The following is a 72089-nucleotide window of genomic DNA, read 5'->3' on the forward strand; positions in this document are numbered from 1 at the left end:
GCATATTCTCTGATCACGATGCCTTGAAATTAGAAATCAACTGCAAAAAAGAAGTGAAAACATCCACAAATACATGGAGATTAAACAACATACTGCTAAAAAATGACTGGGTCAAAGAAGAAATAAAAGATGTGATCCAAAGATATATAGAGAAAAATGAGAATGACATTATGAAATATCAAAATTTCTGGGATGCAGGGAAAGCAGTAATAAGAGAAAAGCTTGTATCATTACAGGCCTATCTCAAGAGACAAGAGAAATCCCAAGTAAACAACCTAACACTACATCTTAAAGTACTAGGAATAGAAGGACATAAGCAACCCAAAGTCAGCAGAAGAAAGGAAATAATAAAAATTAGAGCAGAATTGAATGAAATAGAGAACACAAAAAATGAATACAACAAAGAGCTTGTTCTTTGAAAAGATAAATAAAATTGACAAACCCCCACCTAGACTCACTCAGGAGAAAAGAGTAAAGACCCATAAAAAACAAAATCAGAAATGAGGAGAAGTTACCACAGACATCACAGATATACAAAGAATCATACTAGAATACTATAAAGTACTATATGCCACCAAATTCAATAACCTAGAAGAAGTGGATAAGTTCCTAGAAATATATAACCTCCCTAGACTAAATCATGAAGAACTGGAACATCTAAATAGATCGATCAGCAGTGAGGAAATTGAAATCACCATCAGAAATGCCCAGGACCAGATGGTTTCACCAGTGAATTCTACCAAACATTCAAAGAAGAGTTAAAACCTATCCTCCTCAAACTCTTCCAAAAAATTGAAGAAGAGGCAATACTTCCTAACACATTTTATGAAGCCAGTATAACCCTGATACCAAAACCTGGCAAGATAACACACACACACAAAACTACAGACCAATATCTCTGATAAATTCAGAAGCAAAAATCCTAAACAAAATACTAGCAAATCAAACACAGCAGTACATCCAAAAAATAATACATCACGATCAAGTGGGGTTCATTCCAGAGGCACAAGGATGGTTCAATATACGTAAATCGATCAATGTAACAGATCACACTCACAAAAGAAAGGATAGAAATCATACGATCTTATCAATAGATACAAGAAAAGGATTTGATAAGATATAACATCCATTTATGATTAAAACACTCAATAAATAGAAATAGAAGGAAACGATCTTAATATAATAAAGGCCATATATGATAAACTCAGCCAATATATCATACTTGATAGTGAGAAACTGAAAGCTTTTCCTCTAAGATCAGGAGGAAGACAAGGATGCCCACTCTCACCTCTCTTATTCAACACAGTTCTGGAGGTCCCAGCCAGGGTAATAAGGCAAGAGAAAGAAATCAAAGGCATACAAATCACGAAGGAAGAATTAAAACTGTCACTTTTTGCAGATGACATGATTCTCAATTTAGAAAACCCTAAAAACTCCGCCAAAAAACTAATAGAAACAATAAATAAATATGGTAAAGTTGCAGGATACAAAATCGATGTACAAAAATCCACTGCCTTCCTGTATACTAACAACAAAACTTCAGAAAAATGAAATGAAAAACTGAAACAATTCCTTTTGCAGTTGCAACCAAAGGAATAAAATACCTAGGAACAAACTTAACAAAGAACGTGAAAGACCTATATACTGAAAATTACAAAGCATTATTAAGAGAGATTGAAAAATACACAACAAAATGGAAAAATATCCCATGTTCATGGAATGGAAGAATCACCATAGTTAAAATGGTCATATTACCCAGAGCAATATCCAGGTTTAATGCAATCCCCATCAAAATACCAATGCCATTTTTTAAAGAAATAGCACAAGAAACCATCAGGTTTGTATGGAACCACAAAAGACCCCAAATAGCCAAATCAATCCTGAAAAAAAAGAACAAAGCTGGAGGTATCACACCACCTGACTTCAGTTTATACTACAGAGCTACGCTAATCAAAACAGCATGGTATTGGCACAGGGACAGACACACAGAGCAGTGGAACAGAACAGAGAGCCCAGATATAAAACCACATGTATATGGGCAGATAATGTTCGACAAAGGAGCCAGAAACATACAATGGAGTAAAGAGAGTCTCTTCAATAAATGGTGCTGGGAAAACTGGAAAGCCACACAGCAAAAGTATGAAACTGGATTACAGTTTGTCCTCATGTACAAAAATTAACTCAAAATGGATCAAAGACCTAAATGTGAGACCTGAAACAATAGTTACATAGAAGAAAAGGTAGGTACCAAACTTATGGACCTTGGTTGTAGAGAACGTTTAATGAACTTGACCCCAAAGGCAAGGGAAACTCCTGGACACAAACAGCAGTGTGGTGGTTGCCAGAGGGAATGGGGTGGGGGTGGGGGGTGGGGGACAGGAGGTGAAGGGGATCTTAATATACGGAGACAGGAGAAGATATGACTTCGGGTGGTGGGCACACAGAGCAATATACAGATCTTGCAACATAGAAACCCACACCTGAAATTTATATGTTCGTATTAACCACTGTCACCCCAATAAATTTAATAAGGTAATAAAAGAACCAAAATAAATGCCCACAAAACTGCTGGGCCTGTGGAAGGCGACACTCCGAGCTGGCACAGTGCCACTTCGGCTGTATCCTATTGTTCAAAGCAGCCCCAGGGCCTGCCCGGATCCAAGGATGGGGTGCTGGGCTCTGTCTCTTGATGGGGAGTGATGGTGCCACACTGCCCAGGAGCCTTGGGATGGGAGACATAATTGCAGCTGTCTTTGGAAATATGTCACATTTGCCGCCTCAGGCACGGAGAGCAGTGGGCCTACTCTGTCCATGTTCCACGCTGTGTTCTCAGATCCTAAGTCCACTGTAATGACATTTCTCCATCGGCTCTGCCTTTCCCCTCCCCGTTTCTCTTCCATAAAAATTACTCAGTTCCCACAAGGGGAAGCCTCTCTGTTACGGCGCATCATTAAATTCAAGTAATGGTCTCAGGTACATCTTCTTCATACTCAAAAAATTCTCTTATCATGTATCCCGACTCCCTTTAAGTCAAATTTTGAGGTTAGGCAGAAGAGAAGTAGTAACACGGGAATAATCCTGCCTTGTTAAGGAGCTAATTCTTGCTCCTGGCAAAGCTGGCTACAGGGATGCCACGAAGCATCCCTCGCCTGCATATTTATTCATGGCTCGGACACTGCCTAGCGCTGCAGACGCAACAGTGGGTAAAGTAGACATTGTCCCTGCTGTGCGCTGAGCTATGTCCCCATAATGTATATGTTGAAGTCCGAATTCCCTGTACCATAGAATGTGACCTTATTTGGAAATAGGGTCATTGAATATGTAATTAGTTAAGATGAGGTCATTAGGGTGGGCCTTAATCCAATATGACCAGTGTCCTTATAAAAAGGAGACTTTTGGCCCAGCTGGCGTGGCTCAGCCGTTGAGCATCGACTTATGATCCAGGAGATCGAGGTTCGATTCCCGGTCAGGGCACATGCCCGGGTTGCGGGGCTTGATCCCCAGCAGGGAGTGTGCAGGAGGCAGCCGATCAATGACTCTCTTTCATCATTGATGCTTCCATCTCTCTCCTTCTCCCTTCCTCTCTCTGAAATCAATAAAGACATATTTTTTAAGAAAAGGAGACATTTGGACACAGAGACACATATAGAGGGAAATGACATGAAGAGACACAGGGAGAAGATGGATCCCAGCACTCAGGAAAAAATCAACCTGCTGGCACCTTGATCTCAGACTCCCCACCTCCAGAACTGAGACAAAAATGTGTGCTGTTTAAGCCACTCCGGCTGCGGTGCCTTGTCAGAGCACCCCTGGTAAAATAATATCGTCCCCATTCTCGTAGAGCTTGTCAACCAGACAGTAATCAAATGCTTCCAAATACCAGGTATAAATACAAAATTGAGCTTAAGTAGCACGAAGGAAAGAAATGCAATTCTATGAGAGTGGAGACCAGAGGAGTCTTTCCTGGACCCGGAAAAAGTTTCCGTAAGGAAGTGATGCTTGAGGCGAGACAAAGAGAAAGGAGGGGTAACTAGAAGAAAAGGCCAGCCCACCATGCCCCGGGTGGCGGTGCAGTGACGTGGGGCACACCCGCAAAGGCCTGGCAGGTGACGTTACGATGCCACCGAGAAACTAAAACAAGGGCCGTGTGGTCTTAGCACAGAGAGAGAGGGAGAGGCTTGCAAAACAAGATCTGCAAAATAGGCAGGAAGCCCCGTGGCCTTGCAGCCTTGTTAAAGACATTTTTCGGCCTCACAGATAATGTGAATCCCTTAACGGGCTTTCAGTTGGAGGCAACATGATCATCGTGAAGTTTAAAAGGACTCTTCCCCCTGTTCTTGTTGGAAAGGGCTGGGCACAGGGCGTGGGAGGAAGACCTGGACTCGGAAACAAAATGTAACTGCCTGGAGGTAGAAGCCTCTCGTAGGCGGGAGGGAAGGCTGGGGGGCCAGGGAGACGGCAACGGAGACGTTTGAGCATGTTTAGGGGAAGAAAAGGGTCCTACTCGCTGACGGGGGAGGTCACAGGTGACCATGACTGCTTCCTTCTGCCTTCACTCAGGGGAGCTGGACAAAGGCTCGCTTTTAGGGAGAAGCTTGTGGATTCCAGACTGCTCTTGTTCTATGTCTGTTGGGGACTGCCCACTGAGAAGGCGAGAAGGCAGAGGGATGTCCAAGGAACTCAAAAAGTGCGTCCTGGCTTAGAGACAGAAATCTGAGGATCACTGGCAAACACATAATGAATGATTGAAGCTTTGGGTGTGGCTGAGATTGCTACGGGAGCGTACAAAGTGTGAGCGCAAGAGGCCTAAAACAGAGCTGAGTCACTGCAACGTTGATTTGGTTTTTCTCTCATTTTGCTATTATTTAATAAGAAAATGATACTAGAGTTTGTGTCCAATTATTCCTGTCAGATCGCTTCTAAAAATAAAATGAGGCCTCGTATCTCTAAGTTACAGTACAAGCTTGGGCAATTCTCCATCATAGGGTTTTTTTGGTTTTTTTTAAAGCCATTGTAGTTTGGCTTTTCTACTTCAGATTACAGATGGGAAAATGTTTTCATAAGTATTTTAGATAAAAATAAAGCAAGAGTTGATTTTGCTTTTCATAGCTTAAAAGAAAAAAAAAAAAGAATCTTTAAAAACACCCTACTGACCACAAAGAGAAAAAAGCCTTATCTGATTCAAACCGTGATTGGATTTTTTTGTACATACTGACATTTGGGGCAGGCCCTATCTTTGAATCATTTCATTTCTAGCAGTACTGTGACGTTATTTGTGTTTTATTGGCTCTGGTAAAATAGAAGGACACATACATGGGCTGTTTCCCTCTTAAAGGAAACCCGCTGGGGTTGTGCCCTCGGAAGTTCTTAAGTTATGTCCTTGTTAGTAGGGAGAGAAAATGTAAGTCTGCTCATGTCACCAAAGCAGGAGCGAAATTCTTAATCACTCAAGTCTGAGTGTTAAATATACAGATGACACTTATTTTCACTTTTGTGGGTTTTTTTGTATAGTCCAAATTTTTCTCCATAAATGTTACTTTTACAAAGAGCAAACAAATCATTTTAAAATATGATTACCTTGTCCAAAAAGACGCCTATGTCTTTGCCCCTCATCTACTTGCTGATGTTTGACATCCTAAAACTAGAGATTCATTCCTCTTCAATCCTGTAGAAAATACTTCCTTGAGAAGAAGATTGACAAAGCTCTATCAGTCACTCACACCTCAGTCTGAATAAGCTCATTAGCCCCTTCCCAGGAGCAAAGCCTGATGGGTCCAAAGGAAGATGAACAATAGGAGACCAGGGCACCTGAAAGGAAGGTGCTGTGCACTCGTCAAGGTTCACTCTGCCCGTGGGAACCTCGGACTTTTGTGTATTCCACCAACCCAGCAAGAAACTGACAGCAACTTAGTGACCTAAGCACTCTGCTCAAGGTCTTGGCATTGGGCAGTTGTATGACTGGTAACATGCTTAGAGTTTGTTTTTAAGCGGATTCTGATGGAGACCCCACCTCCCACTGCCCTGAACGTGTAATAATGAAGGCAGATCTGAGATACATGCCACAGGCTCCAGCATCTGAGCCTGCTGGTCTCCAAGTATTCACAGCAGCCTGGGCTGTTCCGAAGCACCTCCTCCTCGTAGGCACTCTCATCATTTACGCAATTCCACTGGGAAAATTCATTTTTGAGTAGGGTATTGTTCAAACAACCCAAATATTGGGCGCAGACGGCAGATTAAAGTAGAATTAGGCTACATCTAAAGAAAGAAAACACCCGACTACTTCTAACATTGTTATTGCCACTAATTACTACGACGGAAGGAGCATTTAGCGATCATCTGTGGTTCAGGCACTTTCTATGGTGAAATTACATGTTAAATCATTTTTATGTACTTATATAAATTAATGTTGTAAGCAACCCTTTAAGGTCAGTAATTTGTTTGCTTCACAGATTAGAAAGCTGAAATTTAAAGCTTCCCAATGACTTGCCCAACTTCCCACCGCTGGGAAGCACCACGCTGGAGTCCAGCCGCGGTCGTGCTCAACCCCGAGGTCCCACGCGCACCCCAAGTGCCCTGCTGTCCATCTAGATTTTCCGAAGAAAAAAAGAGGGAGACCCTCCCACTCCCCCACTGACACTGGCTTCACTGCTGCTCTCGCCCGCGACAGGAATGCGATGCTTAGGGCCACTCTCAAGAATAAAATGCATCGCTGTAGCCAAGCTCGCCGATTGCCACTCTCAATACTTTTTTATAAAATTCCCAATACTTTTAGATGACAGTAACTTTAAGTCAATCACAGTGTCTGATTCCCAGGTGATCCGTGCTTTCTAAAGCACTCAGGGAGCCCCAGAGTCACTCAGGATCCCCCGACATCCATCTCCATCCTGATACGGCCGTCACTTCACACACAAGTTTATTTCCACCATCTATCCTCAGAATCTTTGCAATCAAGTTATTTTAGACAACTGATGATAAAGGAGCATTCAAGTCTCCATTCTGGGTGATTTGAGGCCCTTATTTTATCTCTGGGCAGACTCTCCAGCATCCTGTAATCTTTTACATATAAATGACAGCCGGGGTTGAGTGGATTTTTGACTGCGTTTGACGAGCTCGCTGGCCCGAAAGACCTGTAGGCCGGGTGGGAAGGCTCATGCTGAAATGTCTAAATTACTTAAACACATATCCTCTCAGTCGGAAACGGGAGCTCTCGCCAGGCTTGTTGAATGCAGTTGGCCATTTTAGTAAAGGCTCGTTGCGAGGAGGGAGAAGATAACATTTTAAAGACCCCACAAACCATCTCACTGATCCATCTGCCGTCTCAGACGGGCACCCTCTGCTGTGGGTTTGACAGGACTGGGGAGAAGTCATAAGAAGACCGGGGACATCCAAAGGGAAAATATACTTATATTTATTGTATATCACATGGTAAATACAAACATATACAGGGTGGGGCAAAAGGAGGTTTACGGTTGTGAGTACGTGAAACACAGAATTTATTTTTGCATTATTAATTATTGTATTATTTTCCATCTGAACAACTGTACACCTATTTTTGCCCCACCCTGTGCATGTGTGTGCATGTGTGTGTGTGTGTGTACGCTCACATATGGGAATTTGGGAAATGACTCAGTGACTTTCAGAATAATGTCACTACTTAAGGAATATTTACAAGTACAAGGTATACGACAAGCACTTTAATGATAATGACAATAACTAACATTTATTAAGCATTCACTATGCACCAGGCTCACTGCCTCACACACACAACTGTAGAGAGATAATTCTCACAACAGCTCAGTGAGTTCACATTTTACAGGTAAGATAACAGACTCAGAGAGGCTGTAAAATGAACTCATTCAGATGTACATGATTAGCAAGTGGCAAAGTGAGATTATAAACACAGGTCTTTGGGCTTCCCAGAGGGACACTAGTCTATACATTATACAGAACATCCTTCCTAATGGTACCAGAATTTCTCAAGTTCTGACCTGACACCACCAATATCGGATTCACCTGGAGTACAAACTAAAGCACAATTCCTAGGCTCCATCACCGACTTTCCAAATTAGAGTCTCTGGAAGGCAGGCCCCAAAGACCTACATTGTTCATTTGCTCCATGGGTGACTTTTAAAGCACATGAACATTTGTGAGACAACGTGGCTAACAACGAGGCCCATGACAGTGAGAGTAACACAGTGGCAAGACCACGGTGTCCAAAGTCAGGTGACCTGGGTTTTAATCCCACCCTGCCAGTAAACTAGCTGTGTGGCTTTGGGCACGTCACTTCACCTATCTGGGACCGCATTATCCCATCTGTAAAGTGATGATGTCGGATCGCACGCCTGCTCTAACATCTTGCAAATATTTTCAATAAACCCTCACCATTCGAGAAATACTGGTTCCATTATGCTCTGCATCGATCAGTCTACTTACAAGTCCTGTTTGCAGGGCCAGCCACTGTGTTTCAGAGACTTTCGCTGTCTGGAGTAGGGGCTGCTAGGACCACAGCCAGGGAGACCTGTGACCTGGGAACAAGAGCACGTGGCCTTTTTCCTGCCACCAACACCCTTCTAGGGATAATTAAAGGGAGATGCAACGTGCCAGGGTTGAGGCACAGGGGTGGTTTTCTCTGACCAGCATATTTTCATGGAAAACAAGCAATATTTCCTGTTTGAGAAAGCAGGGGCTTTTACAACGGACAGCAACAGCTCTCTAATCTATTTCAGCCAAGAGGTAATCATTTCAAGTCTCCAAAACTATTCCCGCAAATCCAACAGCATGCATTTCATCTGTGGTCCACCCAACTGCACTGGCCTTTATAAGAGAAGTAAATATGTCCTCAGTGGCTGCTTTGTATTTGCGACTGACTGATCTGTTGGCAGAATCCGGCATCTGCATATGCAAATACGGGTTCAGGGGTACACCGTGGAATGCAGGGACACCTGTCATTTTGCAAGCAGGTTTTGGGAGCCTGGAAGAAAACATGGGCTTTATTGTCATCTGCAGCGGCTTGTCCGGTGCTTTCCACACCAACATGTTTACTAAATAAGTGTTTGGTATCTAGGTCCCAAAATAAACAGCTAATGAATATTCATTCATGGTGAAGCAATCTGAGAAAACCCCCAGAATAGAACCTGAGTGCAGACTCCCACTCCCCATCTGTAACCAGCAGGGTGACAGGACTGCATTGCCAGGAGCTAGGCATGGAGTCTTTCATTCAACAAACATCTATTCACTGCACATTATGTGCAAGCCAATGAGATAAACAATGGAAGTGCTTTTTTTATTTTTTAAATTTCAAGGAGGAGACATTACCTGAAAGTAGAGAATAACAGCTCAGAGTATTCGTTCAACAAATATTTGTTGAGTCCATATTTCGTGCGAGACACCGATACAGGCACTGGAGCTTCAAGCAATGACATTTTTAAAAAAGTGATAAAAATCATTTCCCCTACAGGGTTTATGTTTAGTTTGATGAAGACAGACAAAGAACAAATGAATATAAAATATACAGTATGCCAGATGGTGGTAAGTACTAGGCAAAAAATTAAAAAAAAAAAATAGAAAAGGGAATAAGGGTTACTGATGAAAGGAGATTGGTTTAAGTGAGGAACTCGGGAAAGTCTTACCAAGAAGAGAAGATCTGAATGTACATTCGATGGAGATAAGCCATGGGGGCGTCGGGGGGAAGATGTTCGAGGAAGAGAAAACTGTAAGTGCCATGTCGCTGCAGCAGGTGAGCGCCCAGCAAGTTGGAAGGACACGGCGGAGGCTGGTGTGGGTAACGCAGAGGGAATGAGTTTTAAGAAAGAAGTCAGAGGGTTAAGAGGATGCAGGTCATGTAAGGCATTGTAGCTACAAAAAGCCGTTCCCTTGGACTGAGTGAGAGGGAGGCACTGGGATTTAAGCAGAGGAATGACAGGATTGAGCTGGTATTTTTAAAACAATGGCATTAGCACCTGAGCTGAAGGACTACAGGGTGCAAGGGCAGAAGGAGGAAGCGCAGTGGGTGGTCTCCGCCGCGGACAGGTTAGTGAATGGCGGAGGCTTGAGTCGGGCAGGGATGGCTCAGGTGGGGGGAAGTGGTCGCATTTGGGATATTTTGAATGTGGACCTAATGTGATTTCTCGAACCATCTAATTTTCATTTTGAAATATAACACACATGCAGGAAAAAAAGGATTTTAAAAAAATGCTTTGGCCCAGCTGGGTGTGGCTCAGGGGTTGAGCATCAACCTAGGATCCAGGTTCGATTCCCGGTCAGGGCACAGGCCCGGGCTGCGGGCTCGATCCCCAGCAGGGGGTGTGCAGGAGGCAGCTGATCAATGACTCTCTCATCATTGATGTTTCTCTCTCTCTCCCCCTCTCTCTTCCTCTCTGTAAATAAATAAAGATAGATATATATATATATTTTAAAAAATTACCAAATAATGTAAAGCAAACACCACGTATCCACCACCCAGGTTAGGAGCCGAAACACTGCCGGGAGCCCAGCTGCTCCACACGCCCAGCACACCGGGGGAGAAAGCCGAGTATGCTAAGGAGAGGCATGGGAGATATAAAGAGGCCCGAGTCAGCCTTACAGGCATGAAAATGACAATATCCTAAATAAGGAATTCACTAGAGAGAGTGAACAGCAGACGAGACGTGACATTTCAGGATAAAAGACGAGTGAACTTTCCGAGACGATGTCTTTAATGAGTAGAAAGGAGCTGCGTTCCCGAGAAATATGATGAACACCTTCCACGGGAAGGGCCCGCTGTCCCCGAGGGCCCTGCATTCCCAGAGGACGTGTCCCCGTCACGGTAGGAAACGCAGGCTCCTAGTTACCGAGTGACAAGCTGGACTGGAACCGTTCGGGCTCAGCCCGGGCTCCAGTCACAGCAGCCACAAGTTCTACAGAGCGGGAGCAAATACTGCTGGATGTTTGTTAGAAACTTCCAGTCACCTAGATGATCAGGTAGACGAGTTACATGGTTTTGGCTACAGAGGAGCCCCTTTCTAGAGTGTCTTCTCCTGTGGCCAGCTGCAAAGGAACAGGTTCAATAGCAGGAATTGCTTTAATTTAAAAATACTCTGCAACAAAAAATTCTCCTCCAGGCTACTCTATCCAGTGGCAAGATAGGTGCTACAACAACCTAAAGAAAAGACCATGCACAGGATGCTTTTGAATCCAGAGTGATAGCTTTGTGATCAGAGCCTGCATCTGCCAGGGCAGCCACAGCGTTAGTAACGTGCGTGAGAAAACAGGGGGTAAGGGTCTGAGGCGTTTCATAGCATCCAGCTGTACAGAGAGAGGCGCCGCTACTAATCAGGCCCGATTCTTGAAATTCCCTTAACGCCGTACTGAAGATTTTGGATATTTTAGGTAAGAAGGTCCCCGTTACTGATCATTCAAAGGGCCAGAAAGGGCCGATTATCTTTACACGGGACACCAGCAGGCAATGTTGCCCTGGAGGAAGGAGAGGGATACCTTGAAGAATTTGGTCATGATCTTCTCCAAACTGTCTTCAAGAACGGGGGGGATGGCAGGAGCTATTCACGCGGTGGGTAAGGAAAACCGCACAGCTGAGCACTGAACCGGGAGCTACATCTCACCAGGCTTTGGGTCATGAGTGTGCATGTGTGTGTGTGTGTGTGTGTGTGTGATTGTGTGATACATAATGTCTATTGTACAGATACATGTATATGGGGTTTCTTTGTGATTTATGATATATTAGAGCCAAATTATTTGTTGGCTTATGGACATACTACTCTTTAACTTTTTCTCTCCTTTTTCCAATGTTTAAGTGATTTCCGATTTGGAAATGCATTTAACCACGTAAAAGATTAACTCTAAAGTTAATATCTGTGTCAATAACAGATAGTAATTTAATCTGGTATTGATCCTTTCACAAATAACAGAACTGAGAAACTTTTACATGGAATGGAAGATTATATAAAACAGATTTGAATAAAATCATCATGATTGCTTTATATTTTACTTGTATTTTTGTACAAACAAGATTGTGTAGGATATATTAAAGTCTCAGTTATTTAAGAGTCTTTCCAAGTTTTCATGAGTTTTAGAAGTGAGGCCTTTTAAGAAAATATCTGAAAATACATTGCATTGCCTTTTCTCTATTGATCAGCAAATAAAATATGGCCTGAAGAAAGTTGTATTATTGTGCAATTTGGAAATCATCTTGGGGCATGCTCTATAGAATTTCTAACCTCACTGCCCCTTGCAGAATTAAAGAAAATAATGATTCTTACTGGAATGTCCAGCAACTGTGCAGTGATTATATACCTTAGTCACAATGAAATGTCAAATTTGAAAGGCCTGGATTGAGATTTTATATGTCAGATATTACTTAGGGCTCTAATGGGCACCTCAAGAGTTTACAGAGAGAATGTTTTTAGAGAGAATTTCTGGTTCCACTATAGAATATACACATAAATAAAAAATTTGACAAAAGTGGATATAGTGTGTTTTAAAGTAATTATACTCTGAATTTATTTTTCATATTTTATAGATGATATGATTTAAATGAGTTATTGGAATGCTTAGTAAATGTATTTATTTTAAATGTTTTGGTTCTGTTACATTTTTTCATTAGGTTTTTAAAAAATTAAATTGGATAATAACTTGTAAAAAAAGATCAGTGAACTTGAAGATATAGCTTTAGAAATTATTCAGAATAAGAGAGAGAAAAAAGTGATCTGTGGGGCAATTTCATGTATCTTAATATATAAACACTTAGGATTACTCTCCCAAAGGAGAGGAAAGAAGGCAAAAATAAATGTATATTTGAAAAAAAAAATGGCTGAAAAGTTTGCAAAGTTGATGACAACTATAAGCCCACAGATCCAAGAAGCTCAATATGAAAGAATGAAAGAATCTTTGTTCCTCTGAACATAATTTTGCATTGGCTGATTTTAAGATTTTCTTCACTTATTTCAAGCAATTTTATTGCAACACGACTTGGTTTAGGTTTTTTCATATTTCTTCTTTTTACAAGTATTTAGCATAATTAATTTTTATAGTGATTAGAAGTTGAATTTTTAAAAAAATTATGTCTTTATTGATTTCAGAGAGAGGAAGGGAGAGGGAGAGAGGGAGACCGAAGCATCAGTGATGAGAGAGTCATTGATCGGCTGCCTCCTGCCCATCCCACTGGGGATCGAGTCCGCAACGCGGGCATGTGCCCCGACTGGGAATTGAACCGGGATCTCCTGGACCATAGGTTGATGCTCAACCACTGAGCCACGCCAGCCAGGCAGAGGTTGAATTTTGTCTCCCCAAAACTGATATGTCAAAGTCCTAACCTCCCAGTAACTCAGGACGTGACCTCTTTGGACATAAGGTCTTTACAGAGGTAATCAAGCTAAAACGAGGTCATTAGAGTGGGCCTTCCTCCAACATGCTGATCCTTATAAAAAAGAGAAATATGGACGCAGAGGTGGGTACGCACAGAAGGCAGGCAATGTGAAGACACACGGGGAGAATGCCGTGTAAATACAGAGGATTAGAGTGATGCATCCACAAGCCAAGGAATGCCAAAGACTGCCAAACAACCACCAGAGGTAAGAAGACCCAGGAAGGATTCTCCTGCACATTTCAAGGGTAGTATGGCCCTGATGCCACCTCTTTATTCTTAATGCCCCCAGGCGTTTGGCGTATCCCAGACCTCCTCAGTGCTCTGAGACAACTGAGGCTGAAGCCAGCTCAGGCAGCCCTGAGGGAAGTCAGATCGCTGACCGCTCTGTCCAGCTCTTTCCTCCCCCAGTGAGAAGCTGGGGGCTGGGGAGTTTCCTCCGGATCGTGAGGCACTATCCCGTGAGGGATTCTGGCAGGAGGCTGTCCTGAATGTTCCTACTGGGTCCGTGTGTCTGGTTTCACACTTCTCCAAGGTACAGCAGCCTCTCAACTAGCTTCTGGATTTTTCACGGAGGGACTCTCTCTGTGACTTGTTGAGTCAGGGCGTTTGTGGGCGGAAGGAGAGGCCAGGACTCATTGCTGTCATCCTCCAAGAGCCAACTAGTTCTCGAGCGGGTCTAAGTGAAGACCTAAGGAAATACTTAAGGCAACTATGCAATGTCCTAGATGTCCTGAGGAAGTATTAATAAGACTACTGGAGTACAGATTGTTATTGTCAACTGATTCCAATCCCCATCCCATGGAGGCCTGGGTAAAATTGGTTTCCAAACCTGTAACATGTGGGAAGTGCTGGGAAAGGGGTTAATAGGGCAGATTCATTGATTAAGTTCTAGTTGGCAAATACCCTTTGCAAAAATGCCTCTTTTCTCCCAAAAAAGGAGCCAGTGGCATGGTGGACCCAGCTGACACGAACTCCCCAGAACGGGTGGTGTGTTATCTCTTTCCAACCACTCTTTCAGTGACATTACACGGATACCTTGAAATCAGCCATGATGGGAGCATCACACCATGGAAATGGACACATTCTACAGATTAGGGCTTTTTTTCTTTTGAAAAATCAGTTGTTAAACGTTTACAAGTACAACCCTTGGAGGGTTTGGGGCCTAAAATGCATTGTGGGTATTGAGCAGGAGGCATCCTCCTTCTGGGTCCCAGAGAGTCAGACTCTGAAATGAAAATTTCTGTGTAGGAAGCTGTATTAACCATGTCTTTTATTTTCTATATTCGAATGCTTTTGTCATCTGCAGCCTTGCTGACACTGGAACGCCCAATTCCTAGAGATAGTAAACAACCTGTCCGCAAGCATGATTTTCAAATGCAGACCAAAACGCAGAATCCACCCCCCCAACCATCCATCCTAACCACACCAAGGCCAGGTACCAGATGACTAAGAGCAGCCTCTATGTCCCAGAGCCCTCTGGGACTATCACTAGCCAGCCAAATCCTGAACGTGCATACCCCGTGCCATGTGTTCCTCCCTTGGAAGTCATAGTAAAGGCCCCTGCTCACAGCTCCTTCCTCCCCCTCTGCCCCTGCCCCTGGTGCTTCCCAGGGTTGCCCCAGGGTGCGGTGTGCCCCCGCCTCTTGAGAACTTTTAACTATTTTTTCAGTGCCAATCATGTCCTGATTGTTGACTTCATCAAACCTAAATAATAGTAAAACCTTTATTAAAACAGAAGTTATTTGAAGAAGTTTCTCAAGATCTACATAGTTGAGGCAGATGTGGAAATAGGGTTGGGAGGAGAGAGCATTTACCTATGAATTAGTCTCAGGAAAGGCCTCAGAAATGTCAATCTCTGAGAAATGGAATGAGACTTCCAAGTGGTTCCCTTTGAGACAAGGGGCCCAGCTTTCATAACCCTGTATTGATCAGGGTAGGATGTGTCCTGACCCTACACAAGGGACCTGAACTTGGGCTTTGAAGAAGTTCTTTGGCCAAGAGCATTACCCAGAGAGGGACTCTGCCAAAATGCTGTGAGCCACCAATGTTCCCAGCAGTGTGGGGAGCTCCTGGGTTCTGAAAGAGGGCCGGGGAGATGCACCTCTGCACGTACCAAGTAACAGGAAGGTAAAGCCAACTGCCAGATGCTGTCTGGCCTCTTTGATTCACGAGCCTTCTCACAGAGTCAACATCACTGAAGAGAGTAAATGCTGTAGTTGAAAAGGTACTAAAAGTCCCTGGCAAAGGCAGTCAGATACGTCCCTTCAACCCTGGCAGAAAAATAAATGTAAAATAAATGAGCCATTTACAACTCTGCAAAACCCAACATACTGTGAAGATTTATCAGGTGGACCATGAAAACAATTGACCGTCTTTGAAAAAGCAATTAAAAACAAAAACTAGGGGGGAAAAAGCTTGTTGGATTTCTCTCTCTCTCCTCCCTCCCCACCTCCTTTATTTGCCTTTAGAGTTTCATATCATTTTGTTAAGGTGGTAATTGGTCCACGAGGATGGGGCAACTGACAAAGGCTGATTAAGTTCCCCCCATTCCAAGGACAGTGAGCACAGGGCATGGAGCCATGTGGATTCTGAGCGGCAGCAGGGTCATTCTGAGAAAATGTTCTGTTTGTTCCTAGCTGTTTTCTTTCCCGTAATGAGAGAACAGAGGCTGTGTAATCTACACCTACCATTCTTTCATTTCTAATAAGCAATGACAAAAACGAAATTTAAAAATTTTAAAGATATTGTGGTTGAACCACAGAGTCCTGTGGGTTATTCCACCAAATGGATAGGAAATGAACAGAGAATGGGTTTTATGCAAAGAAAGTTAGCAAATTTATACAGGAAAAGCAAATACCCAGAGATGTCACAACAATTTAAAGAGACCGCGGCAGGCGAGGAGAGGGAGCAGCGGGAAGCCAAGGCCTCCCTCCCGGCGCCCTGCGTTTCCCGGGCTGTCCCCTACATCCTACATCTGCTTTACATCTCCTTAGTGTGGGGTCTCAGCTAAAACAAACCTTCCTCGGCTGGATCAGGGAACCCTGCTAGAATCAATCACTGCAGCTTAGACTTTCTGTTCAGAGGGTGTATCATATTTCGTGTTTAAAGATACACATAGCTGTGATTGCTTAATGCCTCGCATATCCCACTAAACTAAGACGACAAAGGGTGAAAACATTGTTTATTACCATGTCCCCAGTGCCTAGCGCAGGGATGGGCATCAAGTAACTGGTTTGCTTTTCAGTGAAATGATGGCACCTTCCTGTGTGGCCCCCCAGGAGGTGGCTGGATTGGGAGCCACGTGGATATGAACCATCACCTAGAGAGCGATCGAGCACGTTCTGCGCGGCAACCTCACTCGCCTTTTTCTACCTGCGTCTCCCCATCTGACCCACAGGGCGCTGAAAGGGGCGGCCCCGAGCCCGAGCCCTGCCCTTGGCCTTGGCCTTGGCCTTCTTCCGGCTGCTTTCTGAGCCCGACATGCGTGCTCAGGGTAGGTTAATTATGCTTTTCCCCTCTGTCCGAGTGCTCTTGAGAAGGCCAGCTGCGAAGCCTGGCGAGTCTGGGAGATGAAACGCAGCCTGGGTACTGTGGGAGCCCCGTCAGGCCCGCTGCCAGCTCCCTGAATGTTGGCAGCGTTGGCACTGGGTCAGTGTCCGCGCAGCCCCCGGGAGGCCTCATCACCTCAGGTGGTCTTTCAGCAACAAATTCTTTTAAATAAAACGTAACGGATTCAGCCCCCCCCCCCCCTTTCCTTTCACTCCTGTGAGTAAATCCACTGACACTTCGGCCAACCCACCCTTCAGTGTCCTGCTCCGGTTGCAAGTCCGCTCCGTGAGAATGACTCTCAAATGCTGCTACTGACAGACGGGTGAGAAAAGAAACTGCCCTCTTCCCTCTGCTTTCCTCTGGAGCAATAAATCATCTGCCCGTCCAGGTGACGTCCACAGACAGTCCACTTAAAGCCGAGTTTCACGATTTAACAGATAGGCTGTTTCTTCAGCCCGTGTGCCACAGACAGCTAACTTTTTTCTTATTTCCAAACCGCCCAAGGGCCGACCGAATAAAGTCCTTAGGGCCTATGGCCTAGGGCTTCACGTGGTGGAACTTCCCCTCGCCTCCCACTTCCAGGAACACTGTCCCTTTCTGAATGAAACAGCGACACTGGAGGGAAGCAGGCTGCTGACTGCCTTGCGACCTGCCCACCCGGACAACCTGTTGTTTTAGGAAGAGATGGTGACCACTCCCACGCATTTGCCTTTTAATGTTCACAATGTCTGTTAAGTGAAATTTGATTTAAGATTGAAAGAGAGGCTTGAGTTTGCCCTTGAATCTCAGCTATTTTATTTTTTAAATCTTACTGTATCTATGGACTTGAAGGAAAAGTCATTTCTGCCGTTTAGCATGGAGGGGACTTTGTTTTGCGTTGCTGATAAACTATACACACAGCTTAAAGGATACGAGGAAGGCTTTACTTGAGGGATATTCTCAATAGGCATGTACAGCAAAATATATATTTTTGCTATTTGCCTAATCTTCTGCTTTTATGTGAAAACCCTTATTTTAATTTTCCCATTAATATCCAAAGCCTGGCTGTGCACAAAATCACACCATAGTAAGGGTGGCTTTTATGGTATTTAAATCCCATTTCCCTTCCTTTGTTACCCATTCATATTAGGGGAAAGTTTTCAAATTAAGTAAAATATAATGTTTTGCCATAAATGAGAAACAGAGATGCAAACCAAAGCAGTGTCACTTGCTACGGAGCCCTGTGTTCCGTTAGCAAACTGTAACTTCCCTTCACTGCTTTTGGGGATGAGAGAATTAAACTTGCCAAGAACACTATCATCCTATGTGCCAAGGAGGCGTCTTCCGATTTACTACACTTGTACTGGGCACCCCTTCTGCACTACATCTTAAATTTCATTCTCTGAGCTCAAAAATCTTCATCACTACGAAGGTCATTAATTTTAATTAAATGGAAATCTGTTTTTTACACTTGCAAGAAAACGGGGATTAGTCTCAATAACTTTCATTAAATAAATAGAGCATATTAAAATTTATAACACATTTCTAGATGGATCTAAAATGGTCTCATCAAAAACCTACTAGTTGACAAGGAGGGAGTGTCGCAGTGGGTTATGATAAAAGATGGACCCAGAACCCAGAAAAAGGGGGATCTGTTTGCTGAGCTAGTGTCTACAGTTGATTTCACTACAACATTATACTGTTACATTTCTATCATAACATTACAGTAGGGCGGTCAAGATAGCATCAGCTTTATAGGCTTTGGTTAAATAATTTATTGTACTTACAAAGCACTCATTCGAAACAGCACATGCTTTAGAAAGAAATGTTCTGGACCACAATTCTCTCTACCACTTATTAGCTCTCACTTCAGGGAACTAACATCAACTCTCTGAGCCTCGATCATCTTATCTTTAAAGTGGGGATAATTTCAACCTGCAGGGATGCTGAGAGATTGAACTGAAAGGATATAGGGACGGGGTACACACAGGCCTGGTGCATGTGAGTGCATAATCAATATAATCTGCTAACATTTTTTTCTGCAGTTGATTTCCCGGGGCTGCCCGGCTGTCAGAGTCTGAGGTCACTCAGGTGACCAGGTGGGGAGCTGGTGGTGGGATTCCTGTTGACTCCGCACCCTAGCACCTTGTACCTTCTCACTCTACGCTGCTCTTGGAGATATACACAAGAAAAACCGATCTGACAAACAGGGTTTTATTAATAACCAAACCCTTCAACTCCTTCCCCGCCTGCAGAGAATTAGCAGTACTATCACAAGCAGGACAAAAGGCGAGCATGTGATGGAGGAAGTCACTGCTAGAAGTAGGTGGGACACACTTGGCTAACCCTCCCTCCCTCCCTCCCTCCCTCCCTCCCTCCCTCTTTCTTTTATTCATCATGGGGAAATGATTTCCATAAAGGGCCCAGTGGCACTTCTGGTTCGGTCTCCTTGCCCAGGACTTTGAACGTAGACTGTTTTTAAGGTTTGCTCCTGAGTGTGTTTCCTTACTTTCAACCCTTGTCCTAGATTTTACCACGTAGGACCCTGGCCTCATTCCTAAGGACATTTCTCCCGTGGCACAGTGCCCTCCTCTGGCTTGCATCCCAGCTCTCCACCTGCCCACCCGGCGCTGTTACTGTGTGTCACAGGCTCTTCCCATTCCCCACAGCCCGGCCTGACTTCACGATCTCCCCCACAAACTGGTCGCCTCCTTTCCTGCCTCATGAGCACTGCCCCATATTAAAACAAACAACACACCTGCTCTGATTGTAATAACATATTTACAGCCCCCAGGAACCACATGCTGTTTAGTTCTGGGCCCGAATATATTTCCCAGTGGCTGTTGGGGTCAGTATGTGATAATGTTTGAAAGCAGGGACTGTGGCATCCGATTGCCTGAGTTCAGACCCCACTACTTCTTATCAGAACTGTAGGATTAGGCAGCTAGTTCATCTCTTTGAGTTTCAGGTTCTAAGAATATAAAACTGAAAAAGTAATGTTAGTTTTCTTTAGATATCCTAGTGAGAACTAATTAAGTTAATTCGTATAAAGCACCTTACCTCTGTTTTCATTGCATGCATATCTTTATTACTTCTAGAACAATGTGGGGCTGGGGCTGGCTTCTCCATTTATAACCAGCCAGACTTAAAGAATGTTAACTAATCCCTTTTTTCTTATTTTTAAAAGAATTTAATAATAAATCCACTAACAGGGCTGTCATGGCAACTAGATGACATCACGCCGAACGGCGCCTCGTCCACTCTGCTCACGGTGCGAGGCTTCCACGTCTCGCTGCCCAAACCAACCCGCTTGTAAATTTAGAGACAGGAATTAAAATGTCACCAATGAAAGAGCAACGTTGACATTCACAAGTTCAGCTGCTACAATCTGCTTTACACAATATTTGAGGAATTCCGGAGGTAAGGCAAAAAACTGGATGGTGAAATAAATCGATTACAATATATTCATTGATGTTTTAGACAGAAGAAATGTTTTTATAATCAACATTCAGGAATAACTCATTTATTAATTAAATTCCAGCTGAGATCTTAATCACAGGGTGGGGCAAGAGTAGGTTGACAGTTGTCCATATGGAAAATAGTAATAAATAATAATACAATAACTGTGTTTTGTGTACTCACCACTGTAAACCTACTTTCCCCCCACCCTGTATTTTTTTCACCATTACTTCTGAAGCTACCAAACCCTCTGCCTGAAGACTTGGCTCTTTAAGCACATTTCAGGTTCACAGGCTGTCGTTAAAAGGGGCTGAGATTTACTGAGCCTCTGGTCTGTGGATCTTTCCCCATGGCTCCTACTTGAGTAAACTCTAGGCTGGACTCTACCCGTTGGGTCTGTGTGGAGCAGAAGCTCATACGGGCTGTGCTGTAAACTCCACAAAGCGTGGCCTGTTTCTCTACTGCGGCATTCTCGGTGTCTGGAGCTCTGTCTGGCACACAGCAGGCGCTTTACAAACGCGGGTGAAGTGAACGCATTTATGGTGTGGAACCTGCCTTCCAGGCCTGTAGAGCCCATGACCACAGCCTACTATTATAAGGGATGTAAAGCGACCCTGGGTCGAATGGGGTCTCCTTATTTGAACACACACGAGCACACACACACACATTGTAAAGCCACCAAACACCGAAAGCAGAACAGCTGATGTGGGCTTCTCTCCTTTGCACCCCCTCCCCATTTCCCTTTCTGTGCTGAGCAGAGCATCTTGCACAGAGTGGATGTTCAGAAAGCACTCGTTAGAGAATGAAATGAATTAAAACTAAGCATCAAAACTCGCTACAAACAGAAGCATTACCCAGGGCCGGACATGGGAGTGGACTTTTGTTAGGAACCCCCTCAGATAGGGTTTTTAGGTTAAAATCCCCACAGGGACAGCAACCGAGAGGCAACAGTCCGTGTCCCGCAGGTGGCTTCAGGAATTAATCGCCGTTTACTCACTGTGCCTTCGCCCCAGATGGAGAGAGCAGCACTCACATCCGTCACAGAACTGAAGCCAAGGCTGAGATGTAAAGAAGGTTAAACTAGAACAGTGTATATAAATAAGATTTTAGAAAGAGCTACTTTCTTCTTGTCTGAGGAGATTTTTCATCTATATTTTTTATAAGAAACTGAAGCCATTCAATGACCGAGGGTTTCTGTTTCCCACCAGATCATGCTGTTCAGCAGCACAGGATGATATTCCAGAAGTTCTATGGTGGTTCAGGATTTGGAAGCTGTGGCGGGAAGGTGCTGGGTAAACACCTTGTGTAGTCCCAGGATATGACCCAGGTGGTTTAGAAAGAAGCCAGAGAAACCACTCATTTCTCCTCAGCTGGACACCACGCACACCACCTCAACAGAACAAACTGCATTAAACAGACGGACATTGCATGCGTTCCAGGGTTAGGACCGCGTCAGTCCCTGCTTTTTCCAAATGGCTCTGTCCCCCCTTTGTGCTCAACAGCAAGTCACGAAATTGGCTTCTGCTCTGGTGCGCACTCCACTTTTCACCACAATTGCCCCCGGCCCCTTTCGTGCATCAGCAAATAATGAAAACAACGTGACTGCACAAGTCAGTGTTCGCCCTTAAGATCTCATCCATGTAAACTTCTCACTTTTCCCAAATGTGTGTGAGTGTTCGCATGCATCTAAGGGGGCATACTGACAGTTTAAATTAGCTTTAAAATAAATAAAGAGAAATCAAGCGTTATTTTGAACCCGCCTCTTCCCCTCCTTCCTTGGTTTCTGTGATGCCAGACTGGAAAGCGGAAGGGGCAATAACTAAGTTTATTTAATCAATTTTGTCTAAATCATTGCTTGCATCTGAAACGAAACCCGGTGGTTCTGTCTCTTTCATCAGTGATTGCTTTGAAGTTTTAAACGCACAGCTTCTCTGTCGGTGAGAAGCAGCGCAGCCCGCTGCCTGTGAAATGGATGGGAAATTATACTTTAAGTAAATAACGTGAGCATCTCAAGCAGCTCACTTTTGTCAGAGATTTTCTTAATTATAGCATCTATTTCTGGGGGATGAGATCCTTCTCACCTGTTGTAATCTTTGCCGCATATCACGCTGTAAGAAAATTCTGATTTTTACCCCTTTCCCAGGGGAGCCCTCCTAGCTCCTCGACGTGGAAAGGAAGAGCTGGCGGCCCACTGATCAGGAATCTACCCCCGGCAGAGCCAGTGAGGACAGGGCTCTTCCTGCTTATGCAGAGTTTTTGCTTTACGTGAAAATGCGTATCTCTTTGCCTATACTCTTTGGTGTACGTGTTGTTAGAACCTGTGTTTCCTTTTCTAATAAAATCATCTCCCTGTTAACTTTAAGTGGATAACAATGACAATAGTGACAGTCTAAACACTATACAACTGTTAATTTATTCAGTCCTCACAAAACCCAAGACGAATAAAAATATTAGCCTTATGTTAAAGATGAACAAAATGAGCCCAAGATGTGTCAAAAGAATAAATAAATAAAAGACTTAGAGTTAGCTAAGGAATATCAGAGCCATGATTCAAATCTGGACCGTCTGGCTCCAGAGACTGCACATTTTAAATATCATGGCCAGGGAAGGCCATATTGAGAAGCTGACATTTGAACAAAGACCTAAACAACGTGAAAAAGTGAGGCATGGAGACATCTGAGGAAATGGCACTGCAGGCAGAGGAGAGCAAGTACCAGGACCCCGAGGGAAGAGCCTGCTTGTGTGCGAGACAGTGTGTGTCAAGCACTCTTCCTAGTAACCGAGGCTGCTGTTATCTGAAGTGCAGAAGGCTTGGGGGACACAGGTTGCTGGGACAATCGGGAGCTCGGTTTTGAACAGGGATGCAGTGCTGAGCAGGTTCCGAGTGAGAAATCGATCAGACCCTCCAGAGGAGACGTCATGCAGGCAGGTAGACATCCAAGACTGGCTGTGAGGAGATGACCCGTGAGGGTGCCGCCAGCTTTGTGGGTGCACCTCCAGCCATGAGACTAGCCGAGAGCACTGGCAGAAAGCACTAAGCAGATGAAGATGGGGAAGCAGCCCAAGAACTAAGGCCTCCAACGTTTAGAGATAGAAGATAAGGAGCCACCAGTAAAAGACACCAAGATGGAGCAGCCAGTGACCAGGAGAGAAACCAGTGACTGTGGCGTCCCGGAGGCCAAGTTGACAAGAGCCTTTCACTGAGGAGGAGGTAGTCGGACTCTCCAGATGTTGCTGGTAAGACAGGGAGACGAAGACTGGAAATTGAGTGATGAATGCAGCAATGTGGATGACATCAGTGACCTTGACAAGAGAGCTTTCATTACAGTGATCAAAGCAAAAAATCTAATTAGAGTGGATCGATGACCGATCAGGGATTTTCCCCAAATCACACAATGAAGACCTGTCAAAGAGCAAGTCACTTTCCATATCGATGGCATCAAATGGGTTGTCCTGCTGTGGAAATGAAAAAGTTTTAAATGATGCATAATTTCTGAATGAAACATACAATTCGATAAAGAATGAAACATGTGCAAAGAAATATTGAGGAGAGAGATCTAAGAGAACTTCTTGAAAGAATGGACTGCATACAACAATGTGATTCACCTGCTTATGCTTGGAAGTGCCAAACACTCAGTTGGACCTGACTTAGGAAAACTGGGGGGAGGTTTGCTGGCCGGCAATACTGAAAAGTCAGGGCCAGCTGAATGACAGTGGTCCATGCCCTTGTCTGGACTCGGCGAAGCTTCACCTCTGTCCTCTGTGTTGGCCTCGCTTTCAGGCCAGCTCCCCAATCATGCTGGCCACCCATGGCTCCAGGCTGACCTCTCACTGTGCAGCAACGTGGACCTGTAAGCTGTATGTACTGGTCCTGGTCAGCATGACTACTGTGCTCTATGTAGCTCAATAACCATTTACGTGGCCCTAGGGGTGGATTAGCTTGATTTAAGTGTCATCTCCTCCTCTTGGAGGTGGCATAGTGAGGTCAGCTCTTTCCAAACCACAGGGTTAGCAATTGAATAGAAATGTTACCCATAAAAAAGCAAGGTTCTAATCCTATAGAAGTGGGGGAACGGATACTGGGTTCATAAAAATGTTGTCTATTACAGGGGAGAAGGGAAAGACACAAGAGAAAGGAGAATAGAGACCAGTTGTGGAGCATTTACCATGTCTTCACCTAGACCTGTTCCCATTTTCCCATTTAATACCCACAACAACTCCAAGAAGGAGATGCTTATGTTGGGGAAAACTTTGAAGAGAGAGAAGATCTCTAATAGTTGCTTCAGAGAAAACTTCCCCCTAGCACTAAATTACAAACTAATATTTCAAACCTTAGGATATTTGTATTCACTGAAAACAGTAAGTATGGTTCATGTGTTTAGCCCTACGGTCAGCAGCCATGGAAACAAATCAATAGAACAAACAAGTGTTACAGTAGAAAGTTGTAGACATACAGCCTGGTACAAGTCTAGAGGGCCTCTGGTTCAATTTCCCCAGCAAGTGAAGCTCTTACCTTCTGAGGGTGGGCCGGGAGTGGTCACACAGGTGTGAGGAGTGACGGAGTTGCTCTGGGGTGGGGTGGTGATGGAGTAACTACATCTTACAAGGTTTTGCGAACAGTCCTCTCAGTTCAGCCTCACCTCTCTCCAGTTCCCTAAGAATTGCACAATAGCTCCACAGCCTGGACCTTTCTGAGGGTCTGGGGCTAACACCGGCTTGTTGCAAACTGGCTCTTCATATAAGGTACTAGATTTCAGCTCCATTTTCTTCCTTCGTATGCTGTTGACATCTCTCATCTAGGGTCTTCTCCTCTGTCACTCTTTCTTTTTCTTTGTACACTTATATCTCTATTTTTTTTTCTCACTGTCACTTTTCCCCACAGGTGTTTTGAGAAGTCACAAGCATAACACATACCTGTACATTCAATCTACCTCGTTTAACCAGAGGTCCTCTCATTCATTTCTATAACACTCGTTTACATGCTTAATAATTGATCATGTTAAGCATGCTATTATAATTCCTCTTGGTAGCCTAAAGCCCTATCTCTCAATTTCAATAAATCACCAACCTCTAAACCCTACCAACATTCAGAAATTTGAACATATTCCTTGGCCCAGCTCCTACCCTCTTATTTATGTCATCACTCTGTTTTTAGATTGGATTCAAATCCAGGTATCACTATACACCAAACAGAATTTACCTTCTGATCATACTGTAGCTAAGAAGTCAGTAAAAGATGGCAATGTTTAGATTAGTTTTTTGAGCTGTGGCCACCTACCTTTCCATGTGCTTACATAATATGATTGATCCAAACTTAAGTTCTCTAACCTACTGTGGCAAAGCTCTACCCACGATTGCCACCTCTTTGTAAAGCACAAATTAGACACAATGGAAGGTCGTGAAGCCTGTATAAAGTGGTTCTGAAATGAACACACCATGGGTCTCTCCATGAGGCTTTACTGTCTCAGAGAGAATACACATTTGGGAAGGAAGGACACTGAATCTCAGAACCACGGAAAATGCAGCTCGAAGCAGCCCATTTATTTTAGCTGTCAGTGACTTTTTGGTTGTGGGTTTGCTTTGTTTTATAGCTTTCTTTGTCTCTATAAAGTATCTTGACATACTGCCTGAGACCTCTGGCTTGCTATCCCATTTTTTTTTTTTTTTTAGAGTAAGTGAGATGCCATTTTGAAAGGCATTGAAGCACTGCAGTTAAATTACACCCACTGTATGTGCTGACAGCCATGTAGTGAGCTCACTCCAACTTACTTGGTAAGCTTCAATTTATTTTTAGCTTAGGGGAGCAGAGGCTATCACCATGATATGATAGACTTGATATGTAGCTACATGAACATTCTTCCTCATCACATCTAATTATTACTCCATATTTTACAGGTTGACAGTTTTGCTGGGAATTCAGGTATTCTATTCAAATGAAGACTTTGCTAGACCTTGGAACATAGATTAATAACTTAGCATATTGCCTGACGTATAGTTCAATAACTTTCACTGATTCTATCTCATTGAACAGCCATTGCCAGTTCTCACACTTGGACCTTTGTCCTATTTGTTCCACTGCCCTAAATACCCTTGTTCCAGATCTCAGGATGGATGGTGCTTCCATCTCTCCCCAGCTTCTGCCTAATGTGTCTTTTCTCCTCTGATCCTGCCTCTTTCACAACACCCACTTTAATTTTTTTGTAATCATTAGGGCTTGATATTTTCTTGACTGTTCTTTTCTTGACTGTTAATTTCCTAATATAACAGAAAGAGTAACTGTATTTTGTCCTTTGTTTTATTTCTAATGCCTGGAATATAGTAGGTATAAGCATGTCTCCATTTCCCACAGAGAAAGGGACCTTGTGTGATGTGTTCACTGTGGTAGCTTTAACAGCTTGTACATGATGTGGACTTCATATGTGTGCTGTTAATTCATAAAATACTTTCCTCTGTAGTTTAATGTCTCATTGTATTGGAATTTTAAAAGCCAAATACCCCATTCTAGATATTTTCCCAAAACAAATAAAAACTTAAATTTACACACACACAAAAACTAATGTTTGTAGAAGCTTTACTCATAACTCCTGAACACTGGAAAACTCACAAATTCTGTTGAATGAAAAAAAAAACTATGGTACATCCATTCAACAGCATATTACTCAGCAATAAAAAGGAACAAGCTGCCAAAACACACAACATGGATGAATCTTAAATGCAAAATGCTAAGTGAAAGATGTCAGACTCAGATATGACCCCATTGATATGACATGCCAAAAAAAGGTAACACTACAGGGACAGAAAATAGATCAGTGGTGACCTGGTCACGGAAATGGGGGAAGGGGACTCACTACTGTAAGGGGCAGTACAAGGGAATTCTAGGGGTATGGAACTATTTTTTTATCGTTATTGTAGTGGGTATTACCTGATTACATGTACCTGTCCAAGCTCACAGAATGCTACTCCAAAGACCATGAATACTAGTTCATGTAAATTAAAACTCAATTTTTTTAAAAAATAGATGAGACATTATAATCCACTATAGGTCAAAGAACTACTAGGCTATTCTAGAGCTCCCTATTTTCCTCTGAGTGACACTATAAAAATGACAGATCATTCTACTCCTCCAATGTTTTCCAAGCTCAGTTCTCATAATGGCCTACAAAGTCTACCTGAACTGCTAGCCTATTGCTCTGCTGACCTCATCACCTACAACCTTCCACCACTCTCATTCTTCCCCAGCCAACTGACTGATCTTCAAACACATCAAGCACTGTGAGGTCTTTGTATTGCTGTTCTCTGCCAGGATGCCACCTCCCTATATCTACATGGCTTGTTCCTTTACTTCCTACAGCTCTCCCTGCAAATATTATCTGATCAGAGACGTTTTCCTTGACCGGCCCATATAAATAATGCCTTTGTCCTTACATACAGTTCTTCCTTCCTCAAAAGAAAATTTTATTTTTTAAAAATCTGCATGCCCTCATTATGATATAAATATCATAAAGTTTAAGACTGTATTTTATTCACTACTGTTTCTCCATATTTTAGAATGGTTCCCAGTTTTAGTAAACACTGAAATGTATACATGTATGACTGAATAAATGAACTAATTAATTAATGTATATGTTTTAGCAGAGGCTTATTATAACTCAGTTTCTCCTCCTGGGCACACAGCTAATTCTCATTTCTCATCCTACCTTGTATGCAGGGGTAACCTGACTGGTTCTTATCAATGGGATATAAATGGAAGATATAATTCATTGTTTGGCCTAAGCATCTATGATCAAGTTGCCTTTCCTTTGATCTCTTCTCTCCCTTTTACCTCACCCTGCCAAATGAATGACTCCTATATGATGTAAGATTCTTGAAGCCACTTATTAAGATGGAAGAGACTCAGAGCATGGAAAGTATCTAGGTCCCTGAAGACCCACCTAGTGGAACCCTCCCCACCTCCTCTGCCCACACTGGACTCTGTAACATTAATAAGAAATAAACATTTTTTGTGTAAGGCCACCACACTTCTGAGCTGCTTGTTACAGCAGCTTGTGTTACCTACCCTGACTAAAACACATAGATTTAGAATCAAAAGATGTTTCTAATCTGAGGTTTGTCACATGTGGCCATAATTTATGTTAGAAAATTATTTCCAAATTTTGTACACTGGGGATAGTAAACACCAAGAATTTCATATGATGAAAATTTTCTGCAAATAAAAAAAGAGGTATGGAAAAATTATATTTTTAAAAGAATTTGGCAAATGCAAGTTTTGTAAAGTGCAACTTCTCTTACTTTGCTGATTCAGGTTCTTTTTCCCCAAACAATCCTTCACTGACTTCTCCTCTTGTTGATTCTCTTAATATTTAACATTTACTCAATTAGCATATTCTCTGTTCCAAGCACTGTGTTCACAGGAAGTGGGTGGAGAAAATAGTAATGAAACAATCATGATGTGAAAGTACCCTCAGAGGTGGGGTTTACAGGGTGCTACGGGAACATGGAATAGGGGAACCTGCCCCATACTTGAGTGATTAGGAATGTTGTCCCAGAAGAAGTAACATTAAGTTGACACTTCAATGATTACAATAAATTTAGAAAGCTAACTGGATGGTGGGATTTAAAGGAGAGTATTTTTTAGTGTGTTTGAAACTGTCAAGGAACTTAAAGAAGTTACAGTACATAGAGGGTAATGTACTTGTAGGGCAGTGACAAGAGTTATGGGTTGAGTATGAGGAACAGACCAAGTTCTGAAGAGTTCTAAAAGTTACGTAGGGTGTTTGGTCTTTATTTAAAGGAAAGCAGAAACTATTAAAGGATTTAAAGTTTGATTTTTAGAAAGGGTGACTAGGCTAAATTATAGATAATAGATAATGGAAAATGTATCTATGAACCTGGGAATTGCAAAATCCTGAAGGCTGTTATTGCAATTCTCAAGGCAAAGGGAGATTAAAATTCCAACTGGGGAGGTCATAGTAGGGATACAGGAAAGTTGAAAAATTAGGAAATTTAAAAAAGTGATCTTTTCATGACAGTGCTATTAATAATTAGTTATCTGGTTGAAACAAGAGGAAGAGGCATATTGTTAGTTTTCTAGTTTATTCAAATTCTGGAACTATAGAAATTCTTCCACGTCCTCTCCTTGGTCATTTCGTTTCTATCTACATTTCCACCTGTAACATCACTGACTGTCTCTAAGTGAGTCAGTCCTACACCATCAACTCTATATTCAGCCATAAGCATAATCCTCTTTCTCTGTCTATACATATATATCTCTAATACATAGACAGACAGATAGATGGATAAACAGACAGACAGATAGGTCTAGATATATAAAATTTCACCTTTGCCTTATGCTTTTGTCTGAAATACCTGATAAAGTTTGAATTAAACTAATGAGTACTGGAACTCTTGCTTGTTTTCATCATTAAGTATAACATTAAAGATTTTTTTGAGTTGCCAATCAATTGAGGCAGTTCTTTCTTAATTTGCTTAGATTTTTTTTTCCCATAATAAAGGGTATTGAATTTTATCAAAAACATTTTCTCTATTATTCCCTGAATATGGTCAATAACATTGATTGACTTTCATCTGTTAAACCAACCTTGCATTCTTGGGATAACTGTTATTGGCCATGGTGTAATATCCTCTACACATAATGATGACCTTGATTTGCTAATATTTTGTTAAGTATTTCTGCATCTATATTTATGAGGGATCTAGATCTTAAGTTTCTTTTATCCCCCACCATAAACAACTAGAAAAAAATGAACATATACAAAATAATTCTTCTAAAAATTATGTATCACAGAGTCCCTGAAAGAAAATTAATATATAATGAATGGTATAATTATTCCCTTTGAGCACCCCAGATTTATGCTTTGAATACTTGCCTGACTCTTGTGTAGGGAAGGGTATTCTAAGCAAAGCAGGGATAGCTCAGCTGAATTAAGGACAAAGAGGTAAGTTTTCAGAGCGGTTGAGGCTCCACGGAGAAAGTAGCTACACAAGGAAGGAGTCCATAAATCTGTATAGGAATACCCTTGTGCATTTTTACTGAATACTAAGACATGCAAGTCTGAAGTTCAGCAGAAAACTGCTTTTTAGATGTACTCTGCATTCTTCTATGTTTAATGAAATCTTTGGCATAATTGTGATTCAACCTTGAGTTGTGACTTCTTAACCCAAACTGATAAGTTGAAAAGTATAAAATGTATTCTTTTTGTAATTTTTATTGTTTTCACATGTTCAGCAGTTTGTTTTCCCACCGAACGGGTGGTTTCCTTTGTCCTGGAATAAACAGAAGGAATGTTTGGTTTTAGCGAGTGGCTTAGATGAATTGATTAGGCATGGTATGGTCTTTTTCCATTTTCAGTTTCAGTGATGACTGCTGGCAGAAGGCAAGGAGTGTGTGGCCTCCGCCTCAGGTGTGCTAGCACACTGCTGTTATAGAAAGCAGCTCTTAGTCACCCAGAGTAAAAGTGATTGATCAAAGTGCCAAATGATTTTCTTGCAGTGTAAACTACAATTCCCTGCCCCAAATACTACGATTTATTTAATAAAAAGAAGGTATCATTAAAAACCAGACACATATTATTCACAAATTGCGGTCTAATGGACTGAATGGCGTAATTATTCTGCAACAGGTAAACACGTTCAGTGGCTTCTCCTCAGCCATCTTTATTATAAATAATACTCCCAATTAGTGTTATCCAAATGCTGCACAAAGACTCGGGTAAAGATACAACACAAAGCAATGTAAGTAAGATTATTTTTTTTATATTCAGTGAAATAAATACAAGCCAGGCAGAGAAGGGGCTCACGGTAGAGCAGCAGAGATGCAGACGGCAAACCCACTTGAAAATTATATAATCAAATTAGGTCACAGGAAGAAGGGTATAATCTGGAGGCCAGTCACTCTAATTATCATCACTGTCATCGATACTTTATATTGAGCAACAATGAACAATGACCCCAAGTCACTAGTTAATTTGGTTTGGAATCAATGCCAAGACGTGAGGCTTCCTTGATTGTATGGTGTAGAAAAAGAACAATTATGCAGGAATGACCACAGTGTGCTCCTCATATTGGCATTGTGTCTGATTTTTTTTTTCCTTCCAAGTGGCATTTAATGTCTAGTGTATCATTTTAGCTTCACATTGGCCATATAAAGAGCTTACGCTCTGGGGCCACAATGCCTTGAATTCCACTGCTGATTCTGAAACGTAACCTCCGTAAGCCTCAGTTTTCTCATCTGTAACGTGAGGGCTAATTAGAGGCTCTACTTCTTAGGCATGTGGACGTTTGAACAACCTGATAAAGTTCTTGGCGCTGTCTGGTGATGGGGTCAGGATGCAAAACATTGACAGTCAGCTTCTGGAGTCTGCATTCAAACCACCTTGCAGATGGCCTTCCCCCTTTCAGGGGTTTGTGACAATTTAGCAAAATCACAAATGTGGGTGGGGGGCCCTTAGGTCACTGGTGTGCCGCAGTCAATGACCAGTAGTGAAAAGGCGGAGGGGGAGAAGCTAGAAGAAAAAGATTCGGAAGAGACTGGCCGGTACAGCTAGATTAGGGCAGGAGGTTGCAAATTTTTACTGCAAAGCATGAGAGAGTCAATATTTTAGGCTTGGCACAATATACATCTTGTCTCAACACTAAACTCTGCCATTTTAACTAGAAAGCAGCCACACAAAACACATAAATAAATGGCTGTGTTCCAATAGGATTTCATTTACACAGCGTGTTGGGTTGGATTTGTCTCTCGGAGTCTCGTTTGGTATCTGGGTCAGAGAATAAAGATTTGAATCAGTCTCTCTCTCTCTTTTTTTTCTTTCCAGCTTTATTGCGGTATAACTGACAAATATTGAATGCAGTCCTTTGATGAAGTCCAGTATTCTTTTCACTGTCTCCCAGCTGCCTCCCTCTGGCCTACTGTATCATCGGGAACATGAAGGGAATGAGACCATTATGACCTCTAGGCTGCTTCCAGAACTGATGGTCTAAGATTATACGGAGCATTATCTGAGGATGATTTAGTGACTGTCAACCAGAGAAAAATTAAACAATTAAATACTAATTCCAGGCCTGGTGGCCATGGCTCAGATCATGCTGAAAACCACGCCTGGGAATCCTCAGTCTCTGTTCAAGCCAGAATTCTGTATTTGTTCAATGGGAGAATACGTATTTGCACCTGGAACCCTTCACACTTTTCAGTCACTGGGTGCCAGGTGGTATTTGTAGGCAGGGTGAGCAGGTGTCCTTGTTTACCTGTGAAAGTTCCAGCATATGCCTGCTGTGTCTATCTAATTATTATTAGCATCCGCTTTCAATCTTCTAAAAGTGTCCCAGTTTGGATGAAAAATTACATGGTCACCCTATTAGTAGGAGACAGACCCTAATTCTATAGATTTCCACTTCCTTTGGAAGCTACATCCTGTGCCCCAAGGGACAGAAAGCAATTCTCATCTAATACTCCCTCTATTTTAGCAAACATTCATGGAGGCCCTAATATATGCCATGTACCGTGAAAGACATACATTGAAGATAAAATGTTCGCTCAGTTTTCATTTTATTTGGAGACAGATTGTCTGTGAAGATTTATATAAACTCATTCTCTGACTGAAATCTTTAAATTCTACAGGCACAGGCCATCTTCTTATATATTCCCACCATTGCAGTGTATTCTACATGAACCAAAGATGCGTGAGAGCAGAGGCAGGTACACAGTTTGACCCCCCCACCAGCATCTGGTCTTGCTGGCTGTGTACCAAGTGAGCCCTGAGTAAATACTTTTGCAATTAGTAACTCAGTCCTAGTCAAAGGTTTCCCCATTAAGCATTGATTTTTGTGTGTTTCCACAGTACACTGAGAAAGGGAAGGGAATTATTATAAAGAATTTAAAAGGCTGGTATGAGTAGCGGCAAATACTTATCTTGATACTTTATACCTATTATTTATTTAGAGTTTGCTATATGCCCGGCCCCGAATTAAATTTTATATATTGTATAGCACTTAATCCTCACAATCACTTCATGAGGTAGGAGCCATTGTTTTCTCTGTTTTGTAGATAATAAAGCTATTGCTCAAAGACTTTGGAAACTTGACATAAGGCAACATAGCTAGTAAGCAATGGAAACAGGGCTCCACCCCACATGTGACGCCCATGAAGCATGAATTATTATGAAAGCTGTTAGGCGAAGTACAACTCAGGTATATAAACCATGATAGCCCATAAACAAGGGCTGGATTTAATACGACTAGTACCACATCTACAAATAGCGCACGGGCCACACTTTCATTAAAACATTGCTTGTTGTTTATCTGCAGTTCAAATGTAACTGAATGTGCTGTACTTTCACTGGCCAAGGCTGGCAATAGTATCCGTTGCTCATGCTGCGTAGGACGTTTGTCCCAGGAGGGCGTGAAGGAGCTCGAGCGCGGCTCTCATCCGAGTTCTAAGCGCCACCCCTGCGTTCGTGGTCCTGGGCATGTGTGGGCATAGAAAACACTCCTAGTGCAGGTAGGACAAAGTACAGGAGGGCAGGGTTAACTTCCCGCAGCCCTCGTGGTGCGCGTTGGCTGATCGCAGGCAGAAACCTAAGGGCTCAAACGTCCTCTGAGTCTGAGCGTTCCCTGGAGCCGGTCCACCCCTGCACACACTGATCCCTAGAGCGAGTCACTTAGCTCTCCTTTGTGGTGATGAGGTGTAGTGTAGAGTTCAGCTGTCCAAGGGGATTATCATAAAAACTGCAGCCGTGGCCGCAGCAGGTGGGATGGGAACCCGCTGGGCGCCCAGTCCACGGTGCCTGCTGTGAGGCCGACGAAGCTGAAAACCAACTTCACCCTTGAAGATCCTGCCATCTCCTCGCAGAGACATTGCTAACACCTTGAAATGATTAAATCAATTATGTACAAACTTACTTATATAAAGATGATTAAGCTTTGGGCCCCTAGGTTTCTGACATCAGCTTCCTAAGAGTACCCTGAATTTCCTTTGCAGAATCACCCTCCCCCCATTTTAAACCAGATTTGTTTAAATCGGTGGTTGTAAAACTTTCCACGCCATGCAGCTAAATGATTTGGTCAAGGAAAGACATATGACCCGATTCTAATGAGATGAGAGACGTTCATTTTTGGAGAGAAAAGCATCTTCTCTATCCCATAGAAGCAACCACAGGAAACCTTCCTTCTTCCTGTGGAATTAGTGGGCCGGGTGCTTTGGATGTGTGGCTTCATTTTGCTGCCAGGAGGAGAGAGAGAGGCTAGAACCTCCAGGGACAATTTTTGTGAGGTCCAGGAATGAAGCCAGTTTTGCAGAAGGCAGAGAAGAGTGACTTACAAAGGAGCCGGGTTTGGGGTGGTATAATTTGAACCTCTGGATCAAGCTTCAGCCAAAGCCTCTAGATTTTTTTTCTACATGAGTCAACAAATGTCTCTGTTGCTAAAACTAATTTAAGGTGGGCTATATTTTGTCACTTCTAACAGATCTACTCATTTGTATTTCAGTTTGCACTCTCTAGAAAAAATACACAAGGAGGTTTATGAAAATACACAGAATAGGAAAGGGACCATAGATTAGAACTGTGTGATAAAGAAAATCTATGTGTGTGGGGGAGGAACATTTCGATGTGAAATAGAGCCAGCAATGAGGCTCAGATAAAAGTGCTTCCTGTGAAGTCTTTGCCCTTCTGTGGGGAGCCCAGAGATTTGTGATAAGCTTCCCAGCATGTGATTCAAAGGAAACAGCTTGTTCGTGTACCCAATTCAGTGTCCTCCAGCTATATGCCAAGAAATTGCTCAGAAAAACCACAAGTTATAACCTTATGTTCACTTTAGGGTGGAGTCCAGTAGCCTGCAGGAGGTCAGACAGGCTGAGCCCGGAGGGATGAGTGAGGTGCGCAGGGAGGGGAACCGCCTGGCAAGCTTAGACTTGCAGGGAGCTCGTGCGGAGAACTGTGAGGCGATGGGCCTGGATGCCGCTGAGGGAAGTTATGGTGAGAAGGAATCAACAATCATTTTATTACAGAATCAAAATGTGGAGCAGTATGCAAAAATAACCCCCCCAAAAACTATTAAGAGTAGACGGAGTAGATAATCTAGAGATTAGGTACTTACATTTCTTAAATTGTAAAATATAGTCGTGCCTGTAAATTTGGTTTCATGAAAAGTGGAAATGGTCTACAGATAAATCTTGACAAAAAATAAAACAGAATAAACAAGTCCTTCTGCAAAAAATAAACAATATATTGAGCTTCCTTCACCTGTTCTGTAAATTAGTCCTTAGGAGTAATTTAGGTAACTTTTATTCCCTAGAGATCTAAATCTTGAATAAAATAATTCTCATTCACACCCTGTCAAGACTATGTATCAGAGGTTTTAATATTGTTTTCTTAATCTGATAGGATGGAGAATGAAAAAATAGTAATACTTACATGTAATCAACTCTATGGTCATCATTCTAACTGGAGTGCTCTATTAACTAGCCCTGTCACACTGTTGAGTTATAATACACACAAATCACTCAGAGCGCATGAATTATCAGTGGATCGTTTGTAAAAAGCGCCCGCCGAATAGTTGTGAATTTCAATTATATTTGGACATAATTACCATACTAGCTCTGAGACCTTGAGCAAGTGAATTAATCTCTCTGAGCCTTGGATCCCTCATTTGCAAAATAGGTGCAACAATAACTACCTATTAAGGTTTATGAGGATTAAGTGTGAAAATACATAGTAAGTGCCTAGTAGGAGTAACTATCCTTTGAGTGATTACTATGGGCCAAAGTCCTAAGGTTGTTACAGGAATTAATTAATTCTCATTAAAACCTGATAGAGTTTTTTCCCTCACTATGGGTAAGTAAATTCAGACACGGAGAGGTTTCATCAACTTAGCCAATATCATCATTAAATAAAACAACCCATATAATACACATTACTTCTCGATTTAAGAGAGTACTCTATTACCAGCAGCATGCCAAATTAATAAAACTTATTTTACCACCATTTCTAAGGAACCAGGAAAAATTTTTACATTAAAATGAAATTAGTGGTCCTCAGAGCTCTTTGAGGTAGCTGAAGTTATATATTAGTATCTCTATTTTACAGGCAGGTATAAGAAGTGACAGTGAGCCCAGCTCGCTTGGCTCAGTGGTTAAGCATTGACCGAGGACCCAGGAGATCGGGGTTCGATTCCCAGTCAGGGCACATGCCCGGGTTGAGGGCTCCATCCCCAGCAGGGGGCGTGCAGGAGGCAGCCGATCAATGACTCTCATCATTGATGTTTCTCTCTCTCTCCCTCTCTCTTCCTCTCTCTGAAATCAATAAAGATGTATTTTTAAAAAGAAGTGACAGCGAAATGTAATATAGTAAATGAGTGGTTTATGATGGGTGAAATTATCTTTATTTAATCACTGTGTTTCAATGGTTCTCAAACTTGAGTATTTCTAAGAATCACTTAGGGAACTTGTTAAACATACAGACCACTGGGTCTCATCTTCAGGGATCCTGCAGTGGGGAGAGGTCTGGGCACTATCTGAAATTCTGATGTAAGTTGGCCACAAGCTGCATTTTATGAAAAACTGACCTGGAGTTGAGTAACCCCTTGAGGTCAGGGGCTACTCATGCGTGCACAACAAAAGGACTGGCTGGAAAGAAAAAAAGAGAGAGAGAGAGAGAGAGAAGAGATGGAGTGTCTCCTTGTTGTTTGCCTCCAGGGCAACAGCATAGCATTTTCTAGCGGGCATTCTTCATTCCCTCACTCTCAGGTCCTGGTTCTGGGTAGCACCCTCCCGCCTCCGGAGTGAGCATGTGATTTCAGCCCAGCCAGTGAGCACCCCAGACTACCCCCGCATGCCAGGGCCGGCCCAAGCTGGCAAAGCAGGCCCGGAGGAAAGCACAGGACTCTCAGAGCTACGAGAAACAAAGGGTCTCTCCCCTCCGCAGGGACAGTCTTAAGGGTGCTGCCGTATTGCAGGCATCCCGCTGCATCCTGGAGGCTGAGATCAAAGCGAACATGGCAGAATTCATCCTGGAGACATTGTTTGAGTTCCGCAGCCAGCCACGCCTGAAGCCAATCTACCTCAGGACGTCTCAGTCTTGTGAGCTAGCAAATTACATTTTGACTTGAGACAGTTCCACTTGTAACTCATACAGATTGATGATTTTCAGCAAAACTTAGGGACAGGAGAGGTGGAAATTCCCTGGGTGGCAGGTTTTAAAGAGAGGACCTCCTAAAACTGTCTTAAAAGTCTCCCATGTCTTACAACATGGTTATAGTAGTAATGCAGGGGAAAAATTTAATTATTAATTTTTTACAACTTACTGAAAACTTACTAGACAGTATGCTAAGTATAATAATACTCTTTAATCCTCACAGCCACCTCCTGTGGTAGACACTATTATGATTCCAATTTTACCTAAGAGAAAACTGAGGCTTGGAAATATTAAGAAAGTTGTCTAAAATCATCCACCTTGTAAATGGCAGAGTCGAGATTCAATCCCTAGCTGCCTGACTCCAAGGACTGATATCTTAACCGCGGCCGTATATCATCTCTAAAATATTTGGTTGTACTGAGCTCCTGTAATTAGGCTTGCTCAGAAAATAAATTACCTTGGGGAATGCACTTTTTTCTGGACTTAAACTTCAACTTGACTCCTTTATTGGGGGCAAGTGGATTTATACCACATTGAACCACCTTTCAATTACTCGCGGTTGGCAGGTCACCATTCATCTCTGTTCCTTTCTGTTTTCTAGTGGTTTAGCATGTTTTATGAGGAACCTGGAGTTTTCTTTTGGACCATGTTGCCCGAGGAGCAGAGGGGATGCCAGGGAATGGTGGTGGGGAAAGGAGATGCGACACCCACAGCTTTCAAATGGCACCATCTCTTCAGCTTCTATCTGCTGATTAGATTGATGTTCTTCCTCCTTTGGTTCAATTCATTTATCATCACTAATATATGTTTGGATTTACATCCAAGGCTCCATTCAACTAGACAGCAAACCCACAAGCCTACAGACCTCCTGACTGGGGCAGGCTGATGTGACAGGGACACGGCCGGCTGAGGCTCTGGATGCCGAGTGCAACATATGTTTGGGATACTGTTTACTGCCTCTTGCTGCAGAACCATTTGCTGCTGCAACCTGCCAGTTCGAGTCTGCATTTAGGTTGTTAAAATGCAAATTCTTTTTTTTTTTTTAATCACCTGGGCATTGTTTTGGACTAGTCAATATTCCTGATGTACTCTCCAAATATGACAGAATCTTAAAATGTCAGTGTTAGAGTGTTTTAGGTCATGAAAGTGATGACGAGGGCATATAATCACGTAAATGCCAAGCTTTAGCTTGTATATTTTACATGTGTCATCTCACTCATAACAGACCAAGAGGGAAGATACTACGATTGCTCCCATTTGATGGTTTAGGAATGAAAGCAGTTCAGTGAATTGCCAAGACTCGTGACGCTAGTGAGTTGTGCAGCTTGGCTCAAATCCATGCCTGTTTGACTCTGAAGCTCTTCATAATTATAACTGATTACCTCGCCCAGTGGTCCTGAAAGCTCAGTGCACAGTAGGATCTCCTGGAGGGCCTATGAAAGCACAGATTGCTGGACCCCACCCACAGTTTCTGATTCAGTCGATATGGGGTGCTCCTGATCATCTGCATTTCAAACAAGTTCCCAGGTGGTTCTGAGGTGGCCTATGTGAGGGCCACACTTTGAGAACTTCTGGTCTAGTCAACTACCTCATAGCAGCTGTCAAACCAAAGCTCAGAGAAGGAAGAGACCTATTCAACATCACAATGTGGATCAATGACCAAGGGAACATTTGAATCTAGGTCTTTCAGTGCTCAGGCAAATGGTCTCTAAATAGGAGGAAGCACCTCTCTCCTACCCCCTTCCCTTTAAATTTGCAATAAAGAGACATAGTATTTGGCTAGAGTTGCAAATAATAACTCCACTGACATGTCCCAATTCACGGAGATGACAGGTATTCATGAATGAGAGTTAATGAACCTTCTTGAGTTTTAAGTTCCTGTAAATTTGTGGTAACCAATCCTTACTTTGCAGCTCTGTCATAAAGATTAGAGATAATTGAAATTTCCCCTGCTGAATATAAGCTTCGTGAAGTCAATACTTTATCTTTACTCCCTGGCATTCCAACATCCAAGAACACTGCCTCACACACCTAAATAGTTATAAATAATTTTTGAATGCTTAAAAGTAGATACTTGGTACATTGAGTAGGAATAAATGTGGCTTTATTGTGATTTTATTTTATTTTTTTAATATATCTTTATTGATTTCAGAGAGAGGAAGGGAGAGGGAGGGAGAGAGAGAAACATCAATGATGAGAGAGTCATTGATCGGCTGCCTCCTGCACGCCCCCTGCTGGAGATCGAGCCTGAAACCCAGGCATGTGCCCTGACCGGGAATCGAACCCCGACCGCCAGGATCCTAGGTCAACACTCAACCACTGAGCCACGCCAGCTGGGCCCTTTATTGCTATTTTAATGTCAACACCACCACCACTGTCATCACCATCATCATCATCAATTTATAGAGTTTCCTGCTGCATTTCCCACCCTACTTCCTCCCTGTCGGGATTTTTACACTCTCTGCACCTGCCAAGCACCATGGTATTTGCTGGTAACGATGTTTCCATTTTATGGCTTCAGAAAAGCCGGCCAGATGTTAAGTTTTTTGTTTGTTTGTTTGTCATTCTCTCTGCAGATCCACACTCCAGCCACTGGCACCCTTTTTCAAACGGGGGCCTCTAAACTACCGCGGCCCTTCTGCCTTACGGGGACCCCTAAACCACCACGGCCCTTCTTCCTTACGGGGACCCCTAAACTACCACGGCCCTTCTTCCTTACGGGGACCCCTAAACTACCACGGCCCTTCTTCCTTACGGGGACCCCTAAACTACCACGGCCCTTCTTCCTTACGGGGACCCCTAAACTACCACGGCCCTTCTTCCTTACGGGGACCCCTAAACTACCACGGCCCTTCTTCCTTACGGGGACCCTTAAACTACCACGGCCCTTCTGCCTTATGGGGACCCCTAAACTACCGTGGCCCTTCTGCCTGGGCTGCCTTTCCAGCCCTGTCCGGCTGGCGGCTTCGAGGGGAAATGGCCCTTGGTCATGGGGGGTCTGCTCCGACCCTTTGGACACGCCGAGGCCGCCCCTGTCCCGCAGCGCTGGGAGGTGGGGTTCCCTTGTCTCGGGGAACGGGAAAGGGGCCGCTGCATGTACTCTGTGGCCCCTCCTTGAGCCTGGCACTGGGCGTTGCAGCTCAGGAAAGGAGGCCTGCAGCGCACTGGCGCTAAGGTACAGCTCTGAGCGGTGCCCAAGTTCTGGAGGAAAACTGGCCGAGGGGAGGTGCCTCACCCGCTGCGGGCCCAGGGCGCTCAGGCCTGGGGCGCTGCGGACTCACTAGGAGAGCGTCCAGGAACCCTGGGGCCCAACCCACCCACAGCCACGTGCCACCGTCTCTCGGAGGGTTGGCTCCGGGCACATATGTGTTCTGGAAAGCTCGCTGTCTGCCCAGCTTCCTCCAAGGACCAGAGCAGCATTTCAGAAGTTTTTCACGGGTCCTCGGCACACAGAGAGAAATGAAGTCAGGGTAACAGGATTTTACAACCTGAACACGGCCTTTAAGAAAGGCTGTCCGTTACTGGGCGAGCACCCGTCTTCCCTAGTATTGCTTGAGGAAATCGCCAACAGCCATTAAATAAATAAAATGCCACTCCAAGTCGGCTTGGAGCAGCCCACAAATCCTGAGAAGCCGCGGATTGTAATCAAAGGCTGTAATTTAGAACATCTGCCCTTCTGGCTCCAATCTGGGCTCGCATCTGAAATCAGTGCCTTTCCCTCTGCCTGTAACAGAGGCATGCGACAATCTCAATATGCATCGCCTGTGTCTCCCTGTCAGCCCCCAGGCTCAGTTTCAGATGCTCCCAAGGAAGGGTGTCTATGGCTTTTGAGGGGCCACCTAAGGTTCCCAATGGGAATTTCAGGCATGACACTCAGCTTATACTTCAAATCAGATTGCCCTGGACGTGCACTCTGAACATTCTGAAAACCCATACGGTGACGTCACTAAAATGCATTAAGAAATCTATAAAGACGAACTTACTTTTATTTACATAGATTATGTTCTTCCTGCTGCTTGTGGCTTTAAGCTATTCTTCCAAAAAATGACAGCTATAGTAATTGTAGCTTCAAAAAATTATAACTTTATGTGATAAAATAATGATGGTAACACTTTTCTTGGGAGACTTGTTAATCTATTTATTTTTAGTTGTACTGTTTTGTCTAATTCAAAAGTCTGAGGATGCCACAATCTGTGACAGAAAGACCCAGAACACAGTAAGTCGAAATTTTTATTGTTTTGCCAGTAACCAATGATGTTTACCATTCAAACAAGCTCTTAGGGGAAGGTTCCCACTTTCTCTTGGGCCACCAGAAACTAAGAGCAACCACCCCCTACATGCCCAGTTTTCATTTTATACAATTCTGAGGACTCAAACCAGTTCCACTATCACCGAGTTCAGGTAGCAAATGGCAACAGACAAATGTGCGCTTTGTGAGAAGGACATGCTCACCACAGCCTTGAATCAGCCCTTAAAATGAAATCTTTCCCTCCTGCAACTTCCTCCAGCCTCCATCAGTCCTGGCCACTGACATTTATCATTGCTTTCCCGAGTTATACATAATTATATACAAGCAGATCCTTGGCATCCTTTTGAATATACCATTTCCAGCTTCAGCTCCTCAGAAGTGACCCCGAAGGGCCCATAATTTGTGTAATTTGTCATATTGTTGTGGTATGAATTTAAATCACACTCACTTTGAGCTGGTATAGAAAATATAAATGACTTAGCCAGTGCAATAGCTTGGACAATCGCCCAGTATCCTTTCTCAGTATAGTTCTGATATTCTTATTTGCCATTTCTAAGAAACCAAAATTTTGTATTTTTGTTGGAACAATTAAGAAATAGTCATTAATTGGTGGTATAAGGCTGTTAGTAGAAAACAATAGAAATGAGATTCAGAAAAAATAATAAGAGGTAACACCGAGTGCTTACTGTGTGCCTGGCACCACAAAAATAGTTTTATAATCATGACCTTATTGGATCCTCAGGACCCCCCCAGTTAAGTTATATTTTAAATCCCTCCTGCAGACGGGAAAACGAAGGTTAGAGGGTTTGGTTTAAAGTCCTGTAGGCAGAGCCGAGATAGGAAAAGAAGGTATCGCTGACTCCCAGGGGTACTTTTTCCCCTTTAAAAAAATTAGGCATAACTGTCAGGCAACATCATATTAGTTTCAGGTATATAAAATAAAGTTTTGATATTTGTATATATTGCAAAGGGATGCCCACAATAGGCTCACATCCATCATTATATCTAGTTACAAAATCACTCTTCATGTGATGAGAACTTTTAAGATCTACTGCCTAGCAATTTTCATACTCAATACTGCATTACTAGCTTCATCACCATGCTGTGTATTATATTCCCACGACTTACTTATTTCATAGCTGGAAGTTTATACTCTAACCCCTTTCACCCATTTGCCTTCCCTCCCCCAGCCTCTGGCAACCACCAATAATTTGTTCTCTGTATCCATGAGCTCTTTAAATTGAGGTACAACTGACATATAACGTTATGTTAGTTTCAGACGCACAACATAATTACTTAATATTTACATATACTGTGAAGTGATCACCATAATAAACCTAGTTAACATCCATCCCCAGACACAGTTACACTATTTTTTCTTTAAGATGAAAACTTTTAACATGTACTTTTAAATTCCTATCGGTCGCTGTTTCACCCACCTTCTCCCCATCACCCCACACAACTTTTCATATTGCTTCTATGTTATAAGCTCTTTCGGTCATGAGTTTAATTTAATTTGGATATTCCTTGGAGCACCTAAAACAGAGCTTTTGCTACACCAGGGTTTGTTGAATGTGAACGGACGGGTAAATGAATTCAAGAATGAATGATGCGCTGTGGAAATGCACTGCAGCTTTTTCACCCACTCATCTACTGATGGGCCACGACTCGGCTGTGAAAGGGAAGGAACTCTTACCTTTGCGACAGCGTGGAGGGACCTGAGGAGCATCATGCTGAGTGAAATAAGCCAGTTGGAGAAAGACAAGCACCATATGATCTCACTTATACGTGGAACGCAATGAACAAAATACACTAAATACCAAAACAGAAACAGACTCATAGATAGAGAACAGACTCACGGCTGTCAGAGGGGAGGGGGGTTGCGGGGCTGGGTAAAAAAGGTAAAGGGATTAAGCAAAGAAAAAAACAACTCTTAAACACAGACAACAGGAAGGTGATTAGCAGAGGGAAAGGGGGCTGAAGGGCAGGTAGAAGAGGGTAAAGGGGGGATAAATGGTGATAGAAGGAGACTTGACTTGGGGTGGTGAACACACAATACAATGTACAGATGATGTATTTAGAATTGCACACCTAAAACCTACATAATTTTATTATCCAATCTCACCCCAATAAATTCAATAAAAATTAAAAAAACAAAATAAATGATGCATTTGCTAATTTTCACTTACCTTATATTTACTTCATCAGGAAAAATAAAATGAAGACAGGTACACTTCCATGTATACTTATTCCAGTAATGCTACAGAAATTCTGAATGTTGAATTAAAAATAATTTCTTTGTATTTAAGGGGCTCCAAGATCAAAGAAAGTAATAAAACATTTCCTTTGCTAAAAACCTTCAACACTATAAGTCAACCTTTATAACTCTTCCGATTGTGTCCCAGTGTCATTTATGGATTTTCAAGGGAGTGCTGCCTTGAAACCAGAAAGTACCAGCGAGGCCCTGCCTCCTTTACCTTGAGAGAAAGGGAACAGTGTATCTCATTCTTTCATGATAGAACTGAAACCCTAAAACAACACAGCTAATTTCTCCATCTGTGTATCATCAGCGGGTCTCCAGAGAAACAGAACCAATAAGATATATAAAAATATATATGAGAGATTTATTGTAGGGATCGACTCACGATTATGGAAGCTGAGAAGTCCCATGATCCGCCGTCTGCAAGCTGAAGAACCAGGAAAGCTGGAGGTATAACAGTCTGGGTCTGAACCCTAAGATCCAGGGGAGCTGATGGTGTAAGTCCAAGTCCAAAGGCCAGAGAGCCAGGAGCACCAGTGTCTAAGGGCAGGAAAAGATGGGAGTCTCAGTTCAAGCCGAGAGAGAAATTCACCCTGCCCCTGGCTTTGTTCTGTTCAGGCGTTCAGTGGGTTGCAGGGTGCCCACCCACATGGGTGAGGGCGACTTCTTTACTCAGGGTACCGATTCCAGAGCTGATCTCTTCCAGAGACATGCTCACAGACACACACAGATAATGTTCTGCTAGCTCCGTGGGAATCCCTTACCTGGTCAAGTTGACACATAATATTAACCACCATAACTCTCATATATTGTCATGAAATGAATTAGATGGTAACATGTTTTTAAGGATCATAAGTGGCTAGGAGAATGTCAGAAGGCCATAAGGGTACGTAGCAGGCAGATACAGCCGATGTGAGGGGGCAGGCTGTGGGAAAGCTGCCCTTGGGAAATGATATACGAGCTAGAGAACTGAAAGAGGCGGCAGGTAGCTAAATTAGGAAGCACATTCAGTGCCCACGGGAGTGGAGCTGGTGAAAGGGGAAGAAGTGTCCAAGGCCAATGGAACAGTGTATGTGAGAGTTTAAGGCAGAAAGGATCAGGAAGCACTTGAATTTTTTAAAAAGTGGGTGAATTTTTGTGATTGAAATCCTGAAAAAAACACACACCTGAATTTAAGAGCTGCAGCTCAGTTAATAATGTTGTACCAATGTCAGTTTTCTGGGTTTGATAAAGCAGTATTACCTATGGAAGATGTTAGCATTAGAGAAATCTGCGGGAAGGCTTCATGGGAGCTTTCTGTACTATTTTTCCTACTTCTTACGACTCCAAAATGAATTTTTTTAAAAAAATAACATTTGGAAAATGACCTCCGAGTTTCAGTTTGAAATTGGGACTTCGTGGGTATGAATAAAACTATACACATGTCATGTCATAAGTTTATCCACTGTGTTCTTTTGACATGTGGAGTGCTATATTGCCTTAATTTATCAGTGGTGCTCCGTGTCTGACATCTCTCCCCCAGGCACTGATGCCAGTATTCTTGAAAGCAAATTATAATCAGGATTCTGGGCAGGAAAAGATGAGAATTAGCTGTCTACTGCTCTACTTCTCTTCAAATGTCAGCATTCAGCTCTGGAATATATGGCAAGTAGGCACCTGTGATTCCAGGTATTAGCTGAGAATCGAGGCTCAGGGAAAGTCTGATTGAATCACGCTGCATGACAATGTAAGGACAATACGCTCATGGGAGGTCAGAAGAAGTAACACCTACAACACCGCGCAAGAGCCAAAATGACAGCGACGCTTACTTCTAACAAGACTTCTCATCAATCTAGCATTGGTTACAGCGTACAAGAAAACAGGACAGCTCGGCCCGGCCCAGGTGGCTCAGCAGTTGAGCATCAACCTGGGATCCAGGAGATCGCGGTTCGATTCCCATTCAGGGCACATGCCCGGGTTTGGGGCTCAATCCCCAGTGGGGGGCGTGCAGGAGGCAGCCGATCAATGACTCTCTCATCATTGATGTTTCTCTCTATCTCCCCCTCTCCCTTCCTCTCTCTGAAATCAATAAAGACATATTTAAAACAAACAAACAAACAAACAAGACAGTGAGCCCCCCAAATCACTAAAGCTGACCTAAGATTGACTCACTGTCAATAGCACAAATGTCATTCCTCTGAAATAAATGTGGCATTGAGCACCCACTTCTAATGATGTCATTTCTCCATTCGAAATTCTACAGCTGCTCCCCATTGCTCGCTGGATTAGATAGAAATTCCTAGGAAAGACGTTCAGGTCCTCCATGCGTCAGTTCGTCTAACCTCATTGCTTTTACTTACATTCCAATATTGCAAATTCTTTTATTGATCTTTAAAGACCCTAGGCTCCTTTATGCTTCTAAGCAACTGACTGTTTTCTTAACCTTCCTGTCTTAACACGAACCCTACTGTGCCTGGGACACTGTCTTTTAGCTGGTCCAAGCTTAGGGGCATCTTCCTTCTCGCCTCGTCCATCCTATGAGGAGCTACATTATAGTGAGTGTTGTTTTGTATTGTAATGTGTTTCTTCACATGTCTGTCCCTCCGCTAAGCTGCAGGCTCGTAGGACAAAACTCTTCCTTCCTGCTGTCTTCAGCACCTAAAAGGCTGCCTGACATAGTGCAGGTATTAATTAAAAACTTGATGAATGAATGAAAACAAAAGTAATTGAGTGATATTTGCCTTAATTAAAAAAGATGCTGCGATGGTTTACAATCAGAATCATCAATATCAGTACAGAGGAGTCTACGTCCAGGGCTCTGAAGCGTCAATGGGAGAGCAGACTGTGGCTCCTCCTAATGGACTTGCCGACCATCACATCTCATGCCTGCTACTTACGGCAGCCACAGGCTCAAAACAATTATTTATCTCAAAAAACAGAAAAATAATCAGAATTTTTATCATACCTATATTACACAAAATTATTCTTTAGCAAAACATATAATCCCTCTTTACTTGGCAAATCTTGAAACTCTGAATTTTTTAAAAATGTTTTTATTGATTTCAGAGAGAGGAAGGGAGGGAGAGAGAGAGAAACATCAATGACAAGAGTCATTGATCGGCTGCCTCCTGCACGCCCCCTACAGGGGATTGAGCCCGAAACCCCGGGCATGTGCCCTGACCGGGAATCGAATCATGACCTCCTGGTTCACAGGTTGACACTCAACCACTGAGCCACACCAGCTGGCTGGGCGTGACAATGACTTTTTGATCCCCATTTTAACGAAGCTATTTTTGATGATATTCTTTTCATCACCTGAAAGGTTTAAAATGCCAACGCTTAAAATCCTTTTAGGGAAACTCGTGGGTAAATGTATTTCCTTCTCTGGCCATAACTGCGATATATTACAATTTTATAAAGGGACTGAATGAAACCAAACATATGGAGGTGACATGTAAAAAGAAGCTATAGCCTTGTATGACCTGAGGTTTGCAAAATTATTTCAAGTATTCCAAACTAAACATCTTTTTCAAACATTCCAAAGTATTCTAAAATATTCTACAGGACACAAAAAAGGCAAAGGGAGATGAAAGAAGTAATAGATCTGTAAGCTGAACACGGATAATACTGAAGGGCTACACTGAATTCTCTGACAAACGTTTGTGATATGAGATTTAAAATGAATAGTTTTTGAAATTTATAGTCCAATTTAATTATATAGTCATTTGTGCTAATTGCCATAGCAGATACTTCATTAACCTTTGGGATACTGTGACCAGTAAAACGCAGACCCTGCCCTCGAGAGGCTCACGGTCTTGGAGGAAGCAGAACAGCAGAGGGAGTGAAGCCCACGTTATTAGCTGTGGGACGGGCTAATTAATCTCCCTCGATCCTAGCCTGTTTGCCTGCAGAAAGCAGATAATCATGAGAAGTCACAAGGATGCTGCGAAGATTATGTAAGAAAATTCCTGCAATGGCTGGGAGTAAAAACAAATATATTTTAGCTGAGAAAGTAAAATGATCATGTTTCTAATTTATATCTGTGTAGGTCCTAGGTCTAAAAGGAATAATAAGAATCCACAGTAATCTAGTAAATTATAAGACAGCAGGGCCTTAATTTCAAAAATAATTTTTAAAAAAATCACTGGAAAACTATGACGCATTTCTGAAGAAGGTGAGGTAAAGACTACATGGTTCAGATGAAGGAATAGATGAGGCGCAGATGAAGGAATAACTTTCGGTTTGATCTCAGGAAGCCTGGTGTTCCTCAGAATCTTCTACCCAAAAACCGAATGAGCTGCTCCCCCAGTTAGCATAGTCTCTCCATCAAATTCATCAATCACCACTGAAGAACACCTTGAGATTGCAGAGGATGAAGGTAGGTGATAACTCAGGAATAGTTAGTAATCAGCAGCTGATCTAACCAGGCTGTGAAAAGCCCCCAGCACCGACCCGACCCGACCCGACCCTGTGGCCCGATTCACCATTTATTTCGCGGCAGAGAGCAGCCATATCAAGTCTCGGCTGTCACTTCACCCATCAGACTGGCTGTGTTCCCGTTGATTTTGAGCTCGTTTTTGAGCAGCCTATGAGCCATGCTGTGAAACTACCGATTTCCTAATCATTCGCCATCATTTTGCTTTACTGGCCCCAAATGATACCAACAAAATCAAAAAAATTACAAGTCATTGATCAAAGGCCTGTGCACTGCTATTCCATACGGAGGATTTTCTTTATTTGGATTTGCTCTTGAAGCTCTGAAAACAATGTGCTTTTTCCCATTATTGAAGACACTCATAGTTTGTACTTTTGCCAGAATAAAACAATTGGTTGAAAGGACCGTCACTGACTGTGCCTAAAGGCAGTCACCAAAGGCTACCATTTGATACTGAAGAAGGTGGAATTTGAAGCCAGAAAGACCGAGCCCCGAGCTCCAGCTTTATGCGGTATGACCCTGGGGAAGGTAGCCTCTCTACGACGCAGCTTCCTTATTGGCTAAAATATTTACTGCACACAAAAATTTATAGGATCACAAAGAGATAATGTTTTACCAGGCCTACAGTGGTATTTAACACATCTAATATTAAATAATAAAAAAGAATAAATTTTCTTTTATTAATGTACCCCCCAATCTCTGCATCTTGATGTTTTCTACCATCTGCTAACCCTATTGACTAGAGAGAGGACTGGAGACATAGAAATTAGAGCTGAGATAAATTAAGAAGTTATTTACTTTGTCACTCCTTTGACAGAGGAGAAATTGAGGACCAAGTTCCCACAGATAAATAAGGGAAGAGTTAAAGGGGAGAATGGATGCCTTCTCCATCCCCCAACTCCCTGTCCAGTGTCCTTTCTACAGTACATGCTCTCTCTGGTGATGCCACAGGGTTGAGAGAGACATTTCTGTTGTCTTAAGAAAATTAAGTACAGCGTGAAGGAGTGGAAAGAACACCAGCTTTGGAGTCAGATCGTTGTGGATTTGACTCTGAGGTTTGCTACTTGTTGGTTGGGTGCTCTGAGCAAAAAGCAATGTTTCTGACCCTCCCCTTTGTCACCTAAATTCATGGAAAATCGCCTGTACCTCATGGGGCTTCTGGAAACTTTTGAAATAAAGAATATAATGTCCTTAGAACAGCATTTTCCACAGTAAGGATTCTTGCTGCATATTAGCTAAAAATAATAATTTAAAAAATAATAGTAAGGGGTTTAGGTATAACAGGCTCAAAGAGGAGATAGGGGACAGAAAGACCTTTTGGTCCCCCCAGAACCCCATCAGTGTGGTGGTCGCTCTTGGAACAGGAATTAGCTTTTCTAATAGAAAAATACCAGTGTGTCATGTCTGCCTCTTGCTCCAGGATAAAAAACACCAATTTATTTTTTTTTAACCTCTCCTTTCAGCTTTCCCAAGCTCTGGCTCTCTTTCCACTCCTAATAATTATTTTCCACTGAGAACACCCAGGTAGTGCCTGCGACGTGCCCAGTGTCTGGCCCGGCTGCTCCTGAGGCGCATGGGCACCTCTGAGCACTGTGCACCCAGGGCAGACACATCCATCAAAATCTCTTTTCAGTGACTCTCACTGTCTCCAAGGTCTGTTCACTGTTCTGGTGAATTAATTTACACCCACAGCTAAGCCTAATCCTGCCAAGCTCTTCAAGGAATTCACAGCTCCTTGAGTTCAGCTGCCTAATCTCTCCTCACCGTGAGGCTACGTGCAACCAGATACCGTGTGCGGAATATTCCATCCGGTTGCATCTCCTTCGGTTGATTCACTCTGGTCCACTTCCAGAGGATGCTTTGACCTGTGCTTATAGTTCACGCACATATTTCCTTGTTTGCTAAGTATTTCTGCTGGATAAGCTGGCTGCAGAGAGATTTCTTCATAAAAGAAAAATATTCAGTTTTGTGATACATGCAAAGATGTTCCCGGAAGCATTAAAAAATATGCCTCCTCAAAAGGAAATTGAAACTTTAGCGTGGATATTGAAAACAACTCACTCATTTCTGTTGTGCCCATAACACGATACCCACCAGGAGTATTTATAGCGATTCTAGAAAGTTCCTTAACTCTGGTGGCTACTGTCTTGCTACTTTCACTGTCACCCTTCCCTCATTTATGAGTGGTCTACGCTTACCCTGGATACAGACTGAAACAGGTAGACACTTAATGTATAAGGCCAGGTTAAGAGCTCTGTTTTGCATTCACAGACCTGGTTTGAACCCCAGTTTCTTAGCTATCCTTCCAAAACATCAACCTCCCCACCCTCAACAGTTCCTATTCCACCTCCCTGCTTGGCTTTCTCCCTAAACTCTTAGCACTCTTTAACAAATGTTGTATTTTACTTACTTCTCTTATTTATTATCGGTGGCCTTCAGTAAACTCTACGAGTACAGGGATATTTGTCTTTCTTACTGATTGCTGTCCCCTGGCCCAGAGAACAGCACCTGAGCTGAAAGTCTTGTCAAATGAATGAGTGAGCGATGAAATGAGATAACCCACGCCCAGCCCTTGGAGCAGTGAATTCACACACTTTCCTGGCTTAGACAACAGAAAAGAGGGTTAGAATAACTCTGTCTCCTTACTCCGCAGATCCAGACCCATGGCTCCCAGTATCTTAAAATTACGCTGCCCAAACCAGACTGTAGACTTTCTAGAATCGCTACCTTTCCTTCTCAAGCCCATTTTGGAACTTTCTAGAATTGCTACCTTTCCTTCTCAAGCCTGTTTTGGAAAGACACGCCGTTCATAGCATCCTGAGAGATCTTCCGTCCGAAGCCAAGTGCTTAATAGCTCATTTTTCCTTCCACTGTGAAACGAAAACTAAAATAAATCAAAACAGCAACCTAACCGCCCAGAACAGCCCTCGCCTAAAAGCGTAAATAAATGTGCTCAGTGATGAAAGAAAAAAAAAAAATCAAGTGGAGAAACATATTCCAATTCCCTGTTCCCAGGGATTTTGTGTAAGCAAAACCAAAGCAAGTTTTGTACAAACCTTCTTCAGGGTGCTCCTTTATTTATTTCTCGTAACTTATTTATTTCTCACAAGCTAAATGAGCATTTACCAAATTTTGTAAGCCCTAAAGAATCAACTGCATATTTATTTATTTTCATTCAATAACTTGTCAAAAAAGCCAAGGCGTCAGCAGCGAACAAGTAAAGTTTAGCTCGAGAGTGACTTAGCCCAGAGTGCTTTTTGGCTGTTTCTGTGTTGACTGGAACCAGAGCGAGATAGAAACAAGGCCCCCCATCTTTGATCAATATAATGGCATTTGAGTAAGCCAACAAAAGCTTGTCTGTACTACCCAACGAGTATCATTTGGTTTTCTCACATGCATCACGACACATTGGTGCAAATTGGTCCTTTGTGTAGACATGATACTGAGATGACCTTTTCCACATCAACATCTTATTGCCATCAGGTCAGCAAATGTTCAGATCTCCTTTACGAAACCCAACCACTGCCCTTCTGCATCTCATACCTGATAAAATACATGGGAAATTCAAATAAAATGGCAAATTCCCTGGGCTGATAACTCGGGTGGAAGTTTGTTGCATCTTTCCCCTATCTCCCATTACCCCTTCTATAAATGTACCTTAATGCTCTCTTGGGAAATCTCTCTCCTTCAGTGTGGTCGTGATAGTTTCAATATTCAAGATGATATGCTTGACCACCTGGACTTCACCTTCTGGGGCTTCGAATCTTACATATAACGCTACTACTAAATACTTTTGAATATACACTGGCATTGATCTAAGCCCTTTGGTGTCGCTCAACAACCCAAAAAACTAGACACTATTATTATCCCAATTGAACCAAATATCCGAGACTGTGGAGCCAGTGGTTAAGTGACGACGCAGAATTTGAACCCAGTCCTGTCTGATGTGAGAGCCGATGCTCTTACCACTAGGCTATACTGCTTCTTGGTGTATAGGGACCCAACAGCAAAACACCAGTTAGAGTGATTCACCCCAGCAGTGGTTTCCTGTTGAAATGGTCCATTCCATCCTGCCGCCTAGATCCCCGGGGCTACCTATGTTTACATTTTTCTTCAGATAGCCTTCATTTGTTTGGCTGCACCATAGTCTTCTTAATAAATTGACTTTTTTTCCTTTTTAAAAATTTAAGTATAGTTGGTGTACAACATAATTGGTACAGCCCCTCTGAAAAACAGTATGGAGATTCTGCAAAAAAACAAACCCTAAACACAGCACTGCCATACAAGCCATCAATTCCACTTCTGGGTATTTATTTGAAGAAAAGGAAAACACTAAGTCAAGAAGATACATGCACCCTGTGTTCATTACAGCGTTATCTACAAAAGCCAAGGCATGGAAGCAACCTCAGTGCCTTGTCCACTGACAGATGAATGGATAAAGAAGATGTGATATACATAGACGTATGTGTGTATATATATATATATACACACACACAAGGAATATTGCTCAGCAATAAAAAGGAACAAAATCTTGCCATTTCAACAACATGGATGGACCTAGATGGTATTATGCTAAATGAAATAAGTCAGAGAAAGACAGATATCATATGGTTTTGATTATATGTGGGATCTTAAAAAATGAACAAACCAAATAAAACAAAACAGATTCACAGAAACAGAGATCAAACTGATGGTTGCCAAAGGGCAGGGGTGTGCGGGGATGAGTGGAAGATGAAGGGGAACAGAGCCAGAACTATGGTGAAAACTTTACATGGAGACACACGATTACTAGACTTAGTGCGTGCTCACACTGTAAGGTTTATAAATGTTGAATCGCTATTTTGTGCATCTGAAACCACTAAGCTGACTTTTTTATTAAGATATCTGGAATCGGTTTTTGTTTCTTGATGTCAATGAATCTGAAAACTGTTATTCATAGTCTCCATCTGCATTCGACTCCTCCAAGAGGGTACTGCTGTTAAGGACCAAACATGTCTGTTCATTTTTAAAAATTCTATTTTAAAGGCTACTTCAGTCTCTCCCATGCATGCGACGGGGTGAGCCACTGCATTCCTGGAGGGTGAAGTCCTGAGAGTCAAGGATGGGGTCAGGGCTCTGCTACCCGATGCAAAAGGAGTCCACGCTTTGCTTCTCTCCATGAATCCCTTTCTGGGTCAAAGGGATTGTCTGACTTCCCTAACTTCAAAATCGTGCTTCAGCTTTGACCTCCTGATAAAGTCCCAGCTGCTGTCAGCAGACCCCGACGTCCCACTGGCACATGACCGTCCGAGAAGACCAACCTGACTAAGGAATGCAGGCTTACCCCTGCCATCACTGAAGAGTCATTATTTTCTTTCTCAATACTTATGCCTATAAAATATACTGAACATGTCATGCTATTATTTTTATTTTATTCCTTTTAAGAACCATCCCTCCTCTGTTCCACGTGCTGCTGAGAAGAAGGTTATCAATCCAGGGTCCCGGTTCCCAGCCACAGGGATGGGCATCTAATCAGACTGGCCAAGCAGAGCGTCCCATCCAGGACAGGGAGCAAATAGGGTAAGTGCTTCTTTGGAAATAACTGATTCAGCCACTGAGGAGGAGAGGGTTCTTGGGATTGTTACACCTAAGAATATAACTCTGGAGCAGTTTACAATATCTATGCAACAGAGAGGAGCGATCTTAAAACAGAATAACCTAGGGGAAAGTGGACGGGGAGTGAAGGGGAGACGGACGGCATCGTCTGAACCTCACACCCTCCACGCCTGAAGCCAGACGCCCGCCTCGGGTCCCCCGGGATAATGCTGGTCGGGTTCCCCACCACCATCCCTCTGCCCCTCTTTCCATGAACAAGTTTGAGTTGGGCTTTTTGTCACCTGTAACTGAAAAAGTCCTGGTCAACCTTTGTGCACCTATAAACCAGAATATGTATTTAGGATTTTCAAGCATCTTGTTTATTTTTTTGTTTTTCCTTACAACATCAACACAGTTTATAATATCTACCGACCCATCTCTCTAACTACATACGCACACACTTTCTTTCTATAAGGCACTAAACATCTGGGGGGGAAATTTAAAAGCCAGCCATTTAGAAGCATGTTACAACACCATCTGTCTCCTTGTCGTATGGTTCAAATATCTTCCTTAAGGATTGGAGTTTGTCTTTTGGATTCTTACCATGACAGGCCTCAGTCTTCTCCCCTACCTAGTTGTCCCATCTCTTTACAACTTGCTCCCATGAAGACATTTGACATGATTCTTTTCCTCCATGATCAAAATGAATTTTTCCAAGAATTTAATGAGGTCAACCAATAGGTTAATTAATTGTGGATCTCTCCTCTCTTAGAAGACTTAGAAGAAGTCTTAAGAGTCAGCGCCGCTTACCTACCTGCACTCATGGCACAGGGACAGATGATTAGGACGGCTCCCACCAAGGACCCCTTCCTGCATTCTATCGCAGACATCGTTCAGGGCTGCCACCTGCGTCGCCGTGCGTGGTTTTCAATGTACATGGTCACACTGAGATCACCGTACCACAGAAGAACAGTACTGAGGGAGACAGGTGGCTGTGCTCATCTACCCAGCTATCAAGGCCCTGGATTCAAATCCACATTCCCGGCTCCAAACCCAGTGATATCTGTGCTCAGAGCATTGATTCTTTTCTCTGACCTGTACGCAGGGGTTCTGGTTACACTTTATTGGAAAATGAGTTTCTGTCGCATTAACCATTGTGAAAAGAACTGCATAATCGCACCCCTTCTATTTCTTTCAAACTTTTCAGTGTGATGAAGATGTCCCGAAGTCGATGATCATGAAAGGTACATTTCTTGTCTGAGGTTCAACTCAGAAAACCCAAGTTTAGGTATTAACTCTTGGGAACTGGGAGAAGGGAAAAAATTCTCTCTTTTCCAGCACAAGGTAATTGGCACAGCTCTTCCTTACGCGTCGCCTGTCATGACAGCTCAGCTCCTTTCTGTGCCGCCCTGCTCAGTTGGCTTATTCATGCTGCCCTTTGTATTAGAAGGCGCTTTGATTCCCAGTCATGTCTCCACACAATGGTTGTTGTTCAGAAATATATGCATTAGCTTGGAAACTAAAAATACATCCCTCCTCTGTCTGTTGAATCGTTGAACTCCAGCTCTGTGAGCAGCCTTGATCTAACTTTACCTTTCATTATTTATTAATATCTGTGTTCTGTGATCCCAGGTCAGCCCCCCTGCCCATGTATTCATGCTACACAGTGGAGTTTGGGGCCAGAGCACAGCTCCCCAGGTGGTCTGTGGCCTGACAATGCCTTCAAAGTCTCTTGCCTCTCGGTGAAAAGAAAGAAAATCTATCACAGGTTACATTCTTTTCTGGTGAACAGGATATAAAAACCTTCGTGTCGTTTGTCATTTCCAGCCTCCTCCATGGTGCACGTTAAATAAATCTGGTTTAATGTCTCCGGCCGGTGACTTTCTGTCATCTGTAGCAGAACTACGTGGTTGAGGGGAGTTTGGCTGAGCTTCTGTCAGGAAGAGGTCATATTAATATCTCACTGGGGAATGTCACCGACCTGACCCTTTTCAAAAGACTCAGGAGTAATGATCGTAATCTGTAGTCGATTGCTATGTATTTAATACCCAAGGGTATTTATCATAAATTGTAAGGGTTTGAAATTTTCCCTTCAAATTATTTTACAGTGGCATTTGAATTCTGCATCCCAAAGACAAAGGCTGCCTGCAAATGAGCCATTACGAAAGAAAGCAAAACTGAGGGATCGAGAGACTCAGTCAGTCTCTTGGGGCCCAAACCCCACATCCCCCGTGTCACCAGAGCCAGGTGCCCAAGGGGCGCCCTTGCGTGGAGCATGTGAGCCCACCAGCTTCAGCGGTGCTGTGAGGGGGCTCAGGGACAGGACGAGCCCACCAGCCTCAGCGGGACCATGGAAAGCAGATGCTTAAGCTCATATACGTCTGTTTAGGTAAGTAATTATAAGGACAATCATTGAGTTTGTGAAACTGTAATTCTGACGTTTCCCCTGTGAGAGTGGGCTGCCATAAAGTATATTAATATTCTCTGGGATACTTATAATCATACACGAACCAACGCAATGAAGAGCTATATTCCTTTCCATTTTCTACATTAAAAGTATAGTATCGCATTGAAGGAGCCATCCACACATTACTTATGTTGTGCTAATGTAAGGGAGACATGCTTAACTCTGTCTTTCACCAATATGTACTGGAACGTTTCATCAATATTTACCTTCTATCTTGTAAATATTCAAGAAATTTTCCTCTGCTGTAGTCCTGTAACATGCCTACTTTTAAGAAAATCTTATTGTCCCCTAGCAATATTTCAAAGCTCATGTCAAATTTAGAGACGCAGGGACATTTAGAACTCTCCTCCCATGTGAAAATTGTATCCCGAATCTGCATATGTATTCATTATTTCTACACTGTTACCTATTTTATATATTTAATATGTTCATTATACAAATTTTGACTATCTTAAGAACTCTTGTGTTGTGACATATGTATGTATATAATATGGCTGTGACATATAATATGTGTTGTGACATATATATAATATGGCTGCATTGAAAATGGCAAATTAAAAGTTAAATTTATAAAGTGTTACTTTAAAATCACATTAGGGTTCAGATTCCTAATATATTTAATACTTGATTCCATGGCAGTAAATGAAATTACGGTAAAGTCACAGCTTACCCATAAAGGCCTTAAGTAGCAAAAGTATCTAATACTATTGCACTTGACCAGTTAATAAATTAGGCTTACCCATTATTAAAACATTTACCTAGGCCCTGGCCAGGTGGCTTAGTTGGTTGGGCGTTACCCTGTGCACCAAAAGGTTGCAGGCTCAATTCCCAGTCAGGGCACAGGGGTGTACAGGAAGCAATCAGTCGATGTTTCTGTCTCACATTGATGTTTCTCTCTCCCTCTCCCTCCCTCTCTCTCTAAAATCCACAACCATATCCTCAGGTGAGGATTCAAAAGAAAAATGAAATACTTATCTAGTTATCGCTTTAACATTTGTAGCAAAAATATACTTGTAGCAAAAATCTTAGATGAAGAAAGTTAATCAGTATGGTCACTGTCCACAAGTAATAGTTTTATTCGGTCTCCTGAACTACTCAAGTAGCACATACTCAAGTTAGAACTAAAACTATTATTTGAAAAATTAATATAGTAACGATCTAGGACACTTTTCTGATCATGGCTGTGCCATGTGTGTTTTTACAATTTTAACATTCAGTTAATTACTCAAAAAGTTTTTTTAAATGTTCAGTCCAGCAGTTGAATAAACAGTGTTATGTTCCCATGTATTTTGTAGCTACTGGATGTATTCAGATCCATGGACAGCAAACAGTTCATCCCTTCTCAATTAGGACTTCAGCCTACTGCTAATTAGCTGTGAAAATAGAAGGGGTATCGTCTCTCTTTGGGTATACTGAAAAGCAACTCTATATTCATATCATTACAGGTATCACTGCTTTTTCTGTTTGGAAAGCAATGGGCTCACAGCTTCATTTAAGGGAGCAGATGTTTCCTTTCTTCACAGATATGTACGTTCCCCAACTGCATGGATCCTTTCATGTTTGTTGCTGTATCTCCATTGCTCAGCCAATAATGTGGAACATAATAAGTTGTTGAATACATAATTCATGCGGTGCCTCTCTGGTAAAATTCTCATTATTAAGCACAACAACAACAAACAATTTGTTAGGATTTGTTCGTAGGAAAGCCAGTGATGGGACTTTGAAAAGTGACTAGACTGGTGTAGTATCTTCATCCAAATTAAAGTTCAACAAAGAGCTCACAGATTCTACACAACAGATAGTCTAATGCGCTCTTTATTCATAAATTCGGCGAGGTCACTTTGGGTAACTAAAGTGCTTCTAAAGAAGAGCATCATTAAAAAGACATATTCTGGAGACTTCTGTGGGACCCAGGGATCCTGAAACCGTGGATCAGCCATATACGTTTTGAGACATGCTTTAGATGCTTTTTCTGGAAACCCTGCAGCTAACCTAAAAACCTGAATGTACTGTACAACAGACCTATGGCGCATGGTGGCAGAGTCTACATAGAAATACGCCTCGTGGTGTTCTGGGGAAAAGCTTTCGACTTTTTGGCTCTACTGTTCAGTGTGGCTGTGGGGCTCACTGTGCTTTTGAATACGTTGGTGGTGTTTCCATGTGTTCTGGGCCATCAATGGAGCCTCCAATGAACAATTCAGATATTGTCTTTGCAGAAAATCTTAGTCAACATTTCTATGGTATCCAAAGAGATGACGCTGTGGTTGCAAAAAGCCCCAGTGATCCAAAATCAAATATTTGTAAAAGAGTAATTGGTTTGGAAGGAGACCAGATCCTCACCAACAGTCCGGTCCATCAGATTTCTTTGAAAGCCATAGTTACGTGCCAACGAGTCATGTTTGGTTAGAAGGTGATAATCTATAGAACTCTATGGATCTATGATACCCTATGGATAAGAGGATGTATCTTGTTTAAGATCTGGCCTCTGAGTGACTTTGGATTTCTACGTGATAGCCCTCATGGCCACAGATTTCCTGATGACTACAAGCATTTATTCTTTGGATATGATTATTGTCTTCTGTTCAAGTGAATTTATTATTGACACTGAAACTATGTATTTAGTAATAATCTATTTGCTCTTCAGTTTTAGTTATTTTAAATTGTTAAATGTAAAGAATAAGTAGCACCCCGGCTGGAGTGGCTCAGCTGGTTGAGCATTCTCTGCACCAAAAGGTTGCCGGTTTGATTCCTGGTCAGTGCATATATCTGGGTTGTGGGTTTGATCCCTGGTCAGGGAACGTACGAAAGGCAACAGATCGATGCTTCTTTCTGTCTCTGTTTCTCGTTTCCTCTCTCTAAACATGTCCTCAGTGAGGATTAAAAAGAAGAATAACACAATCTGCAACCTATATATTAATTCAAAATATATGGATAAAAGTAATCCAAAATAAATCATCTCAATTTTTAAAAATACATATTCTCAAAGAGTTATAACTGTGGATAGAATGAAAATACTATGCAGAGACTTTGGGCAGTAAAAATATAAGAAGATCAGTAAGATGCATAGTAACGTATCATGTCATGAACTGGTTAAACCTCCACATGGTGCAGGGATGGGTAGGGATTTATGTGCTGGCAGAACTGCGTGCGTGCCCTGGGCACCCATCATTGCAGAATGTCTGCAACTATGAAAGAGATAGTGACGACTAGAAAAACATCATGTGCTTCAGCCTAAGGTAAAAAATATTAAGAGAATGTTGTCATGTGACATATCTCTGAACACCCAAAGGGGAAAATCATACTTTGGTAAAGCCTAGCAGACTAAAAGCATTGCACATAGCTAAAGCCTGGCAAGAGTTTGGACATAACTAGATGCCTTGCCCTAAGTTCTCAGCTACTATGAACTGAACACTAGTCCTTTGCACCTTGAAAATGAGAAGAAAAAAATATTATTAATATATTCTGTCACTTTCTATTAATATCCATAACATTATTTAACCCTGATCTACAGAATTTTATATTTTAATTTTTTAAAATTAAAGCAGATTTTAATAAACATACACGTTATTATGAAATCTTATTCAAATTTAGGATCCGTCGATGATGGCCATAACAAGGTTTTTTACAAGCCTTATCTGACCTACAAAATTTCAAAGCAGATCTAAGCAACCAAATATAAAATGGTTCTGCCTTTTCTGATATAGGACCCGTGTGATCTGAAGTGATGCGGAGACTGATAGTCTGTTTATCTCCCAGACAGCGTCTTCAAGTGTCTCTAAACTCTGATGAAATATGACTTTGGAAATGCCGACTGTAGCCATTCCGAATGAACACCGTATACCCTCCTCCCGACACTCAAGCACACACACATTTCTCCTGAAAATTTTTGTTCTGTTTTTCAAACTGTGTAAGGTGCCCTTCTCACAAAATAAAAACATAGCCTGTATAAGACAACCTCGCCTTTTGCAACAACATGGACAAACCTGGAGAGCATTGTGCTAAATGGAATAAGCCAGTCACAGAAAGACAAATACCGTATGATCTCACTTATACGTGGAATCTAATGCGCAAAATAAACTGATGAACAAAATAGAAACAGAGGCTTGGGTACATGGAACAGACTGAGGGATCTCAGAGGGGAGGGGGAGGGAGGGAGGGGGACTGGATAAAAGACGATGAAGAGATTAGCCAAAGAACATATATGCGTAGCCCATGGACACAGACACAGTGTGGTGATGGCCAGAGGAACGAGTTGGGGGGTGAGAGCTGTGTGGGCAAAGGGGGGAGGGGAATGGGGACATTTGTAAGGGTCAACAATAAAAATAAAGTTAAAAAAATTAGCTGGTCATTTCCTGCCACAATGTCAAGCTACTGGCTTACTGATTATTTTTTCACTGATCTATCCATACAAACCCCAAACACACAAAACACAGTTAAGTCCAAACAAATTGCCAGTTAGATCATCATGTGCAACAGATTTAATCCTCCAAAAAATTTAAAATTTTGGATGCACTTCCATCATATTTTTGTTCCAAGCAGACCTCTATGTAAAAGCACTGATAGAAATAACTGGCCAAATTAAACTCCAGTAGGAAAATCTACATCCGTAACCATCTCTACAAATAGTACCAATTTGGGACAAACTGCTCATCAACCCATAGGAAGAAGGAAAGAAAGAAAGGCATCATCGTGTCACAAGACAATGACTTCCCTGGTTGGTAAACAGAGCCAACATTTCATTTCTCTATCACCACCATATATTTATAAGGCAGCAGGATGACATCCAAGAAGGAGCATAAAGCTAGCAGACAGAACTTAATGACGAAAAATCCTGGGCTTTGGAGTCAACCAGACAGACTTGTATTCAGATTCTTCGTTTATCTCTGGGCTCGTGTAGGCCCCAGGGCTCCATTTCTGTATCTGTAAATTGGATAATGATAGTATCTAACTACCAAGTTGTGAGTATGAAAGGAGATAATACATAAAAAATGTAATTTCACACAGTGCATGACACATAATGAACAAATGATAGCTCCTAATCTTAGTAGACTTAACTATATCACTAACCAGCAATGTATATTTTCTGGTTGATAATAGCAAACTAATGAATTCTTACTTTGAGTCAGAGACTTTACTAAAATTCTAATCTGGACTAAATTAACATAAAATTTCAATATAAACCCGATTTCTCTCCTTAATGTTTAGATAAAGAAAACCAAAGCTCAAAGAGGCTAAGGAATTGACCCTAATGACAAGATTAGGTTTGACTGACACCAAAATTTGAATCCAGGCTACATGTCAGAATGCATACATTCACCCCCACACTCCCCAATTATTAAAATAGAGATAAAAGAATGCAGAAGAAAGTGATGCTTACCTATCAGATGCTCAAGAAAAAGAAAGGAACTGAAATTTCTTGCATGTTTTCTATTCTGCATGTATTTAGCATAGTGCTAATTGTTTGGCATGTAAAATCTATTTAATTCTCACTAAAATCCTGATTGCACCTATATTAAGCGATCAGATGGGTCATGAGGCATTTTAATTTTTGATGCAACTCCACACTGTTTTCCACAGTGGCTGCACCAACCTGCATTCCCACCAACAGTGCGCGAGGGTTCTCGTGCATCTTTGCCAACACTTGATTTATTGATGACAGCCATTCTGACAGGTGGGAGGTGACATTTTAATGTGGTTTCAATTTGCATTTCTCTGATGATCAGTGATGTTGAGCATCTTTTCATATGTCTATTGGCCATCTGACCCCAGAGATTCCACTTCCGGGAATACATCCAAAGAAACCCGAAACACTAATTCAAAAGAATATATGCACCTATGTCCACTGTAGGGTTATTTACAATAGCCAAGATTTGGAAAAAGCCCAAGTGCCCATCAGTATTCCACAATGAAATACTACTCAGCTGTAAAAAAGAAGGAACTCTTACCTTTTGCGACAGCGTGGATGGACCTGGAGAGGATTATGCTCAGTGAAATAAGCCAGGCAGAGAAAGACAAGCACCACGTGATCTCACTTATATGTGGAATCTAATGAAGAAAATAAACTAACAAAGTGGAAACAGGCTCATGGATACAGAGAACAGAGCAAAAGCTGTCAGAAGGCAGGCATTTGGGGGGCTGGGTGAGAAGGGTGAACAGACTACACACACACCAAGAAACGACCCATGGACACAGACCACAGCATGGTATGTTACCACCCCAAGTGAAGTCTCCCCCATGTATGCGATGGTAATTGCAGGAAGCATTCCTGGGACATCACTGGCCTCCTAATGTTGCTGAATTGCGAAGTCCAGGTGGGGTTCAAGGTGAGGCCAGGGCAGTAAGCGAGAGCGAGATGGAGGAGGGCACCATATTTATCGCGACAAGGGGATGGTATTTTATACCAAGACCAATGAGAAACATCACTGAACGACGTAAACAGAAAAGTGGTCTTTATCAGATGGACAGCAGAGAGGGCAACTGGATGGCCACTGCCGCAGTGCGGGTGACAGACAACAGGACCCGGCCCGAGGGGGACGCAGGGATCGTCATTACCACGGCCACTGCCCACGCTCGGGTGCTCTGGGTGCCGGGGCCTCTGGCAGCCCCACCTTGGAGTCTTTCCGCATCTTTCGGAAATATTTACTTGTATATCTGTCTTCCCTCCCCAAAGAAATGAATGTCCAGGGGACCGAAACAGATCTGAACTATCTCTGGGCTCAGTTTACAACATTAAACTCCCCTCTTCAGTCACCTCCATTCATCCTTCCCGCCCGGGGTGGAAAAAGCACACACGCGGGGCACTCTAGGAGCGCAATGCCGTCCCGACTACAGGCTTCAAGGCGCCCACCGTGACTGCGGTACGTCAGGGCTCGCAGCACGGGGACAACCACCACCTCTAGGTCTGCAGGAGAAGACAAAAGAAGTAAAATGAACTCAAAGAAAGAGGGAGAGGTGACTGGAGAGGTTGCCTTTCAGGAGCTGTTAGCTCGGTCAAGAGATGAGCAAGCCGGAGGGGCTCTGTAAGATGGGATTGTGGGGAAGAATATTCCAGCTTCAGTTTCCTCTCTCCCTCCAGTGCCTGCGCAGGGCCCACCGCTGTCAAAGCCACTAGGAAGCCAGAACGCAGAGAGCTCGTTGATGACACCGACGCAGCTCAGCCTCGGCCTGGAGGGCAGGGGGCCGGGTGAAGGAGACAGAAGGAGCCTGGCGGTGCCCTTCACAAACTTTAATGTCAGTAAAAACTGTGTTCATCACGTAAGTGCAAGTCAAAATCACACACTTCCAGGAGGACATTCTCTGACCACCTGTCTGGATGCAGCACTATTGGCTGTTCCAACGCTCAAAACAAAGATTTCAACTAAACATTAGCTTAGTCAGTTTTATATGACAGTGACCTAAAAACATAATTGGCATTCTTCTTCTAGCATTTTCTCTCTGCATTCTTTCTTCTCTCATTAGTCTTCTTGGCAATTTACCCCCTTAAATAATTTTTTTCTTTGTATTTCACAGATGAGGAAACTGTAACAGAGGAGAGTCCCAGGAAAGCACAGAGAGCCGATGTGACTTGGAAAGGCCCCTCACCCTGATCGTGGGGCCAGGAGCCTACTCCAGGCCTTCAGACCCCAGAGGAGCAATAATCTTTGTATTGCACCAAAATGACAATTTCACAGCAGTTGCCTTAAAGAGGAAGGAAATTATCCTGGGGTCTGTATGATCTGATTTAATCCTAACCCTTTTTTTCTCTTTTCTGTAAATTTTATTTTTCAGTTATAATTTACATTCAACATTGTTTTGTGTTAGTTTCAGCTGTATAGCCCCGTGGTCAGACAATCATACATGTCACAAAGTACTCCCCTCCCGATATTTCCATGATGTAACCCTAACTCTCAAGTAGGCCACAGAGCACCCTGCTCCACTGCAGACAATACTGATGCCCACTATGTGGCTGCCTTTCTTTTCTCTGTTTTTTAAAATATTTTTTATTGGTTTTTAGAGAGAGAGGGAGGGAGAGGGAGAGGAAGAGAAACAGAGAGAAACATAGATGTGAGAGTGGAACATTGATCTGCTGCCTCCTGCATGACTCCCACCAGGGATCGAACCCACAATCCAGGAATCAAACCAGTAACGGAACCAGCAAACCTTCAGTGCACAGAATGATGCACAACCAACTGAGCCACATGGGCCAGGGCTGCAGCTACCTTTCAAAGCAGAAGGGATGTCTTTACTTTGAAGAACATTCTGGAAAAAGAATGGTAAAGATGAAGAAACTGGTGCGCATTAAATTCTGAAAATATGTTAAATTTGCCTTAACCAGGACAATGAACAGATATTTTTTATCCTGATTTATTACAGAGGCCTGTCACCCAAATAAACAATAGATGGCAATGACGGGGCGCTTTCAAGATTGTTTTCTCATGCTTGAAAGATTAGGGTCATCATAGATAATAAATGTTACAAATAAGCCTAGGAAAGAAAAGAGAAATATTAAGATTGCAAATTAAGGAAATTAAAACCCTGTATTAAGCAAAATAAAACACTGGAGTCTCTTTTTCCCCTCGATAAAGTGAAGTAATTGTGTAACATGAAATTAGAGTAGGATATAATATGTGATTATTAGGTAATAAGAGGGAAACAACTAATTCTGTGTGTGTGTGTGTGTGTGTGTGTGTGTGTGTGTGTGTGCTGGGGGGGTTGGACAAATAAAATTAAGGCTTACAGCCCGGCCGGGCTTGGCTCAGCGGTTGAGCGTCGACCTAGGATCCAGGCGATCCAGGTTCGATTCCTGGTCAGGGCACATGCCCGGGTTGTGGGCTCGATCAATGACTCTCTCATCATTAATGTTCTATCTCTCTCTCCCTCTCCCTTCCTCTCTCTGATATCAATAAAGATATATATATTTTTAAAAAAATTAAGGCTTACAGACAAAGCAGTAAATTCTAAGTAATTATCTGCAGGTTCAAGTAATATTTTAAGTAATATGAAAAATGCTTAAAATAATATGAAAAATTAGCATACCACGGCCACAAGGTGCTTTAGCAACAGTTCTACCAAGGCATACACTGAAAATAAGAACCGAGAAGTTTAGTAACAAGTATGTCAAAGTGATAAGGTTAATGGAGGTTCTAGTACTGGCTCGAAGGCAAAACCGTCTGTCCTGTGTTTCTGCATTATTGGCAGCAGCTTCTGCTAGGGCAGGATAAGAGCACCCAGGGCGTGCTCCTGACTCCCTTCACCGCTCGGGTGTTTATTTCGGGGCGGATTCTGCTTCCTAGAACCCTTGTCTTCATTGTCTTTTGTTAAACACGGCCACCAAATAAATTTTCTCTATTTTTCCTGCACGCTTAATCCCTGTGTTTCCACGTAGATAAATCTCCTATAATTAGCTAGAGCTTTGGAAAATAGTGTTGCCTGCTGCAAATGAAATGAATTTTGTGCGGCACCAGGGGAAGCTACAACCTATTGTGGGAGTAGAAATGCTTTATTGGGAGTTCCTTGCCCCTGGCTATGTATGAATTGAAGAGAGAACAGGAAATTATTCACTTCTGAAAATCCTTCTTCAGCCAAAATAATTCTTTCTAAGGGTAAAGTATTTTATTTTCATTCACTTTGTTCGATATCTTACACCTAAAATTATTTTGGCTATCCTGTAAGGATGCCAATAAAACTGATTACAAGAAAAAATGTCAAGAATCAGACAAAATATACAATTCAGCTGAATCTCCTCAGGGCCCAGCACAGGGCCTGGCACTCCTGGGTAATTATTGTATGAAAAAGAAGAGATAATGGTATCACCTCTCTGAGAGCTTTCTGCAATAGGACTTTTATTCCTGCTGCTACCCCAACACGGTATTTTTCATCATCATTACAGAATTGGTCAGCTGCATGGACTGATTGTCCTGTGGCATGAATTGAATTTCTGAGCAGAACAACAGTATCAACTTGCCCGGCCACAGGGTGCTGGGATTAAACATCATTTCTGTGTGCTTCTGTGAGAGTGTTTCCCAAGGATGAAATTAGCATTTGAATCAGTGAATTTAGTAAAGTAGATGGCCATCATTCAATCCATCCAGGGCCTGAAGGGAAGGAAAGGTGGAGGAAGGAAGAATTTGCTCCCTTTTCTGTCTGTCTCCTGGCTTGAGCTGGGACATAGGTCTTCTGCCTTTGGACTGGGATTTACATTAGCAACTCCCCTGGTTCTCAGGCCTAATCATGTAAGCCAGTTTCTCATAATAAATCTCTCTCTATATATATTTACATATACATACATAAAATATAGAGATACTATATCTATAATATATAATCTAAAATAGATATTATACCTACATATAATATCTACAATAGATTATAAAGATTAGCATACATATATCTATATACAGTACTTAGTCATATAATATAGAAAATATGTAATAATATAGAATATAATTAAATTGTGTGTATAGAATATAATTATATTGATATAGACTATAAAGGAGTATGTATATATAGAATCTATATATAGATGTAGATAGAGAAAAATATATATATATTTTAAAATATATCTTTATTGATTTCAGATTGAGGGAGGGAGAGGGAGAGGGAGAGACAGAAACATCAATGATGAGAGAGAGTCACTGATTGGCTGCCTCCTGCACGCCCCATACTAGGGATTGAGCCCACAACCCGGGCATGTGCCCTGACCAGGAATTGAACTGAGATCTCCTGGATCATAGGCTGATGCTCAACCACTGAACCACACTAGGCTGGGCTAGAAAATATATTTTAATTATATTCTATATATAATATACTCTATATAAAATATATTCTATATATATTAGCATATATTTTTATATATGTGCTATTGATATTGCTGTAATTAACCCAGTTATTAATTAACTGGAAAGGAAAAAGGGAAGGCCGAATATTACAGGTATGCCCAGTGAGGTCTGGGTGACTTAGGGAAGATGATTACCTGTCAATCACACCTGGGAGCTGATCATTGGCAGGATGGGCACGGTCATTGCAAGGGCACAAAATCTGAGATACATAAACTCCTGAACAAAGGGGTTCCCTCTCTTGGCTCCCTTGCTCTCTTGCTGCTCCCACCTAACTCCTGGCTGCAGGGCTCTCACACTCTACCCTCACCCACATGGCCCACAGTCTGATGGACTGCAACTAGCCCGATGCTACATCAAAACAAGCTCCACCATGGAACAGAAACTTTGCATGTTGGCTTTGCTTTTAGATCCGATGGATCCCCAGCTGTACCTTTTCCCGGACTGGTTTAAGGGAATTGAGACTTTTGAAACCCAGGGATGTAATTCCACTTAAATAAAGCTTTCTACCAGACCTCATCCTCCCATGGGGGCCTCTGGAAATTCTTATTCCAACAGCACCCCAAGTATCCCACTCCCATTAGTAACGGAGAAAGGCAGTCCACACAATTCTCTGATAATTATTGGTTCTGATTTCTGGAGAACAATGATTAATAAAGTAGCAACACACACACACTCTGCAGGATGAAAAAATAATAGGCGCTTGACTCAATCACTGAGCTCTTCCAAATCACATAGAAAAAAATATTAATGGCAGGCTGTAGTGTGCACTTTTCCATGATCTGAAAATTTGGTATTAAAGACGTGCACAGCATGAAGTAAAAACGGAAAATAAATATCATCACAAAAGCAGAACCTTTGCCTCAGTTACTTGATTACTAATTTTCTTTGGTTTATATGATCTAAATCAATCATTCTCAAAGTGTGGTACTGTTATCATAATTAGCTAGTTTATTAGTAATAATAATAAAAAAAGAGCAAAGGGGAGGCCAGATATTATAAGTGTGGTCATCTGGGCAGCTTCACCAGGAAGCTAAAACTTCATGCTCCCCAGGGAACCACCAGACCCTTCCCTGCAGATCACTGGGGGAAGGGATGGAAGTAAGGGGGAGATGGGCACATGCGCAGTGAAGTCAGGGTGAGGTAGGGAAGGTGTTTGCCTGCCAGTCTAACCTGGGAAAAAGATCATTGGCTGGGGGTTGAAGCCACTGGAAATACACAAAATCTTGAAAGGTTAATTGGTTAAGCTCCTGGTTATAATCCCCAAACAAAGGCATCTCTCTCTCTCTCTCATTTGCTGTTGTACTCTCTTGCTCCCTGACCCTGAAACAGCCACATGGCCCTCGACCATGAAGACCCCACACGCAATGGACTGCCAGATGCTGGACTGGACTGGACTGTAATATGGAGCAGAGACTCTGGGCAGCGGCCTTAATTCACATCTTGCTGAAGACAAGATTGGACTTTTCCCATGGCAGGTTGGATGGAAATGCAACATCGGAAACCCAGGGGTTTGATTCCATGGAGATGAAGCTCACTCATCCTCCTGTGCGAGTCTCAGGAAATTCCTTTCCTTGTTACATCGCAAGAACTCCACCTCCACCAGTGACAGGTGGGGACACAGGAGGCACCCCACCAATAAGACCCCACCCCCAAAGCATCAGCATCAGCTGGGAACCTGCCAGAAAAGCAAATTCCTGGACTACCTCAGACCTCCTGAACCTGAAACTGGCAAGTCCTCCTTGTGATTCTAACGTGGGCTCCAGTCTGAGAACATTTCATCTAGGTCATCTCAAATTCCTTGGTCTGTGTTACAAGTACAAACTATTCTTTAATGAAGCCGCCATTATTTGAAAACACGGGGAATAGCGTATCTATGGAGGAGGTGTTCTTACGCAATCAAGAGAGGTGAGGCAGCCTGCTTCGCCTGCTGGGTTGGCACACTTGGCACCGCGGTAGGGGCGCGGCCCGTGTGCCCGGGCTGTTCCATCTCCTCTCACCCATCCAGGTGAGAAGGGAGCTCAGGTCCACGCCAGGCCAGTCAGAGGCCCCGCCTCGTGTTCTTCTAACGGAAACTGGAATGAGAAGCTCTCTCCTCACCGAGCTCCTGAGCTAAGGGGACGGGAGTTGAGAATTGCTCTTGTTATGATGTTTTTATTTCTAACAGTGATGCTCTGAAATCTGTCTCCAGTGCAGACTTCATTGGCCGCGAGAGAGCACTCACCCTCGCTCTCTTTCTGGCTGATGGACATCTTGAACTGAACACGTCCAGAACTGGATCCTTGATTGCCCCCCACTGTATTCCTCAAGCCTGCCCCCCTTCCCTCCATGCTCCCCATACCGCTAAACGGCTCAACCAGCCTCCTAACCATCCACTTCCTCAGGGAAAGACTGTGTGAACTGCACAGTTTAGTTCTCTCTGAGCTCCTACGTCCAATCCAATAGCAAGTCCTTTCAACTCTACTTTCCAAATATATCCCGAATGGAGTGATTTCTTGCCAATTTAGTCCAAACTGCTTTAAACTAGCTTCCCCCTTAGTCCAAACCGCTGTAACTTTTCACGAGGACCTTCTAGCTGTGTTCTCTGCTAAGACTCTTAATCTCTTACAGTCTGTTCTCCACTAGAAAGATGTTTTTAGGGATTACATCTAATTCTTTCCATCTCCGCTAAAAATCTTCCAATGACTTCCTGCTAAAGTGAACATAAAATCTCTACTCCTTACAATGGACTCATGTGGGCCTGAGATAACAGGTCCTTGTCAATCCAGCATCTCCCTACGTTCCCCATAGGTCTCTTTGCTCCACTCACACCAGCCTTGTCTACACCCTTTACGCGCTCTCAGATCCTTTTCACATCAGGGTCTGTCTATTTATTTGCTGAGCCGTCTTGCTGGAGTTTTCTTGTTCCAGAACTCTGAACGACTGCTTCTCTTTAATCCCCCGGGTCTCAGCTCAAATATCACCACTCAGAGAGGGCTCCCTGACCGCTGGATTTAAAGTAAACCACTCTCTTCCCTCAGTTACAGATCATTACTTTATCATGCATGAATTCATTTTTAGAATGCATTACTATTTTAAATTCATCATGTATGCATTTCTTTTTTAAATTTTTATTTATTGTTGACAGTATTACAGATGTCCCCCATTTCCCCCCCTTTGCTCCCCTCTATCCAGCTCCCGCCCCACCCCAGGCCTTCCCCACACTATTGTCTGTGTCCCTGGGTTAGGCACGTATGCGTATGTTCTCTGGTGAATCTCTTCCCATCCCCTGCACTCCCCTCCTCTCTGAGATCTGTCATTCTGTTCCATGCCTCCATGCCTCTGTGTATGCATTTGTTTTTAATTTAAATTCTATCTTTACCCTCTATAAAAAGGTATGCAGGGTATGGACCTCCTTATATTCATACAAAGAGCTGACTTGAGTACTGCTCTAGGCCCAGAGCTTAACACAACGTCTCATACATATATAGGTACTCACTAAGTTTTTACAGGATTCAATAAATTGTTGTGGGACAAACCCAACTGCAACAGGGAGAATCCAGTCTATAGCCAGAGAGCAGGGGAGGAACTTGATGGACGGCAAGCTCTTGAGTCCACCCTACACAAAATGTTTTCTATTCTTCCCTTTTCCACAGTTTGCCCCTAACATCAGTGAAAAAGCAAACATACAAATATATGTGATTTCATTTGGATTGGGTTCATACCTCTTACAACAAAAAGAGCTAAAACGGATATACTTGCTTACCCATAACAACTTAGAGATGAAGATAGCCTAACCTGTCCCTCCTCGCATGGCAAAACTCCTTGGGGCTCTTACATATTTTGGAAAGAGATTAATAAAAAGTATTATTGCACAAGATTAGAAAGGTCTTAATCAAAGTAGTGTAGCCATGCCCAGCCCTGAGTTTCCCCTGTGTTGAGGAATGTAGACTAGCTCTAGTCTGCTCATTTGGACCAATAATTCCAGGCTCAGTTCAGCCCTGAGTTTCCTGTGTTGAGGAATGTAGGACTAGCTCTAGTCTGCTCGTTTGGACCAATAATTCCAGGCTCAGTTCAGCTTATTATGCAGCAACTGGTTATTGAGCTTGCCAAGGGGGCACTTCCCAAAACAATTACATATTACTTCGAGTGACCACACCTCGTCAGGGTAGTGGTGGCCTTTTCAAAACTAATGCATTTTGTTCTGTTATGAAATACTGGATTTGTCGAATTAGCAGTAATTTTTTTTTTTTTTTGGTCTAAATGGAATTATAGGAGCAAAGCAATATCCAAGTCATTTTATATTAGTTCCTTTCATATTCTTATCGTCTACTATAAAAAACAAGTCAGGGCCCATGACCCATGAAGTCCCCTCCAAGAGCTCTGACCGAGCTATTCTGGAAGGCCAAAGTGTGCTGAACCTCACATCCTCTCACCTCTTGCTGACCTCACTTTCTTCATCGATGTTTTCTGCTCATTCTGAGCTCAGGTATTGGCTTAAATGCCACCTCTTGTGAAAGCACTTTCTTTTTTTAAAAAAAATACATCTTTATTGATTTCAGAGAGAGGAAGGAAGAGGGAGAGGGAGAGAAACATGAATGATGAGAGTCACTGATGGGCTGCCTCCTGCACGCCCCCCGCTGGGGATCGAGCCCGCAACCCGGGCGGGGTGGAAGCGCTTTCGGATTCACACTAAATAGGGCTCCCTCTATGGTCTTCTTCAGCTGTCTCTTTTCTTTATAGATTCTATCACAATTTCTTTTCCTTGCTTATCCGTGTACTTGCCCACGATCTCACTTTCTACCAGAAGGAAAGCTTATTCGGAAGCACAGAGACCGCCT

At 42.6% G+C, this 72089-nt stretch overlaps 1 pseudogene across 1 annotated transcript; it reads left to right on the forward strand.

Moving 5' to 3' along the window:
- Positions 1–9691: 9691 nt before the first annotated feature.
- On the forward strand, positions 9692–59048 carry LOC308555640 (mitochondrial inner membrane protease subunit 1 pseudogene; annotated as a pseudogene). Its single transcript has 2 exons — positions 9692–9781; positions 58479–59048. The product of its transcript is annotated as a mitochondrial inner membrane protease subunit 1 pseudogene (transcript).
- Positions 59049–72089: the final 13041 nt, after the last annotated feature.

The sequence above is a fragment of the Miniopterus schreibersii genome, assembly GCF_964146895.1.
Source record: "Miniopterus schreibersii genome assembly, chromosome: 4".
Classification (NCBI taxonomy): Eukaryota; Metazoa; Chordata; class Mammalia; order Chiroptera; family Miniopteridae; genus Miniopterus; species Miniopterus schreibersii.